This window comes from Papaver somniferum, chromosome 4 (assembly GCF_003573695.1).
Source record: "Papaver somniferum cultivar HN1 chromosome 4, ASM357369v1, whole genome shotgun sequence".
In the NCBI taxonomy this organism is placed as follows: Eukaryota; Viridiplantae; Streptophyta; class Magnoliopsida; order Ranunculales; family Papaveraceae; genus Papaver; species Papaver somniferum.
The window spans coordinates 42,130,488-42,202,576 of record NC_039361.1 but is presented as its reverse complement, the minus strand read 5'-3'; the positions used below and the strand labels follow the sequence as shown (position 1 = coordinate 42,202,576).

General features: G+C 36.5%; 2 protein-coding genes across 2 annotated transcripts; both read right to left on the bottom strand.

Moving 5' to 3' along the window:
• Positions 1–51,596: 51,596 nt before the first annotated feature.
• LOC113273783 (small ubiquitin-related modifier 2-like) lies at positions 51,597–52,498 on the bottom strand. Its single transcript, XM_026523393.1, has 3 exons — positions 52,375–52,498; positions 52,113–52,265; positions 51,597–52,026 (listed from the first exon to the last, which is right to left on the bottom strand). The coding sequence occupies exons 1-3, from the start codon at positions 52,462–52,464 to the stop codon at positions 51,895–51,897; spliced, it is 375 nt and encodes a 124-aa protein (XP_026379178.1). The 5' UTR covers positions 52,465–52,498; the 3' UTR covers positions 51,597–51,894.
• A 6,204-nt stretch (positions 52,499–58,702) lies between these two features.
• LOC113272415 (60S ribosomal protein L23A-like) lies at positions 58,703–59,766 on the bottom strand. The gene is made up of 2 exons (XM_026522251.1): positions 59,724–59,766; positions 58,703–59,016 (listed from the first exon to the last, which is right to left on the bottom strand). Exons 1-2 carry the CDS (start codon positions 59,764–59,766, stop codon positions 58,703–58,705), a joined length of 357 nt encoding a protein of 118 aa, XP_026378036.1.
• Positions 59,767–72,089: the final 12,323 nt, after the last annotated feature.

Below are 72,089 nucleotides of genomic sequence, written 5' to 3'. Positions count from 1 at the left end.
TTTCCAACAGTCCATGCTGTTATTATCTTTCCGCGATTAAAAGATTTTCCTTATCTTTCTGAAACAAACTTTGGTAACCCGTTGTCACTTCTCTTATATCTATCCAAACAAAGTGGAAGTCGAATCCTCATTCTTTCTTATCAAACTATTCTCTGTTTATCTTCAAGAAAAAAAAAAGACTTCATCTTCGAAAAACCCTGTTACTTCCATTACCAATCAACTTCAGAATGCCAACATACGAAACATATTGGCTATGAAACTTAGGCAATCTGTTGGTACAGTGAACGCTCTCTATGTAGCCAAGGAAGAAAGAAGTCATACTCTCGTAGGAAAGGTTTTCAACGAATATTCTTTGGAAACAGATCTAGTGAGGAAGGAACTAAAGTCACTTTGGAAGCCTTACAAGTTCAGAGAAATCCGTGCACTTGACAGAAACATTTTTCTCTTCAAGTTTCACACACAAGAGAAAATGGAAGCGGTGCTCAAAAAAAATCCGTGGAATGTCTGTAAGTCTCATCTCAATCTACTTCCATATGATGACGTTGTGCCCCTCAGGGACATGAAATTTACTCACTGTGAATGGAATATCCAATTTAAAAACTTATTATTTGAACATCATTATGTCCAAGTAATTGATGAAGCTTTGGTTGAACTTGGTCCTAAGATATCAATTGATCCTCCGAATTGTCGTCCCACTTATGGAAGTATGATATCTGCGAGGGTTAAAATAGATCTGAGTAAGCCTCTTTTTAGAGGTGGTTGGTGGAATACTGGAGTTGGAGGATTTACTTGGGTGAGGTACCTTTGGGAGCGCCAACTGATAGACACATTTTGTGTCTGAATTGTCCTCAGTGTCTCTATTGCTAGCGCTTGATTTTGTACTTATTATGGTGTTTTTCTGTTTGTGTAGGTGTTTTTGGAGAAATACACTTGTGTGGAAAAGTTGCTCAAAAAATGCTATTTGGACCCCTGGAGGACATTTTCTGTACGGACCCCAGATTTGGCTAAGGGACACCCAAGGTTATGCGTAGCCTATTTTTGTCCACATCACCCATCTTCTTCAAATTCAAATTTCGAAATTTGGCGGAAAATGGAGCAGTGAACTGCAGAATTTTCGATCGGATTTTGGACATGTTACACAGAGAGTCGATGGCTGGGATTTGCTGGGATGACGTGACTAGCATCAACAGGCTGGATATGGGTGATTTTGTCGAACGAAATTGGTTGGATTCTCAGTGAGAATGAACAGGGCATATGCACGTACATGAGTTATTCTCGAGATTTTCAGAGTTATTTTTGGGAATTCTGCGTATGGCTGGAGGGACTTGAAGTTGTTTTGATTGTTTACTGAGTGTGTTGGAGTATTTCAAAACCATGCAGATGCGTGATGGAGCTAAAAAAAGAAGATTATTCTCATAACAGACCGTGGAAGATAAACATAATTATTATGGGATTATTCGCATTCACTCAGGAATATCTCGGTGCTGTTGGGTATAAATAAGTGAATGGAGTTGAGGCGAGGGGAGCCAGGGAGTTTGGGATAGTTTAGAACGCTAGAGAGACGTAAATAATCGAGTTTCAAGAAACTGCCATTTCTGCTGCTGAAGCTAAAGAGCACGAAGAACATCGACCCACAGAGGCAGTCGTTTAGCTACAGTGAAAACGACAGTTAGGTTCTATCGTTCCCTGTAACAGTTCGGTTTGTAACACTTATAACTGTTACAAACCCAGTTTTAATTGATTTTCATCATTTTCTCCATTTCATCATTTGCACACCTACTTTGAGCAATGAAATCAACTTTTGAGCGCGTTTCCAACATCATGATGAGCTAAACCCAATCCTATGGGGCGACGGAGGAAGCTATTTCGCCAATAAAATGTGGCAATCTCTATTTTATTTAATTTATGCAATTATTATATGATTAATTTCCTTGATAAATAAATAGAAAAAAAAATGGTTTTTGTTAAACAATTGTTATTTCAATTGATGGAGCATGCTAGCCTAGGGTTTTGATGTCCCATACTTTCGATTTACAATTGTTATTTCTAAAAAAATCAACTTTTGCAATATTTAGAATCAATTTGAATGAAGGATTTGCATAATTATAATTAGAGAATATAAAAAATCACTTTGATATTGGTAATTAGTGGAATCCATAGCCCCAGTCTCTCCATAATTCTCACAACACTTTTTATTCGAGTTTGTTATATTTTTTTTATTAATAAAAATTAAGTCTAAAAAAATCTTCCTTCACAAGTCTCAACGAACCTTATTACTACAACAACTTTGAAAACACATCACCAACCTCATAATCTGTGTCCTCATTGTTGGACAATAGATCACAATAAGGAGGAGTGTGCAACCGTGGCACATGATCTTAAGTTTCACCGTTATACGAATGAGGAATACATCGATTACATACATAACTTGGCTACATTGTATGGTGTTGAAATATGTGAAGATATGGATCTCTTAATTCAGAGAATTTGTGAAGCTAGAAAACATCAATTAGCTTCTCAAGTGGATGACCACGAGGAACCGAGAAGGAGTAAAAGATCTAGAAGCTCTGAAGATAAGGATGTTGAATCTATTGAGAACTTGGAGAACAATGAGTCGACTACCCATAATAAGCAAAATTCTACTAAGAATCCATCGTGTGCTGAGTTTGATGGAATGGAGCATGACCTAATAGAGGAGGGAGAGAATACTTCCAAGGAGTACCCCCAGTTGATGGATGAGGTTGTTGCTGCTCCAAACGATCTGGTATACTTTTCTTCTCTTCCTTTTTTTTACTTTTTAGACATTGTCTTTCTCTGCAAGTTTTTCCTATGGTTTTCCCTTGCATTTACAGTTCCCACAACTTTTTCAATATGAAAATAATAAGTTGGAACTGCCAAGGTTTTTCAGGTAAAGATACTAGAGACCATCTCCTTTATCTTAACAATCTACATCACCCATATATTATTTTTATTTGTGAGACTAAAATCAATGATAATAGAATTATTAGATTATCAAACTTTCTAGGAATGCCCAATGGATATTTTGTTCCGTCTGTTGGTTTAGCAGGAGGCATACTTCTGCTTTGGAAGGATGGATTCTCCATAAATATTACTCATCAAGATGACAAAATCTTTCATATGTGCATCATTAATGACCCTAGTAGAGGGGATTGGTACTTAACCTGCATTTATGGTACTCCCTACAACAATGAAAAAGAAGCTCAATGGGATTTCATTAAGAATCTTAGTTTGACTATTACTAGACCTTGGGTTCTCATTGGTGATCTAAACATCACGTTTTCTGCCAATGATAGAAATATTGGGTGCAATAACATAACATCCAGTGATGTTCTAGACCTCATTAGGGAGTCAGATCTTACATACTTAGGGTTTAGTGGCAAGCCTTACACCTGGACTAGTAACAAACATGGCACAGGCCGCTATAAATCTAGACTAGACAAAGCTATGGGAATAGTGAGTGGTTCCTAGCTTACCCTGAATCTGTCCTAAAGCACCTTCAGCATTATGGTTCTGATCATACCCCTATTATGCTTGACATTACTAATAAAAATAGGGTTACTGGTAGAAATTGGAAGTTTTTTGAGCACTGGCTCAAACACGATTCTTTTTCTGAGAATATTAAAGTTTCCCGGTCTACTAATTTCTCTGGTTCTAATGCTTTTGTCCTTACTAATAAGTTGTCTAATACAAGAAATTTGTTGTCTTTATGGAGTAAAAGTACTTTTGGTGATTTCAACAAGCAATTGACACAACTTCAATCTGAATTGAATGTGTTACAAACTGCTGATGTCGATGGTTCCAACATAGAAGTTGTTATTAATATAGAGAGTAAGATCAGGAAATTAAATGATGTTCAAGCAATCTCCAACAGACAGAAGTCTCGTGATCACTTTTATAATGATATGGACTTGAATTCAAGGTATTTTCACATCAGAATGAACCATAGAAGATGTCGAAATAGAATTGATGCACTCTTGGCACCAGATGGGACTTGGTGTAATGATAGAGATTCTCTTTCATGTCTACTCCAACGTCACTTCCAAGACATTATGACTACCTCCAATCCCCCAAGCATCCACAGTTTTCTTAAGCACATACCACAGTGCATCTCAATACAAGACAATGAGGAACTAGAAGCTATTCCCACAGATCAAGAAATTTATCAAGCGCTCATGACAATGGAGCCTTGGACATCCCCTGGACCGGACGGTTTCCCCCCGGGTTTCTACCAAACTCAATGGACGCCTGTAAGATGATTAAGTCTTTTTTTCGCTCGGGCTTTCTACTTCAGCAACTTAACAACACTAGAGTTTCCTTGATCCCCAAAGTTCAAATTGCAACCAAGCCGGAAGACTTTCGTCCTATAGTATTGTGCAACACAGTATATAAGATCATCTCAAAGATTATTGCTCTAAGAATGAAGAAACACATAACAAGAATTATCTCACCAATGCAGTTGGCTTATGTACCTGGAAGACTAATTTCTGAGAACATTTGTCTAGTGCAGGAAATTGTGCAAGCCATGAAGAAAAAAGAAGGAGTAAGTGGCCATCTTGCTCTCAAAATGGACATGTCCAAGGCGTTTGACAGGATAGAGTGGAACTTCCTTCTAGACATTCTCAAGCAGTTTGGTTTATCGGATAAATTTTGACAACTAATAAGTCAATGCATCTCTACAACCCATATTGAAGTTATGATGAATGGTTCCCCCACTCCAACTTTTAAGACAACTCGAGGGATTAGACAAGGTGATCCGTTATCACCTTATCTTTTCATTCTGGTAATGGAGTCGTTCTCAAGATTCCTAGCTTACTGTGAATCTACTGGGCAACTCGCAGGTATAAAAATTTCTCGTTCATCCCCAAAGATCAATCACCTGTTGTTTGCGGATGATTGTCTCTTATTTTGCAAAGCTAATGAAGTTCAACTACACAATCTGTTGAATGCAATTCAATAATTTTCACTATACTCAGGGCAGCTGATTAACTTTAACAAATCAGTAGTGTACTTCAGTTCAAATCTTTCGCCTGAAGACTGTCAATCTATCAGTGGAGAGCTGCAGGTTAGATATTTGAACATTTCAGATGAGAAGTACCTTGGTCTTCCCTTCTTTGTTGGTAGGAAAAAACGTATTCCTTTTTCAGTTCTCTGTGATAAAATGGATAACAGGTTCTCAAATTGGAATGGAAGTAATATGTCGGAAGCAGCGAGATCAGTTATGATCAAGAATGTTTCTAATGCAATACCGATCCACCACATGGCCATCTTCAGACTTCCAGATGTTACCATAAAAAAGATGAGCTCAAAACATCAGCAATTATGGAGAAATAAGAAGACTTGTAAGGGCAACCACATCATCACCTGGAGACGAGTTCAAAAACCTAAAGTGGAAGGGGGATTGGGCTTTCGTGATATGCATGTCTTTAACACGGCTTTACTTGCAAAGTCTGCTTAGAAACTTTGTTCTGACACGGAATCTATGATGGAAAAATCTTTACAAGCGAAATATTTTTCGGATAGAGATCTTTTCAATCTGAAGAAGAAAACCAAAACAACATGGTCTTGGAGAAATCTGAGTTCTGAGTTACCGTTCGTCCAAGCTAACAGTTGCTGGTACCTGGGAGATGGAAAAAAGATCTTAATATGGCAGCACGGATGGATTCAAGACCTGCCACATCCTCCAATTCCAAAACAAGGATCAGTGTCTCATAGAAATTTCAAATTTGTGTATGAACTGCTTAACCACGACATCAATTCATGGAATCTGGACATACTGCAAGAACTATTTGATCCCAACACTGTTAACTTCATCACGAGGATACAGATTTATAACAGCTGCGAAGACGAATTAATCTGGCTCTTGGAAAAAAAATGGATGTTTTTCTGTGAAATCCGCTTATAGGAAAATGTATGAAGAACAATCCAATTCAGAATTGATGGGTGGAAGGATGAACAAGATCTACAAATCTTTGTGGAAACTACCATTACTCCCCAGGATAAGACAGTTCTTATAGAAAGTTGTCTCCACTTTACTTCCCACTAGAGATATTCTGCATTCTAAAATTCTTGGTATCTCTCCTGTCTGTCCCTTCTGTGAATTGGTGCAGGAAACTCCATCTCATGTTTTGATGGAGTGTAATCTGTCTCGAGTTGTGTGGTTCTCCATTACTGGTTGGTCTGCAGATGGTACTATTCCCTTCTCAGTTTGGACACAGAGCTGGTTTGATGACCTTCATGCCAAGAGAATAACTATTAATGAAATCTGTAGAAGAGCTATCATAGCATGGTGTTTATAGTCTGATCGCTGCGACAAAGCTTCCCAAAATTCTAATCCTAATCCAGAAAGGACTATTCTAAGAGCTCTTAGTTTCATTAGTGACCACTTAGAACAATATACTATACAACATGTCTCACCAACTAGGGTTTGTCGTTCTAATATACACTGGATACCGCCACCTGTTGATGTTGTAACCATTAATATTGATGGTTCTTTTTTGCATTTAAACAATACCGGAGGCATTGGACTAATGTGTCGTAACTTTGCAGGTGAACAGCAGGCAACAAAATGCATCTACTTGAAGGAAATAAGGGATGCAACTCAAGCGGAATGTATGGGTTTGTGGGAGGCTGTAAACTTGGCAAAAATATTAAAGCTGGATAAAGTATACTTTCAACTTGATGCAAAGGTTGTCGTGGAAGCATTCAACAATAATACTTCCATCGATTGGCAATTACTTAATTTAGTAAAAGATATTCAAAGTTTTTTTTAGTAGATTTCGCTTTTGGAAATGTTCATACATTCCAAAAGAAGGCAATAAGGTCGCAGATACCCTCTCTAAACTAGCTAGAGAGAATGCTTTATCAGTTGCTTGATCTGGTTTTTCTACTTTTGAAATTAGATCTCAACTTAGTCGAGATAAAACTTATGTACTGAACTAATTCCTCTTAATATATCATCTCTTGTTTCAAAAAAAAAATATACAAAATGTTATAGCATTGCTCGGTCGACCTCGCATGCGTTGCTATCTCAAGCATGTCTGTCAATATTAGTGATCAAAGCTATAAGTCTTGATTTCTAGTCTACTATAGCTAAGGTCTCGGACTAGGATAGAAAGTGTAGTTGAGCTCAAGAACTCCATGGCGATCATCATACAAGACGAAGGACTACTCAAGGAACCGGTGGATCTTCATCGATTAAAAGGTATGTGGAGACTTAAACTTATCTATCACTCAAAAGTCTATCTACTCTATCTCCTATCTTGAGACAAAAGTCGTTGTGCTATATAGACTTCGATTATACACATTTGTTATTTCGAGCCGAGTTTATCTCGCCTATCTATTTCTCGAAATATGTGTTGGTAAGCTTTAGCTTTGGCCAAACTTATCTTTACCTAGTGACGAAAGTCATGTTATGTTTCAATCACTTTGAAAATGGCTTTCATGACGGTAGTTGATTCTTTATGTCTAACGACTATTATAACATTATAGAAGAATGTTTCAATGATTGAAATGAGAGTTTAGATTATATAACCAATGGTGGATATAAGCATTGTTGTGGAAACACATATATGTATAAGTCCTTATTCCTTGAACCGAAGTTAGCGAACTTTGTTGATCAAGAGAACCGGAACAAGAGCCGTAACTCAGACTGAACCCAGTCCGCGAACTGGCGGTAGTTCTCGACCCGAGAAAATCTGCTGGATTTTGAGAACTCCTTCTGTAAACTTAAGTCCGCGAACCCAGTCCACGAACTTGAGTTAGGTTATATCTAAAGACGATTGTTTGTGAACTAATGTTTATAAAAACTAAGGAATGCAAGTTTGCAAACCGTGGCTATAAAGTTCATAAATTGATTCGATTGAATCAAATCGTTTTCGCTTCAATTGTGTCTTGTGTAGTTACATAATATTTCCTTGCAATTGAACAACTCTCTAACTAGTTCATTTGAGTCATTTGAACTAGTTATGGTGAAGAAAAGATTGGTTGATATGAAAGTGCTCATATGGATAACCATTTGGTTAACTACTGTTGAACCAACAAATGTACATGTTTGGGTACGGTTACACAAACCTAAAATCGTACGTTTCATTTGTGTGTAACAAGCTAGGTTTTTCGATCTAACGGTTGAAAGATATTATCTTGAATCCAAATCAGGTTTTCATCTAACGGTGAATATTAAATGCTTTGTTACCAAGATAACATTGATCGCAAACCCTGATTTGAAAGTCTATATAAAGGATAACTCTAGCAACTGGGAAACCTAATCCCCACACCTTCTGTGATACTAGTTGCATAGCTAGAATTGATTCTTCTTTAACCTTTGGTTTTTTTTTCTAAACCAGGTTAACGACTTAGAGACTTAATTGGGATTGTGAATCCAGACCGATACTACTTTCTCGTAGTTGTGTGATCAGATCTTGCATATTCTATCGTACGAGTACAATCGCAAGGATTGGCTTGAGATTAATATCTCTGATAGGCAAGATATAAAAGTAATCACAAACATCTTCGTCTCATCATTTGTGATTCTACAACATCTTCTTTCGCCGCGTCAATTAAGATTGTTGTGAGGTGATTAATAATACTAGGCTGTTCTTCGTGAATATAAGTCCAGTTTATCAATTGGTTCCTGTTCACCTTGATTTATCAAAAGATGGAACAAAACTCGTAGGTATTTCTGTGGGAGACAGATTTATCTATTACTGTAGACTTTTCTGTGTGATACAGATTTGTTTATTAAAGTCTTCGACTTTGGGTCGTAGCAACTCTTAGTTGTGGGTGAGATCAGTTAAAGGAATCAAGTGCGTAGCATCCTGATGGGATCAGAGATGTAGGAGCATAATTGTACGTTGGATCAGTGTGAGATTGATTGGGGTTCAACTATAGTCCAGACCGAAGTTAGTTTGAAGTATGCTAGTGTCTGTAGCGGCTTAATACAATGTGTGTTCAATCTGGACTAGGTCCCAGGGTTTTTCTGCATTTGCGGTTTCCTCGTCAACAAAACTCTGGTGGTTGTGTTATTTATATTTCCGCATTATATTGTTTATCTTTATAATTGAAATATCACAGGTTATGCGTTAGGTTCAATCAATTAGAATATTCAATCTTTGGTTGTTGATTTAAATTGATTGACACTTGGATATTGGTCTTTGGTACCATCCAAGTTATCTCTTTTTGATAAAGACTCGCAGATTTCTATTTGCTTGAGTATGGATCAAATCGAGAGATTGAGATATTAACTCATTGATATACTTTTATCTAGATTGAGTCTGACTGTCTAGTTGATTATCTATAAAGTATATTGGAGTTTGTCCATAATGATTGCTAAGAGAAATATTAGGTGTGGTTGTTAGACCCCCGCTTTTTCACAAAGGAATAAACAAATTATATCAATTTTAGGAAGATTTGAAAGTACAACCCTAAGAACAAAGGTTTGCCCAAGTTATGCTTATCAATTTCGTCAAACTTATTCGGGAGACCACCCCTTACAACGACCTCATGTGTCGGTAAGGGATAAGGTGGGAGTTTCTGCAAATAAAAAGAACAAAAAACACTAAGCATGAAAACTTACTGGAAATGGCAGAAGATTTGAATGGTATGCCGTTGTTATAAATTTGCGAATTTTCTCTTCACACTGGCTAGTCAAAAGAAATAATCAAAATTAATTGTTCTGATCATGAAAATTTAACTTATTAATAATCCTTACAACAACTTATCATATTCCATGAGATATATAGTTGTACAAATATTTACCTTAGTTCATTATAAGTGATAGGTGTCTAAAACACCTAATTTACTATGTAGTAGTTATGCTTTCTTTGCTATTTTTTCTTGTGAATTTTGTATTTTACGTTTGTTTTGAGTGTTTTAGGTATTTTGGAGTCGCACGGAGGAAAAGAAGAAGAAATCACCCAATTTGTGCGAAAAGGGAAGAATTGTCATTTCATGGGCGAACACTATCTGGAGGCCAGTCAAGGTTAAAAGGCAACTATATTTGGAGGAGTACTAAGTACAGTCAAGTAGAGGTTAAGGGGGTTTCCATCAGGGTATCCCTTATCATTTATCAGTGGGTGTATTTATCGGGTCCCTATCCCTGGGGTGTAACCATCCACCCAAACAACCCTAACTATCTCGAGAGCTTCTCATTCTTCTCAATCATTGCTTCACTTGAATGAAATGGAAGAAGAAAAGCAGCGCAGCTGCTGCTGTGAAATCGAGAGATGAGAGAATTTATAAGAGCTATTTGAATCAGAGAGGATGAAATTAGGGTTTGTGTTGGTGTTGTTGAAATCGAGTAGAAGAAGAGATGGATTCAAGAACAGCAGGGATAGATCAAATCAAAACAAGGTAAGAACATGAAATAAATGGATTTCTGAAAATGAATTACAGGGAGAAGAATGGTGGTGGTCTGAGGTTTTAACAGTTCGATTGTAGACGAAAGTAGAAGCTGAGTTTGAGTTGTTGTTGGTGTTATGAAGAAATTCAAAGAATAAATAGAAAATGGGTTTTGTCCTGTGAAGATGATGAATCCAAATAGAGCAGAGAAGGAAGTGAATTTGTTGCATTCATGGAAAACTTGGAAGAGTAAAAGGGGATTTGAGACTAGATTGCATAAATGTAAATGATGTTGTTGTCGATCTAAGAAATTAGATGAAGGTATTGATGATTTGTGGTCTTGTTGTTGCCACTGTGAAGATAGAGTTGCAATTTGAGATGGGTTTTGATTGAATTTACTGGACATAGAAGAATGGATCGAGATTGAACTATGGAGATGGAGTTGGAATCGATGATGGGAATGATTTACAGGTCTCTTGAGTTGTTAATGTGAGCAGCTGCTGTTGGTGGTCGAAAACAAGGAAAAAATGCAGCTGGTGTTGCTGTAAAGGTTGGGTTTGATGAGAGACTCGGGGAGAAAGAACAAGAAATGCTGCAGAATCAAAGCTGCAATTGCAGGTGTTGGTACTGTTATTGTTAAGGAGGAATTATGAATGGTGTTGGTATGAAATTTCAGCTGATGGCAATAGTGGAGGAGCTGATGATGATTTGAAGCCCTGTTGGTGAATGAATTGAATTTGATTAGATGTATGTTAGGCTTAATACAGGGAAGAACAGCTGTTGCTATTGTTGGTTTTGGAGAAAAAGAAGAACAAAGCAAAAAAGGGAATTCAAATGTGCTAAGTCACCGGATTAGTGAATGGAGCAGGAACTGGTGGTGCAGCTTCAATACTTGAGCTTGTACAGAATTGATGCTACTGTGTGTTGCAACATTGCATATGGAATGTGGTTTATGGCTCAGATGCAGTCAGCTATCCATTGTTGGTGGTGTATTTCATTTGGCAGTAGCTTGGTTCTGAAGGTGGAATTGCAAGTGATGATTTAACGTGAGATGAAGATGATGGCTAGAGCTGCATTTGAGTGCCTGAGATAGAAGTGACTGGAGAGGATCTGAAGGCAATGTCTAACGAGCAGATGGGTATGAGCTGAGATTTTAGGGATTGTGACCTGTGTTTGGAAAATGCAATGGTGAGTTGCAGTGTTGGTGTGCTGACTGGTGCGCAAGAATGAATGCTTGAGTTGTTAGATGAATGCAAGGAAATAATGCAGGGAAGGATCAATAGAATGGCCTGAACTATAGCAGGGAACAACAAGAACTCGGCCTGAATCCAATTCAGACGAGTCAATTCAGTGATTCAAGTGAGTTGACAAGATAAAGGCGCCGTCAGTCGGACCGTTAAAGATGACGGCGACAGAACTCAGGTGGCCGGCGACAGAACTTTTCCGTCCAAATTCCGGTGATCCCGAGAACTTTTCAGGCGACCAAAATTTACAGATTTTTGTGTGGATTCTTCTCATGGGTGTGAATACTTAGATTTGGATACTTGGAAGATTTGGAGAATTGGACTTAGAATTGGAATTAGGCTCAAATTGGGAAAGTGGTGTTATTATGGAATGAGGATTCTTTTTCTACAAGGATGGGAGAGCAATGAAGCCTATAAATAGAGAAGTTCTCCATACACTTCGACACACCTCTCTACACACACAACACTTGTGTTTTTTCTTGCTTTCAAAATTCTTCTTTTAATTATTTGTGTGAACTTTAAAAATTCTCCCTTTAATTATTTGTGTGAATTTCAAAAACATGAGTAACTAATTTTCTTATTGATTGAGGATGAATTCCTAGTTCTTAACATGTTTTGAGTTTTGTTTTTAAATCTACTTTGAATTTTTTCACATGATTATCGTTTGTTTTTACTAATAGGAATGTTTATACATTCATGGTTGATTGATAGATTGTTTAGGAGGCCAACTAAATTGATTTGTTAATTGATCTAAATCTAGTGAAAGTTAGGAGATAAGTAATCATTTCTTGACTCTTTACATAAGTAGCAAACACGAGACCTTGTGGAGGGATTCCGTGGAGCAATTGTGTGTGGGAACAACGTTAGCAAGTAGACCTTGAGCTAAGAGTCTAACTACTAATATCAACCTAATAAATTCATGAATCTTAATGCATTTGACTAAATTACATCTTGAGTGAGCTACTATTAGGTGGTTTGGTGAATAGAATCCGATAGTCGAGAACTTCCGTATCCGGTGATATTAGGGATTTAGGGGTTTAGCACTGAGCTAGCTGCTTTACCTACGGTTGGTGATAATCTGTGACTAATAAAAATGGAAAAGAACATAACTTGAATCATTTTTTTACAACGAAGAAGGATTCCTTGATCTACTTATTGATTTCAACTTCAACTTTTAATTGCTTTATTTACTTTTTTTTTTGTTTTTTAAAATCTAAAACCAATCTCCCCTTTTTGTGACAACTAAACAAGTAAAACCTCTTGCTCCTCGTGGGAACGAACTTGACTACACTATATTACTTGTTAATTAGGTGGAAAGATATTAATTAATTTGTTGTGGTTACGACACGCATCAAATTTTGGCGTCGCTGCCGGGGAGCAGCGGACGTTTTTAGTTGGTTTATCTTTCTTTTTGGTTTATTCTTGCTTTGTTAGATTCTATATCGTATCTAACTTAGTTTTCGAGAATCTTGTTTCAGGTACTATATCTTTGGTGAATGCTTAAAGAGGGAAAACCGAGTCCAATTGGTATACGTCTTCGATCCGGCACTCAACTAAAGGACCTCTTTCGAGCGGTTAACACTCCGCTTCCTCCTTCTTCATCTAGTGAGTTCGCAGATTCCGATATCGACGAAGAAGAAATGGCTGATCGTACACTCAATGATCTAGCTTCTCACAAGCTCGATACACAACCATGGTGTATCCAAACTAATTCAACCTTCGAGATCAAGCCGGGGTTGATTAGAGAGTTACCAAAGTTTCATGGCATGGTGAATGAAGATCCAAACAAACATCTTATGGACTTCTCTACCATAGTCATGGCTATGCTTCCACCGGAGACTAATGCGGATGGAGCAATGTTGAAAGATTTCCCGTTCTCTTTGGCGGGAAATGCTAAGGAATGGTTGTGTTATTTGCCTTCCGGAAGTATCACCACATGGAATGGGATGAAGAAACTTTTCCTCGAGAGATATTTTCCTTCCTAAAAAGCTACTCAAATTCGCAAGGAGATTTGTGGGATGAAGCAAAATGTGGGAGAGTCATTGTATGAATGTTGGGAGCGATACAAGATATTGGTGGAAAGCTGTCCACACCATCAATTCAGTGACGTCATGATACTCCAATACTTCTATGAAGCTCTCCACCCAAGTGATAGATCTCTTCTTGACGCCACAGGTGGTGGTGCACTAATGAACAAGACGTTGACCCAAGCTAGAGAGTTGATTGAAAGTATGGCTGCAAACTCGCAACAATTCTACACAAGAGAAGAAACGGTTAGGCGAGTGCATGAAGTTAGTGATTCATCATCATACCTTGAACAAAGGATGGGGAGCATGGAAAGGGTAATGCAACGAATGGCCGCGGTAATTATTCCGGATGATGAGACCGAACAAGTAAATGCTTTATATCCAAATCAAAGGCCAAGGTACGATCCATACTCCAATACTTACAATCCCGGTTGGAAGGATCACCTAACTTTAGTTATGCCAACAAGCGGCGGCTCCTAATCCATATGTGCAACAAGTGGTTTCCAACAATCACGCTTCCAACCTCAACAACAATTCCAACCACAACAAGTCAAGGAGCGTGATTCTTCGAGTGATGACAAGCTCAATGCGTTAATGCAAGGCATGCAAGGTCTTACTTCTATGTTACAACAAAGCCAACAAAAGAATGAATCGGCCATTAAGGCTTTGGAAACCCAAATGGGACAATTGGCAACCGATGTGCATCTATTGAAATCTCAAGCATCCACAAAGCTTCCTTCACAACCATTTGTGAATCCAAGAGAGAATGTTAATGCGGTTACGTTAAGAAGTGGGAGACAAGTGGAGAGTCCAAGTCATCATGAAGAAGCTAGTGAAGAGGTAGTCAAAGACAAGGAGGAAGTCGCACCAAAGGAGAATTCAACACCAACCGACCAATCCAAGGAACCGGTTCCTAGTTTCACTACTCCACCTCCTTTTCCTAGTCGCTTTGCTAAGTCCAAGAAAGAAGCTCAAGACAAGGCACTCATGGATATCTTCAAGAAGATAGAAATCAACATCCCATTCATAGAGGCCATCAAGACAATGCCAAGGTATGCTAAGTTCATGAAGGAATTATGCACAAAGAAGGATAGGTTGCTTGATAATGAAATTACTAAAGTTGGCGAGAGTGCGTCGGCTATGCTATTGAAGAAGATGCCTACAAAGTGCACGGATCCCGGTGGTTTCACGGTGCCAATTACTATTGGTACAAAAAGGTTTGAACATGCTTTACTTGACTTGGGAGCTTCCATAAGTGTAATGTCGGCCGATATATATGACACCTTGAATCTTGGACCTTTGAAAGATACAAGAGTTATTATCCAATTAGCAAACAAGTCTAACATATATCCTAAGGGACTTGTAGAAGACGTGCTAGTGCAAGTGAATGAGCTAATTTTTCCGGTTGATTTCTTCGTGGTGGATATGGACAACAATGAGAATCGGTCATCTACTTCTTTACTTCTTGGGAGGCCATTTATGAAGACCGCAAAGACGAAGATTGACGTTGACAAGGGTACACTTACTATGGAATTCGATAAGGAGATAATACACTTCAACATATTTGAAGCCATGCGCTACCCAAGTGATGTGCATTCCGCTTACTCCATTGATGTGGTTAGTTCGTTAGCGCAACAAATGGTGGAATTGAGTCAAAGGACGAACTTGAGGTGGTGTTGCAAAAGAGCATTGAATTGGACGTCCACGGTTGTCTAATTTGGATGTTGAAATCTCCAAGGAATTGGTGGAGATGTGTGGTGCCTTGACGGCATTGCAAGAAGCTAAAAAGGGTAATGTTTCATATATTTCTTTACCCATGGATGATGAATTACTTGTACCATCTATTGTGAAGGCGCCTAAGCTAGAATTGAAGCCACTTCCGGAACATTTGAAGTATGCTTTCTTGGGAGATGAAGATGAGCTTCCGGTGATTATTGTAAAGAACCTCACACCGGTACAAGAAGACCGTTTGCTTAGAGTTTTGAAAGAGCACAAAACGGCTATTGGGTGGACAATTGCGGACATCAAAGGCATTAGTCCATCCGTGTGCATGCATAGAATTCTAATGGAAGAGAACGTGAAGCCGGTACGTGATGCTCAACGTAGGCTTAATCCTCCCATGATGGAGGTTGTGAAGAAAGAGATACTCAAATTGCTAAGTGTGGGGGTGATCTACCCAATATCCGATAGCAAATGGGTTAGTCCGGTACAAGTGGTACCAAAGAAGTCCGGTGTTACGGTTGTTAGAAATCAAGACGATGAACTTGTTCCTACAAGAGTTCAAACCGGTTGGAGAGTGTGCATTGATTATCGAAAGCTTAATTCCGCAACTCGAAAGGATCACTTTCCTTTACCTTTCATTGATCAAATGTTGGAGCGGTTAGCGGGGCATTCTTATTATTGTTTCTTGGACGGTTATTCGGGATACAACCAAATTGTTATTGCACCGGAGGACCAAGAGAAGACCACTTTCACTTGTCCGTTTGGAACGTTTGCATATAGACGGATGCGTTTGGTCTTTGCAATGCACCGGCTACTTTCCAAAGATGCATGGTTAGTATATTCTCGGACTATGTGGAGCGCATCATCGAGGTATTTATGGATGATTTCAGTGTTTACGGCAATTCTTTTGATAGTTGTTTAGACAACCTTGAACTAGTTCTTAAACGATGCATAGACACAAACCTTGTCCTTAATTGGGAGAAATGTCACTTTATGGTAAACCATGGCATAGTACTTGGTCACATCGTGTCCTCTCGAGGGCTCGAAGTGGACAAGTCAAAGATAGATTTAATAAGAACTTACAATATCCCACTTCGGTGAGGGAAATCCGTTCATTTCTTGGCCATGCAGGTTTCTATAGGCGGTTTATCAAGGATTTCTCCAAAATCTCCATGCCGATGTGCAAGTTATTACAAAAGGAGGTACCTTTTGACTTCAACAAGGAATGCAAGGATGCCTTTGACAAATTGAAGGCAATGTTGACAAGTGCGCCAATTATCAAATCACCGGATTGGAATCTTCCATTTGAATTAATGTGTGATGCTAGTGATTATGCGGTTGGAGCCGTTTTGGGTCAAAGAGTGGACAAATTGTCCCATGTTATCTATTATGCATCGAGGACCCTTAATGATGCACAAATCAACTATTCTACCACGGAGAAGGAGTTATTGGCTATAGTTTTTGCATTGGAAAAGTTTCGATCATATTGGTGGGCACAAAGGTTATTGTATATTCCGATCATGCCGCACTTAAATACTTAATAAAGAAGAAAGAAGCTAAGCCAAGGCTAATCCGATGGATCCTATTGCTACAAGAGTTCGACATAGAAATTCGAGACAAGAAAGGTGTGGAAATACCGTTGCGGATCATCTCAGTAGACTTGTTATGTCTCAAGAAGAACTTCCATTACAAGACCGCTTTCCGGACGAACAACTTTTCTCCTTGGAAAATTCTACACCTTGGTACGCGGATATAGTGAATTACTTGGTAACAAGGAAGGTACCTAATACAATGTCTAACTTCCAAAAGATGAAACTTAAGAAGATAGCCAAGCAATATGTGTGGGATGAACCATACTTATGGAAATATGGCGTGGATCAAATGATACGAAGGTGCGTGCCTAATTCCGAATTTCAATCTATTCTCTCTTTTTGTCACACTCTCGCTTGTGGTGGCCATTTTGGTTCTAAACGTACCGCTCTCAAAGTTCTCGAGAGTGGATTTTATTGGCCACCTTGTTTGAAGATGCACATGTTTTTTTAAATCGTGTGATAGATGTCAAAGAACGGGCAATCTAGGTGCTCGAAATCAAATGCCACTCACACCAATCCTCACCGTTGAGATTTTTGATGTGTGGGGAATCGATTTTATGGGCCCTTTTGTCAATTCAAATGGAAATTTTTATATACTTCTTGCGGTGGATTATGTTTCGAAATGGGTGGAAGCTAGAGCCACCAAAACTAATGATTCTCAAGTTGTTTGTGATTTTGTAAGAGAAAACATATTCACTAGGCATGGTACACCAAGAGTGGTGATAAGCGATGGAGGCTCACATTTCAAGAAGGCTTTCCACGCTCTCCTCAAGAAGTACAACATTACACATAAGATTGGTACGCCTTATCATCCACAAACTAGTGGACAAGCGGAAATTTCAAACCGGGAAATCAAGTCCATTCTTGAGAAAACGGTGAATACTACAAGGAAAGATTGGAGCTTTAAGCTTAATGATGCACTTTGGGCGTATAGAACGGCGTACAAGACACCAATTGGAATGTCTCCATATCGGTTGGTTTATGGTAAAGCTTGTCATCTTCCGGTTGAACTTGAACATAAGGCTTATTGGGCGATAAAGAAATGCAACATGGTATGATGAAGCGGGGAAGCAAAGAAAGTTACAACTACATGAGCTAGAGGAGATACGTAATGATGCTTACGAGAGTGCCCGGATTTACAAGGAAAAGACCAAGCTTTTTCATGACAAGATGATTTCTCGGAAAAGCTTCAAAGTGGGACAAAAAGTCCTTTTATATCATTCTCGCCTTAAACTATTTCCTGGAAAGTTAAGGTCCCGTTGGATTGGACCATATGTTGTTACTAATGTTTTTCCTTATGGTGCAGTTGAAATTACTAGTCTTAGAGACAACTCGGTTTCCAAGGTCAACGGCCATAGATTGAAGCCATACTACGAGAACATCGCATATGTGAATGTGGAGGAACTTTCATTTGAGGATTCACTCCCTCTGGAGGAGTAATGTGAAGCAAGAGCCAAGTCGGGACGTCGACTTTAAAACAAGCGCTTAATGGGAGGCAACGCATAGGTTTTGTATTTCTTATCCTTTTACTTTTTATTTTCTTTTTGTTTTGTTTATTTATTTATTTTCTTGTTCCATATCATGTTAGGATTTCCCACCTTGACTTTACTAGGACGATTCAATTACATTGGGGACAATGTAAGGTTTAAGTGTGGGGGAGTGGTTAAACATATTAAAAAAAAATTGCATAAAACCTCCAACTTGTAGAGATTTTAGAGTCACTAGCATACTTTTAGGTATGTTTACATAGAGAATTCTGACCGACATAACTGAACTTGGAAGTGTTAGGGAACTACGTTCGGATTTCTTGTTTGTTAGAGTGTTAAATAATGGATTTAATCATGCCGGTGATGCAGATTAGAAGCAGGGAGACATGCATTATTAGAGTTTCTGATCAATCATTAGTGGAGACTACCCTATTTATATCATGCGAGGCACCGACCAGATTTATTAATAAATAACTAAAGAGCTTTCTTTTGAGTGTGTGTCACCGTACGTTAATTCCGGGTAGAATGGTGAGCTACCCAACCTCCCACCAATAGAGGCACTACTTTTTGATCTCTTGAGTGCTAATTTTGTCAATCATGAGGGTGACGTCTATAGATGAAATCCTCCTTCTTGTAGTTCGATTTGAAGTTAACACCATTCTCTCTCTCGACAAAAACGGATCCATAGAAACACCATCATCATCAACAAGGGAGCGACATCAAAATCTACAAGGAAAGTTGAAAACATTCAAGGTTTACAAGCAATGGAATAAGAAAAGAGTAAATTTCATATCCAAGTAAAGCAACATATAATGAGCGGATTTTTATATATACATGTTGAAGACTTACATATAAGGAGCGTAATTTTATATCCAAGTTGAAGACTTATTTACAAGAGCAAAGAAAAGCAAAAGGTGAGAATTATTGAAGTTTATGATTTCGAGACGATACAAGTTGTGAAGAATCAAGCGGTAAAGTACTTTTCCCAAGGCCATGGTTTGTTTTGTATTTTATCCCTCTTAAAAAAAAAAAAAAAACGAGACAAGAGAAATTTTATTTTTGTTTTATTTAATAAGCCGTGGGGAAGGAAAATCTATAAGGAAGTTTCAAGCGACAAGGATTTTGAGGAAGAAAGTTACAAATTGTCAAGGATCTATAAAGTTCAAGTGTTTATCATCATAGTTGAAGCCGAAGACGACGACCAAGAAGATAAAGACGAGGAGCGAAGACGTTTCTATTGGATGCCGTGAGAGTGGTGTTATCATAATTGGCAATCGGATGTGAAGGTAAGTAAGTAATCTCATCCTCAATAATAATGGTTGATTTCCTTTCTTAGAGATCGCCAGAAAAATGTTTTTTCAAAACGTTAAAAGATGTGGGTTTTTAAAATATTTCGGAAGTTGTCCTTCCCACCATTCAACGTGTTGCAGGAATTATCTCTTCATTCCTACCTGCATACATGTGAGAACCATAAAAGTACGTCTTTTGAGTGCAATTTCATAAAACCCTTTTTGGTGAGGCAGAAGTCGAGGCGAAATGCTTATTGATCGCTTCTCGAACACGCATTCTCTCATATGGTGTGGTTATTTCTCACTCAACATTTAAGAATGAGAATATTTTCTTTAGTATTTCTAACTTCTTATTACTAGCATGAAGAAACTCTATGTCCTCATAACTCTTTGGATGCTTGGGACGCTGGAACGCTTTTGAAGTTGTAAGTTTTAATTTGATTTGCTCGAGGACTAGCAAAGTCTAAGTATGGGGGAATTTGATAGGTGTCTAAAACACCTAATTTACTATGTAGTAGTTATGCTTTCTTTGCTATTTTTTCTTGTGAATTTTTTATTTTACGTTTGTTTTGAGTGTTTTAGGTATTTTGAAGTCGCACGGAGGAAAAGAAGAAGAAATCACCCAATTTGTGCGAAAAGGGCAGAATTGTCATTTCATGGGAGAACACTATCTGGAGGCCAGTCAAGGTTAAGAAGCAACTATATTTGGAGGAGTATTAAGTACAGTCAAGCAGAGGTTAAGGGGGTTTCCATCAGGGTATCCCTTATCATTTATCAGTGGGTGTATTTATCGGGTCCCTATCCCTGGGGTGTAACCATGCACCCAAACAACCCTAACTATCTCGAGAGATTCTCATTCTTCTCAATCATTGCTTCACCTAAATGAAATGGAAGAAGAAAAGCAGAGCAACTGCTATTGTGAAATCGAGAGATGAGAGAATTTATGAGAGCTATTTGAATCAGAGAGGATGGAATTAGGGTTTGTGTTGGTGTTGTTGAAATCGAGTAGAAGAAGAGATGGATTCAAGAGAAGCAGGGATAGATCAAATCGAGACAAGGGAAGAACATGAAATAGATGGATTTATGAAATTGAATTACAGGGAGAAGAATGGTGGTGGTCTGAGGTTTTAACAGTTCGATTGTAGACGAAGGTAGAAGCTGAGTTTGAGTTGATGTTGGTGTTATGAAGAAATTCAGAGAATAAATAGAAAATAGGTTTTGTCCTGTGAAGATGATGAATCCAAATAGAGCAGAGAAGGAAGTGAATTTGTTGCATTCATGGAAGACTTGGAAGAGTAAAAGGGGATTTGAGACTAGATTGCATAAATGTAAATGATGTTGTTGTCGATCTAAGAAATCAGATGAAGGTATTGATGATTTGTTGTCTTGTTGTTTCCACTGTGAAGATAGAGTTGCAATTTGAGATGGGTTTTGATTGAATTTACTGGACATAGAAGAATGGCTCGAGATTGAACTATGGATATTGAGTTGGAATCGATGATGCGAATGATTTACATGTCTCTTGAGTTGTTAATGTGAGCAGCTGCTGTTGGTGGTCGAAAACAAGGAAAAGATGTAGCTGGTGTTGCTGTAAAGGTTGGGTTTGATGACAGACTCAGGGAGAAAGAACAAGAAATGCTGCAGAATTAAAGCTGCAATTGCAGGTGTTGGTACTGTTATTGTTAAGGAAGGAATTGTGAATGGTGTTGGTATGAAATTTCAGCTGATGGAAATAGTGGAGGAGCTGATGATGATTTGAAGCCCTGTTGGTGAATGAATTGACTTTGATTAGATGTATGTTAGGCTTAATTGGCAGGCCTGGAAAAGGGTATAAAATTAAGCGCAATGAAAACGCGGGCCTACAGTAATACCGCAAGTGCACGGTCGTCGGTTGTAGCTCGTGCAAGTACGGGTCGATCCACAGAGATCGGGTGTGTTTTGGAGTTTTCTAGCTATTTGGGTTCCTAAATTTTTGTTGGGCTTTGAATACCCTTTGAGTGAATTGGGCTTAATGGGTTTGTTTTTAACAATGAAATACTTTAGGCCTTTGAATTGAACTGAGCCTTGGACTCAGTTGGTTTGGTCTTGGGCTTTTGAGTTTAGGCTTATGGATTAAGCCCACAGGTTGGTTGAATTGGGCTTTGATTTTTAATGAACTGGGCTTCAACTTTTGGTTCAAACCTGGGCTTGGTAACTGTGGACTGGGCCTTAGCTTTTTGGAATGAGCTGAGCTTTGGGCTCAGTTAGATGGGCCTTTGCTTGGCTGCAGGAAGCAACAGCAACAACAGCAGCAGCAGCACAAGTGCTGCACAGCAGCAGCAGCATCTTGGCAGGGGCAACACAGAGAGGGCAACAGCAACAGCAGCTGCAGCAGAAGTGGCAGAGAAGGCAATGCAGCAGCTGCACAAGCAGTGCACAACAGCACAAGGCCAAGAGGAAAAAGCAGTACTGCAGCAGCAGCACAAGGAGGGCAAGTGCAAGAGAAAGAGGTGGCAGCAACAGAATGTACAAGCAATAAAATGCAGCAAGAATAGCAAGGCAGAGGCAGTGAGTAACTAAACAGGGCAGCAACAGGGAAGAAACAACAGGGCAGTGGAATAAGAGAAGCAACAGAGTTGCAGGGCAGTGGAAGCAAAGATGGCAGTGAAGCAAAGACAATGTAATAAAGAAAATAGCTAACAAAATAAACATGGAAGCAACATAGGGCAACACAGGGCAAAAACAAGGAACAAAGCAAGTGAACCAAGGCCTAAGGCCAAGGGCAGGGATGTGGAGAAACTGAAAGTGAGGAAAACTAAGGAAGAATACAGGCATACTAAAAGAATGGGAAGAGAATTAGCTTGCTATGAGCACTAATTTCTCCCAATGCTCAATCAACAGTGCAACCTAAGCATACACAAGGAATGGCAAGATAATCAGCTTGCTATGAGCACTGATTTCTTCCATTGCACAATCAAATCAAAGCTTCAAATGTATCTAGCCTAGCATTCCATCAAACTAACAGTGCACAAACTTAACACTAAACTAGACATGGCACTAACAGTGACAAAGCAATGAGGATAACTATCAACAGGAACATCACACATTAACAGTGAACAACACTAACAGGAATTGAAAACAAGAAATTAAAACATACACATTTAACATAAGCACAACAGGAAATAACAGGAAACTAAAAGTATGCATATCAACAGGAACATAACAATCATGAACATAAATGAAATTGAACTGAAATTAAAAACATTAACAGGACATGAAAGTCCTGGATGCTGGCTATTCCAAGCATACCCTCTCACACACACCCACAGTCCCAATTTATACCCAATTACAAGTTAGGGTTCTTCCCAAAAAATCCCTAAAATCAAACAGAAATTAGGTAAATTGTTTCTACCTAATTTGACAGTACAAATCAGACCCATATCTTCTAATACTCTCCCTAACAGAAAATTAGGGTTCTTTAATAAATTCCCCCAAATCAGAAAATTTAGGGTTTGGTAATTCTTACCCATAGTGATGTGATTACACGCTACTGACTTCGACCCACGCCTCTAATTGTTCTCCTGATGTTATCCACGCCTCCAATTGCAACTCTATTTCACCTAATTTGTCAATTTCACCTCTAGGGTTCCTGACATGGGAGAGGCGTGAAATTGAGTGATTAGGAGGACATAGAGTTGGTGAAATGGGAAGTAATGATGTGGGTTAGGGTTGTTGAGTGATTTGAGAGCTCGTACTGAGCTGGTGGTGGTGGCAGATGGAGTGGGTGGCGGAGCAGGTGGTGGTCATGGGGTTTGCAGTGAAGAAGAGGGGAGGAAGAAGAAGGAGCCCGATAGAAAATAGGTTAGGGTTTGTTTGGTTTTTGGGTATAGGTATTAGGTTTTTAGAGTGTTGAGCGGCTTCATCAAATTTTGATGTTCTGTGACTCTGAGCTGCGGGATGCGGAGATGGTTGGTAGATCTAACGGTGAGATGAGAGATGAATCGATGCAACCGTTGGATTTTGAAACACAACGAAGTCAACGGTGTTAGATGATGTTAGGTACTGTAGTGTTAAGCGGAAGTATCGAGATTTGATGAGCAGGCAAAGAATCGACCGTAGGATCTAAATGTGATCGGCTTGGAATTTAAGCGCTGTGGTGTTTGGCAGAGACTTCAGATTTTGATGATCTATGAATGAGCGACCGTAGGATGATGAGTTGGATCCAATCTGACGGCTGAGAATGGAGGCGGTTTTGGTTATAGAAAATGGGTTTGGGTAAGGGTTTTGGGCCTTGGGTATGCCAAGCCCATATCTTCTTTAAGAGCAATTCTTCCTTCTTGAGCCCATTTCTAGTCTTTTGGGCTTATGCGCACCATTCTTCGCGGCTTCCTTGCGTAATTTCTTCCGGCTTTTCACTACTCTTCAGCTCTTTTCTGCTCCGCAAGTCATCCAGACTTTATTTATTACCTAAAAATGCAAAATTAATTAATAAAAATATTTATTCTTGAAAACAATGAAAATACAGAATATGGGATAAAATGTAGAATTAATGCATAAAAGATGAGTTAAATGCCAGCAAAAAGGGATAAATATATACAATATTTGGCACTCATCAAATACCCCCAAACCTGAATTTTACTTGTCCTCAAGTAAAACAAAACTAAGGAAATCCTAACTATACCACTGTCGCTGGTCTCTCGAATGCATTTAGCGTATGCACTAAGCCTTTTAAACCACTAAGTGTCCCTAGTGGACGAGTTGAAGTCTCGTGAAGGTTTACCAGAGTGTGCCTACAAAACCTAAGGACAAAATATAAGCTCATATTCCATCAAATGTGACATGTGCAAAACAGTTTAAGCTCACAGCAAAATGGAGATGTCAATCTAGCTATCGAAGGCACAATCCTAGCACTGATAACAAAAAAAGACATGTGATAAGAGTGTAAAGTGTATCTACACATGTGTAAAGAAAGATCTGAAGTTATGACTACTAATCACCAAGAGATAGTTTCTCAGGCTAAGAACTGAGGTCGAAATCTAGCTAGCTGTCCGGACTTTACGAGAATTGTGAATGAGTTGGAGGTATTTCACAATTACTCGCGTTGTACATCAATGGCATACACCCTCCTTGCTTATTACAAAGAAACAACAAAAGATGACTATTTACATGACTCTTATTTACATTGACTACTCTTTTATTTTTGGAACAAGAGATGATGGAATTGATAAATACTTGATTTTTTGTTATTTTTCTGATATTTTTTTCTCTTTTTTTTTTTTCTGAATATATACATCGTTTTTTTTTTTTTTTTTTTTTTTTTTTTTTTAACTAAGGAAACACTTTTGATACATAACAAAAAGAAACAAAAATTACATGACACTTTGCAAGAGGTAGCCCTTTTTGATGCACCCAGTTAAATTCGATGGTTGTCTTTCTTAATGTAACCTCCACCTTCTATCCCAACCAACCAAAGAACAAGCTAGTCAAGTTTCGTTCAGTATTCTAAAGTGATTGGCAATCGTAACTTCCTATCAAACACCTTGAAGATCGAGGCCATACATGTATTGGTAGATCGTGCGCGTGCAAATTTCTTATCACAATGTGAATTGTGCTAGAATCAGGGTGCCTAAATATCTAGACTAAGACTCCTAATAAAAATACATATTTGCACAAGAGTCAACATTTCAAGGTAAATGAGCTCCATTTTTATGATTTTTTTCAATTTTTTAATTTTTTTTTGAATTTTGATTTTTCAATTTTTTTTGGAATTTTTCAATTTTTTTTTCAAAAAGAAGAAGGAGTTCGTTTTCAATTATGGCAAATTATCATGGTATCTACTCTATACCCCCAAACCTAAACTAAACATTGTCCTCAATGTTTCAAAATATGGAAAGAATTAAAATGCAACATATGGAAAGGGACATGCTGAGTAGAGTAAAAGGAGAGAGAATACCCGATTTCGGCGAAAGCTGAATTAAAACTCCGTTATTCAAGGCAAAAATCCAACATATTTCAGCCGAGATCATATTGGATTAGCAAAATATATACAAAAGGAAATTTAACTAACACATTATCTACAAGAAGATTTGTTTTTTTTTTTTTTTTTTTTTTTTGAAAAAGAAAATAAAATTTGGTTTTTGAATGGGAGCAAGCCCACTGTTTGTCCTCTAATGGAATGGAAGAAAGGCTGCGGCCCACGAAACACTAAGTTTTAATTTTGAAAGTTTAATTTGGCCCAGTTGGTTAAGGCCCGACGTTTGTTTTAAAACTTTGGTTTCGAGGTCCACTCTTGAGTGGAAACAAGCCCACAATCGGTTACAAGCTCAGCTGGGTTTAAACCCAGAGTCCAAAATACAAGTCCAATGAAAGAATTTAAACAAGCCCACAAATTAAACAAACAAGCCCACAAAAATTAATTACAAACCCAACAGAAAATAAGAGAAGCCCAAAAATTGGCTTTAATATTACAAGCCCACAATTAAAAAATTGGAAGCCCACAATTCGGGTTCTCTTAAATGGGTTACCTTTTAAGCACAGCCCAGCTGCTCTGATATTGTTGCAAAAACCCAGTTGGGCTTTGGTTCTTTTCCTTGGTGGCGTCCCAGCAGAGGAAAAACAGGTTCAGAACAGCAGGTCCAACAGCAAATGAAGTGAAGCAGATGCAGATGCAAATGCTATGCAGTGAAATGCAAAAATAGCTAATAAAACAACAAGAAAAACACAGCACCAATCCCCGGCAGCGGCGCCAAAAACTTGGCAGGCCTGGAAAAGGGTATAAAATTAAGCGCAATGAAAACGCGGGCCTACAGTAATACCGCAAGTGCACGGTCGTCGGTTGTAGCTCGTGCAAGTACGGGTCGATCCACAGAGATCGGGTGTGTTTTGGAGTTTTCTAGCTATTTGGGTTCCTAAATTGTTGTTGGGCTTTGAATACCCTTTGAGTGAATTGGGCTTAATGGGTTTGTTTTTAACAATGAAATACTTTAGGCCTTTGAATTGAACTGAGCCTTGGACTCAGTTGGTTTGGTCTTGGGCTTTTGAGTTTAGGCTTATGGATTAAGCCCACAGGTTGGTTGAATTGGTCTTTGATTTTTAATGAACTGGGCTTCAACTTTTGGTTCAAACCTGGGCTTGGTAACTGTGGACTGGGCCTTAGCTTTTTGGAATGAGCTGAGCTTTGGGCTCAGTTAGATGGGCCTTTGCTTGGCTGCAGGAAGCAGCAGCAACAACAGCAGCAGCAGCACAAGTGCTGCACAGCAGCAGCAGCAGCTTGGCAGGGGCAACACAGAGAGGGCAACAGCAACAGCAGCTGCAGCAGAAGTGGCAGAGAAGGCAATGCAGCAGCTGCACAAGCAGTGCACAACAGCACAAGGCCAAGAGGAAAAAGCAGTACTGCAGCAGCAGCACAAGGAGGGCAAGTGCAAGAGAAAGAGGTGGCAGCAACAGAATGTACAAGCAATAAAATGCAGCAAGAATAGCAAGGCAGAGGCAGTGAGTAACTAAACAGGGCAGCAACAGGGAAGAAACAACAGGGCAGTGGAATAAGAGAAGCAACAGAGTTGCAGGGCAGTGGAAGCAAAGATGGCAGTGAAGCAAAGACAATGTAATAAAGAAAATAGCTAACAAAATAAACATGGAAGCAACATAGGGCAACACAGGGCAAAAACAAGGAACAAAGCAAGTGAACCAAGGCCTAAGGCCAAGGGCAGGGATGTGGAGAAACTGAAAGTGAGGAAAACTAAGGCAAGAATACAGGCATACTAAAAGAATGGGAAGAGAATTAGCTTGCTATGAGCACTAATTTCTCCCAATGCTCAATCAACAGTGCAACCTAAGCATACACAAGGAATGGCAAGATAATCAGCTTGCTATGAGCACTGATTTCTTCCATTGCACAATCAAATCAAAGCTTCAAATGTATCTAGCCTAGCATTCCATCAAACTAACAGTGCACAAACTTAACACTAAACTAGACATGACACTAACAGTGACAAAGCAATGAGGATAACTATCAACAGGAACATCACACATTAACAGTGAACAACACTAACAGGAATTGAAAACAAGAAATTAAAACATACACATTTAACATAAGCACACTAACAGGAAAATAACAGGAAACTAAAAGTATGCATATCAACAGGAACATAACAATCATGAACATAAATGAAATTGAACTGAAATTAAAAACATTAACAGGACATGAAAGTCCTGGATGCTGGCTATTCCAAGCATACCCTCTCACACACACCCACAGTCCCAATTTATACCCAATTACAAGTTAGGGTTCTTCCCAAAAAATCCCTAAAATCAAACAGAAATTAGGTAAATTGTTTCTACCTAATTTGACAGTACAAATCAGACCCATATCTTCTAATACTCTCCCTAACAGAAAATTAGGGTTCTTTAATAAATTCCCCCAAATCAGAAAATTTAGGGTTTGGTAATTCTTACCCATAGTGATGTGATTACACGCTACTGACTTCGACCCACGCCTCTAATTGTTCTCCTGATGTTATCCACGCCTCCAATTGCAACTCTATTTCACCTAATTTGTCAATTTCACCTCTAGGGTTCCTGACATGGGAGAGGCGTGAAATTGAGTGATTAGGAGGACATAGAGTTGGTGAAATGGGAAGTAATGATGTGGGTTAGGGTTGTTGAGTGATTTGAGAGCTCGTACTGAGCTGGTGGTGGTGGCAGATGGAGTGGGTGGCGGAGCAGGTGGTGGTCATGGGGTTTGCAGTGAAGAAGAGGGGAGGAAGAAGAAGGAGCCCGATAGAAAATAGGTTAGGGTTTGTTTGGTTTTTGGGTATAGGTATTAGGTTTTTAGAGTGTTGAGCGGCTTCATCAAATTTTGATGTTCTGTGACTCTGAGCTGCGGGATGCGGAGATGGTTGGTAGATCTAACGGTGAGATGAGAGATGAATCGATGCAACCGTTGGATTTTGAAACACAACGAAGTCAACGGTGTTAGATGATGTTAGGTACTGTAGTGTTAAGCGGAAGTATCGAGATTTGATGAGCAGGCAAAGAATCGACCGTAGGATCTAAATGTGATCGGCTTGGAATTTAAGCGCTGTGGTGTTTGGCAGAGACTTCAGATTTTGATGATCTATGAATGAGCGACCGTAGGATGATGAGTTGGATCCAATCTGACGGCTGAGAATGGAGGCGGTTTTGGTTATAGAAAATGGGTTTGGGTAAGGGTTTTGGGCCTTGGGTATGCCAAGCCCATATCTTCTTTAAGAGCAATTCTTCCTTCTTGAGCCCATTTCTAGTCTTTTGGGCTTATGCGCACCATTCTTCGCGGCTTCCTTGCGTAATTTCTTCCGGCTTTTCACTACTCTTCAGCTCTTTTCTGCTCCGCAAGTCATCCAGACTTTATTTATTACCTAAAAATGCAAAATTAATTAATAAAAATATTTATTCTTGAAAACAATGAAAATACAGAATATGGGATAAAATGTAGAATTAATGCATAAAAGATGATGTTAAATGCCAGCAAAAAGGGATAAATATATACAATATTTGGCACTCATCAAATACCCCCAAACCTGAATTTTACTTGTCCTCAAGTAAAACAAAACTAAGGAAATCCTAACTATACCACTGTCGCTGGTCTCTCGAATGCATTTAGCGTATGCACTAAGCCTTTTAAACCACTAAGTGTCCCTAGTGGACGAGTTGAAGTCTCGTGAAGGTTTACCAGAGGTGTGCCTACAAAACCTAAGGACAAAATATAAGCTCATATTCCATCAAATGTGACATGTGCAAAACAGTTTAAGCTCACAGCAAAATGGAGATGTCAATCTAGCTATCGAAGGCACAATCCTAGCACTGATAACAAAAAAAGACATGTGATAAGAGTGTAAAGTGTATCTACACATGTGTAAAGAAAGATCTGAAGTTATGACTACTAATCACCAAGAGATAGTTTCTCAGGCTAAGAACTGAGGTCGAAATCTAGCTAGCTGTCCGGACTTTACGAGAATTGTGAATGAGTTGGAGGTATTTCACAATTACTCGCGTTGTACATCAATGGCATACACCCTCCTTGCTTATTACAAAGAAACAACAAAAGATGACTATTTACATGACTCTTATTTACATTGACTACTCTCTTTTTATTTTTGGAACAAGAGATGATGGAATTGATAAATACTTGATTTTTTTGTGTATTTTTCTGATATTTTTTTCTCTCTTTTTTTTTTTTCTGAATATATACATCGTTTTTTTTTTTTTTTTTTTTTTTTTAACTAAGGAAACACTTTTGATACATAACAAAAAGAAACAAAAATTACATGACACTTTGCAAGAGGTAGCCCTTTTTGATGCACTCAGTTAAATTCGATGGTTGTCTTTCTTAATGTAACCTCCACCTTCTATCCCAACCAACCAAAGAACAAGCTAGTCAAGTTTCGTTCAGTATTCTAAAGTGATTGGCAATCGTAACTTCCTATCAAACACCTTGAAGATCGAGGCCATACATGTATTGGTAGATCGTGCGCGTGCAAATTTCTTATCACAATGTGAATTGTGCTAGAATCAGGGTGCCTAAATATCTAGACTAAGACTCCTAATAAAAATACATATTTGCACAAGAGTCAACATTTCAAGGTAAATGAGCTCCATTTTTATGATTTTTTTCAATTTTTTAATTTTTTTTTGAATTTTGATTTTTCAATTTTTTTTGGAATTTTTCAATTTTTTTTTTCAAAAAGAAGAAGGAGTTCGTTTTCAATTATGGCAAATTATCATGGTATCTACTCTATACCCCCAAACCTAAACTAAACATTGTCCTCAATGTTTCAAAATATGGAAAGAATTAAAATGCAACATATGGAAAGGGACATGCTGAGTAGAGTAAAAGGAGAGAGAATACCCGATTTCGGCGAAAGCTGAATTAAAACTCCGTTATTCAAGGCAAAAATCCAACATATTTCAGCCGAGATCATATTGGATTAGCAAAATATATACAAAAGGAAATTTAACTAACACATTATCTACAAGAAGATTTGTTTTTTTTTTTTTTTTTTTTTTTTTTTGAAAAAGAAAATAAAATTTGGTTTTTGAATGGGAGCAAGCCCACTGTTTGTCCTCTAATGGAATGGAAGAAAGGCTGCGGCCCACGAAACACTAAGTTTTAATTTTGAAAGTTTAATTTGGCCCAGTTGGTTAAGGCCCGACGTTTGTTTTAAAACTTTGGTTTCGAGGTCCACTCTTGAGTGGAAACAAGCCCACAATCGGTTACAAGCTCAGCTGGGTTTAAACCCAGAGTCCAAAATACAAGTCCAATGAAAGAATTTAAACAAGCCCACAAATTAAACAAACAAGCCCACAAAAATTAATTACAAACCCAACAGAAAATAAGAGAAGCCCAAAAATTGGCTTTAATATTACAAGCCCACAATTAAAAATTGGAAGCCCACAATTCGGGTTCTCTTAAATGGGTTACCTTTTAAGCACAGCCCAGCTGCTCTGATATTGTTGCAAAAACCCAGTTGGGCTTTGGTTCTTTTCCTTGGTGGCGTCCCAGCAGAGGAAAACAGGTTCAGAACAGCAGGTCCAACAGCAAATGAAGTGAAGCAGATGCAGATGAAATGCTATGCAGTGAAATGCAAAAATAGCTAATAAAACAACAAGAAAAACACAGCACCAATCCCCGGCAGCGGCGCCAAAAAACTTGGCAGGCCTGGAAAAGGGTATAAAATTAAGCGCAATGAAAACGCGGGCCTACAGTAATACCGCAAGTGCACGGTCGTCGGTTGTAGCTCGTGCAAGTACGGGTCGATCCACAGAGATCGGGTGTGTTTTGGAGTTTTCTAGCTATTTGGGTTCCTAAATTGTTGTTGGGCTTTGAATACCCTTTGAGTGAATTGGGCTTAATGGGTTTGTTTTTAACAATGAAATACTTTAGGCCTTTGAATTGAACTGAGCCTTGGACTCAGTTGGTTTGGTCTTGGGCTTTTGAGTTTAGGCTTATGGATTAAGCCCACAGGTTGGTTGAATTGGTCTTTGATTTTTAATGAACTGGGCTTCAACTTTTGGTTCAAACCTGGGCTTGGTAACTGTGGACTGGGCCTTAGCTTTTTGGAATGAGCTGAGCTTTGGGCTCAGTTAGATGGGCCTTTGCTTGGCTGCAGGAAGCAGCAGCAACAACAGCAGCAGCACAAGTGCTGCACAGCAGCAGCAGCAGCTTGGCAGGGGCAAACACAGAGAGGGCAACAGCAACAGCAGCTGCAGCAGAAGTGGCAGAGAAGGCAATGCAGCAGCTGCACAAGCAGTGCACAACAGCACAAGGCCAAGAGGAAAAAGCAGTACTGCAGCAGCAGCACAAGGAGGGCAAGTGCAAGAGAAAGAGGTGGCAGCAACAGAATGTACAAGCAATAAAATGCAGCAAGAATAGCAAGGCAGAGGCAGTGAGTAACTAAACAGGGGCAGCAACAGGGAAGAAACAACAGGGCAGTGGAATAAGAGAAGCAACAGAGTTGCAGGGCAGTGGAAGCAAAGATGGCAGTGAAGCAAAGACAATGTAATAAAGAAAATAGCTAACAAAATAAACATGGAAGCAACATAGGGCAACACAGGGCAAAAACAAGGAACAAAGCAAGTGAACCAAGGCCTAAGGCCAAGGGCAGGGATGTGGAGAAACTGAAAGTGAGGAAAACTAAGGCAAGAATACAGGCATACTAAAAGAATGGGAAGAGAATTAGCTTGCTATGAGCACTAATTTCTCCCAATGCTCAATCAACAGTGCAACCTAAGCATACACAAGGAATGGCAAGATAATCAGCTTGCTATGAGCACTGATTTCTTCCATTGCACAATCAAATCAAAGCTTCAAATGTATCTAGCCTAGCATTCCATCAAACTAACAGTGCACAAACTTAACACTAAACTAGACATGACACTAACAGTGACAAAGCAATGAGGATAACTATCAACAGGAACATCACACATTAACAGTGAACAACACTAACAGGAATTGAAAACAAGAAATTAAAACATACACATTTAACATAAGCACACTAACAGGAAAATAACAGGAAACTAAAAGTATGCATATCAACAGGAACATAACAATCATGAACATAAATGAAATTGAACTGAAATTAAAAACATTAACAGGACATGAAAGTCCTGGATGCTGGCTATTCCAAGCATACCCTCTCACACACACCCACAGTCCCAATTTATACCCAATTACAAGTTAGGGTTCTTCCCAAAAAATCCCTAAAATCAAACAGAAATTAGGTAAATTGTTTCTACCTAATTTGACAGTACAAATCAGACCCATATCTTCTAATACTCTCCCTAACAGAAAATTAGGGTTCTTTAATAAATTCCCCCAAATCAGAAAATTTATGGTTTGGTAATTCTTACCCATAGTGATGTGATTACACGCTACTGACTTCGACCCACGCCTCTAATTGTTCTCCTGATGTTATCCACGCCTCCAATTGCAACTCTATTTCACCTAATTTGTCAATTTCACCTCTAGGGTTCCTGACATGGGAGAGGCGTGAAATTGAGTGATTAGGAGGACATAGAGTTGGTGAAATGGGAAGTAATGATGTGGGTTAGGGTTGTTGAGTGATTTGAGAGCTCGTACTGAGCTGGTGGTGGTGGCAGATGGAGTGGGTGGCGGAGCAGGTGGTGGTCATGGGGTTTGCAGTGAAGAAGAGGGGAGGAAGAAGAAGGAGCCCGATAGAAAATAGGTTAGGGTTTGTTTGGTTTTTGGGTATAGGTATTAGGTTTTTAGAGTGTTGAGCGGCTTCATCAAATTTTGATGTTCTGTGACTCTGAGCTGCGGGATGCGGAGATGGTTGGTAGATCTAACGGTGAGATGAGAGATGAATCGATGCAACCGTTGGATTTTGAAACACAACGAAGTCAACGGTGTTAGATGATGTTAGGTACTGTAGTGTTAAGCGGAAGTATCGAGATTTGATGAGCAGGCAAAGAATCGACCGTAGGATCTAAATGTGATCGGCTTGGAATTTAAGCGCTGTGGTGTTTGGCAGAGACTTCAGATTTTGATGATCTATGAATGAGCGACCGTAGGATGATGAGTTGGATCCAATCTGACGGCTGAGAATGGAGGCGGTTTTGGTTATAGAAAATGGGTTTGGGTAAGGGTTTTGGGCCTTGGGTATGCCAAGCCCATATCTTCTTTAAGAGCAATTCTTCCTTCTTGAGCCCATTTCTAGTCTTTTGGGCTTATGCGCACCATTCTTCGCGGCTTCCTTGCGTAATTTCTTCCGGCTTTTCACTACTCTTCAGCTCTTTTCTGCTCCGCAAGTCATCCAGACTTTATTTATTACCTAAAAATGCAAAATTAATTAATAAAAATATTTATTCTTGAAAACAATGAAAATACAGAATATGGGATAAAATGTAGAATTAATGCATAAAAGATGAGTTAAATGCCAGCAAAAAGGGATAAATATATACAATATTTGGCACTCATCATTAATACAGGGAAGAACAGCTGTTGCTATTGTTGGTTTTGGAGAAAAAAAAGAACAAAGCAAAAAAGGGAATTCAAATGTGCTAAGTCACCGGATTAGTGAATGGAGCAGGAACTGGTGGTGCAGGTTTAATACTTGAGCTTGTACAGAATTGATGCTACTGTGTGCTGCAACATTGCAGATGGAATGTGGTTTATGGATCAGATGCAGTCAGTTATCCATTGTTGGTGGTGTATTTCAGTTGGCAGTAGCTTGGTTCTGAAGGTGGAATTGCAAGTGATGATTTAATGTGAGATGAAGATGATGGCTAAAGCTGCATTTGAGTGCCTGAGATAGAAGTGACTGGAGAGGATCTGAAGGCAATGTCTAACGAGCAGATGGGTATGAGCTGAGATTGCATGGATTGTGACATGTGTTTGGCAAATGCAATGGTTAGTTGCAGTGTTGGTGTGCTGACTGGTGCGCAAGAATGAATGCTTTAGTTGTTAGATGAATGCAAGGAAATAATGCAGGGAAGGATCAATAGAATGGCCTGAACTGTAGCAGGGAACAACAACAACTCGGCCTGACTCCGATTCAGACGAGTCAATTCAGTGATCCAAGTGAGTTGACAAGATAAAGGCGCCGTCAGTCGGACCGTTAAAGATGACGGCGATAGAACTCAGGTAGCCGGCGACAGTACTCAGGTGGCCGGAGACAGAACTTTTCCGTCCAAATTCCGGTGATCCCGAGAACTTTTCAGGCGACAAAAATTTACAGATTTTTGTGTGGATTCTTCTCATGGGTGTGAGTACTTAGATTTGGATACTTGGAGGATTTGGAGAATTGGACTTAAATTTGGAATTAGGCTCAAATTGGGAAAGTTGTGTTATTATGGAATGAGGATTCTTTTTCTACAAGGATTGGAGAGCACTGAAGCCTATAAATAGAGAAGTTCTTCATACACTTCGACACACCTCTCTACACACACAACACTTGTGTTCTTGCTTGCTTTCAAAATTCTTCTTTTAATTATTTGTGTGAACTTTAAAAATTCTCCCTTTAATTATTTGTGTGAATTTCAAAAACACGAGTAGCTAATTTTCTTATTGATTGAGGATGAATTCCTAGTTCTTAACATGTTTTGAGTTTTGGTTTTAAATCTACTTTGAAGTTTTTCACATGATTATCGTTTGTTTTACTAATAGGAATGTTTGTACATTCATGGTTGATTGATAGATTGTTTAAGAGGCCAACTAAATTGATTTGTTAATTGATATAAAGCTAGTGAAAGTTAGGAGATAAGTAATCGTTTCTTGAATTTTTACATAAGTAGCAAACACGAGACCTTGCGGAGGGATTCCGTGGATAAATTGTGTGTGGGAACAACGTTAGCAAGTAGACCTTGAGCTAAGAGTCTAACTACTAATATCAACCTAATAAATTCATGAATCTTAATGCATTTGACTAAATTACATCTTGAGTGAGCTACTATTAGGTGGTTTGGTGAATAGAATCCGGTAGTCGAGAACTTCCATATCCGGTGATACTAGGGATTTAGGGGTTTAGCACTGAGCTAGCTGCTTTACCTACGGTTGGTGATGATCTGTGACTAATAAAAAGTGGAAAAGAACATAACTTGAATCATTGTTTTGCAACGAAGAAGGATTCCTTGATCTAGTCTCTCTTATTGATTTCAACTTAAACTTTTAATTGCTTTATTTACTTTTTTTTTTTTAAATCTAAAACCAATCCCCCCTTTTGTGACAACTAAACAATTAAAACCTCTTGCTCCTCGTGGGAACGAACTTGACTATACTATATTACTTGTTAATTAGGTGGAAAGATATTAATTAATTTGTTGTGGTTACGACACGCATCAATAAGCTTCTCTTGTTTACTTACCGGATTTCAAACCCTTTGTATGTTCCTAAGTCGATTTCAACACAAACATATGAACACATAACCATATTGGCGAGCTACCAATGTTAAGACGTGTAGATTTAGTTAGATTCGTACCTCAGTAAACAATTTTAAACACTTATCAAAAGCTCAAAATCGTAAAATTGAATGATTTTAATGAATCATAACTGAAACCTAATGATAAGAATGAAGAGCTTAGTACTTACTATTGATCTTCCAACAGGAAATATTATCATGTTATTGCAAGATTAAAATATTCTTCCTCCTCCACAAGAATCTCACGTAAAATCATTATTGTTGATCATTATATATGGGATAGTGATAACTATATACTTTGGATATTGGTCTTTGTTGTTGAAAACTTTCTCATTCTTGTTTTTCCATAGAGCCTACATAACACAACTATCCATCTTAAACACTTATAATTTCCTTTCCCAGCTAACCAACTTGCCATAATTTGTTTGCGGTTCAGACCTAAGTACTTCTCAAATCTACAACCCATAGGAGAACCAAAAATACAGTAGTAACAACCAGCGGGTAATGGAAGAATATGTGCTCGATATCTTCAATGGTTACTCTACATAATCTGCATCCTTGATTGGCATGCTTTCTTAGAATTTTAAATAATTTTATCCCACCATGCAACATTATACATATAAAAATTTGGATTTAGGTGCTAGATCTTTGATTTTCCAAAAGGTTCTCCAAGGAAAAGTATCACTAGTGATGATAGAAGAACTAGGTTGTTTCTCTTTGAGTGTTCTAATAAAATATTTGCAAGAAAATATACCATTTGGGTGGGGTTTCCAGATGATTTTGTTTTTAGTATCTTTGTCACCATCTGGTATGTGTATGTTCATGATATGAGCTGCATAATGATCTGGGAACATCTTGTTGATGAGATTTGCATTCTATCTGGCCGGTTCTTGAAGCATGAGGTCAGGCTCTATCGATGTTCCCCAAGACTGTGTTTTCTTACAAATCAAATTTACCGTTGTTGTGGTTGATAAGCCAGGGATCTTAATTTGGTGACATGAATTCTTTCTCCATTACCAACACTCCAAATGTGTTCATCTTTTATATAATATAATAACTTTCCATGTTTAAGAGCTTCTATGATTTGCATTTGCTTCCCAGAAAGACTTGTCCCTGAAATACTTAGACTTCATTATTACACCCCACATACAGTCTTCGTCTTCTAGGAGTTTCCAAGACAATTTCGCTATTTCGGCACTATTTAGATGAGTCACAGATCTAAATCCAAGTCCACCCTTCTCTTTTTAATCTAATAATTTGTTCCAGTTTATGAAATGAATTTTCTTGGTAGTATGGTTATGACGCCACCAAATTTTTTGAATAATCCTTTCCAACCTTGCAATTACAGCTTTCGGTAGAAATGATGTAGTTATGTAGTACGAAGGTATCAATCCGAAAACATGATTTATGAGGATTGTATTCCCATCGTGAAATAGATATATCATTTTCCAACCGGCTAGCTTGTTTTCAATCTTCTCGAATAAGAAATCAAAATATTTGATTCTGAAATCCGACTTTAGTAATTGAAAACCCAAATATTTGTCATTCTACCCTATTTGTTTTACTTCCAAGATCTCTGACACATGACTTGTTCTCTCTGCTCTGACCCCTTTGCTGAATAGAATGGTAGATTTCTCTAGATTTTCTTCTTGGTCTGACCACTTGGCATACACAAATAGGATGTCTTGCAAACTTTGAATAGTTCTATCATCAAGAGTCCCAAAAAAAATAGGTCGTCTGCGGACATTAGGTAAGATATTGATGGATCCCATATGTTTACTCTATAACCGTTATAGATGTCATTGGATTCCATTTTACGAATCATTTATGATAGATCATGAGCACATAGATTAAAGATGTAAGTTGATAGAGGGCATCCCTGTCTCATCCGTCTCCCAGTTTGAAGACTAAGCATCTTTTCTATTTTGGTATATGTACCTCCCGGGTATATTCGTCTTCATATTTTAAACCATTATTACACTCAAACAGATTTAACATTCTATTAATTATGTTGAAGGATCCAATGGCATGGTTAGAATGACATTATCTTGACATGATGACACCTTTTTTTCTAAAAAATCTAAACGAAGATGAATTTGAAACTAAGATTTTGGTTCATGTTCCTCATATAAAACTCTGTATTCCTTCCGAAATACGAAACTTCACAATCCACAAATTTTAATTTGAACCGTTTGTTTTCAGACGTCGATATTAAAAATGGTAGATGGTGGTATTAAACATCTCAGAATTCTCTCATTTTTTGTCGCAGTGTAGAGTCTTATAAGAAGAACATGTCACCAAAAAGATTAGCTTCAAATTCATTATCGGTTGGGTTTGGTAGAAAAAATTACCTAAAATGTCAAGATTATGTCACTCTAACCATGCCAACGGATCCTACCCCATTAATTATATCTTCAAACTCGTGTGTATTTGATGATGATGTCGCCATGAGACAAAAAGACAATACAAAGATGGGGAATAAATGCAGAGATGTAAAAAGATAAGGAGGACTATACAAAGACAACACTTAACAAAGAACAACACTAGTACTGAGATTTGAAATCAAGGTATGAGAGAATAATCATCACAAGGATGAGATTAAGAGTTAACATAAAGAAAAAGAAAGACTCGACAGAACAGTTGAGAGTAAGAATCACCAAAACATCCTGGCTAGTTTGGGGCCTAGGTGAATTATTTGGGGCTTATCAAAATTTTAATCCCAACTTTTTAGATGATAAGGGGTGTCTAAAATGTATCAAATACTAAACTACCATGTACAATAAACTTAATACTTCTAATTATCTAAAACAAATAGAAAGCCAAAATCATTTATATTAATCCTTAATCTAATCAAATCATAATTTTTTCTTAGTTTCCATCAAAATCAAAAACTAAAACCTAATCCCAACCAACAATTTTTTTTTTTTTTTTAGGTTTCCAAAAAATATTTTCCGTGACAAACAATTCGAGTTATTGGGTCAAATCTCTTAAAACCGTTCCTTTTAAAAGAGATTCGTTAATAAGTTAACTATGAATCTTTGAAATTTTCTTATCAAATATTTCTGGAAATGAACCACAATCGGTCTATTTATGGATTAACATACACTGAGTCCAACCAGAATCGTCCTATGTTCTTTCCCACATCGGCCAATTCTGATGGTACAAAATCTTATGAAATTTTTATACCCAAATTAAAAATGAGTATACTGAAAATGAGTATAATTTATACTCTATATTGAAAATGAGTATAACTTCATACCCTTTCTAAAATTGAGTATGAATTATTTTCGGATTGAAAACGACTATAACTTCAAACTCATTTTAAAATGAGTATGATTTTATGCTCATTCTTAACTTGAGTATGCATTTAAATTGTGTTTTATACCTAGTTTTCAGTAAAAAAAAATATATGATCGAATCGGTCGATATAAATAAATACATAAATCGATTCTTAGTGGAGAAAATATCCAACTTGTCTGCGTACTTTTTAATCCGGAATCGGATTACATGAGCACTCGTATAAACCTATTCTTTTGTGCATTTTCTGGAATCGGCCAATGTGCGTGTATCGTGCTCACCGATTCTTATAATTGGGCTATGTGGTAAGTAACATGCATCAATTCTTGGTGTTCTTCATGAATTAAACATCAACCCAGAATCGGTCTACGAGTGCATGAACATCCACCGATTCTGGGTTGATTTTTGTCAATAAAAAATAAAGACTTTTTCATTTTTCATGTTTCGATGATGAACTAACGTTAGTTGATTTGGGGTCAACTTGATTAAACAATTAGTAAACACCTGACACTAATTAATAAGGGGTAATTTATCCATTATTAAAAATAGTTGGCTAAGTGGTTTTTCATTTTACTTCAAAATATCTTCTTCTTCTTTTTTTGATGCTAAAAGTAATTTTATTCATTAATGAAGATCAGTTACAAGAGGTTAATCAAGATGAATTAGGCCGTGTTTGGGAGCTTTGACTACATAAAGCTTAGCTAGGGAATTTTTTTCTCTAACTTGAGCAGGATTATCTCAAGATGTATTAATAAAGATGATGTTTGTTTTTCCGTTATATCCATCACGGGTTTATCATGTATTATGTTTGTCTCTCCATATTTTAAATATGTATTTTTATAAAATAATTATGTATTATGGATAAAATTGTCGGAGAAAAAAATAAAAACATAACAATAAAGTTCAAAAAATTGAAAATATTTTGATTAATTAAAATAACTACCTTTATAACCGTCTAATCCAGTCAAGGATATTGGAATCCTGGCTATTTTGGAGAATAGCATAACCTTGCTTTTTTAGCTTCCTAAAATCAAGGAAGATTTAGTTGTTCATATCCTAGACTAGAATTAGAACAAGACAAACATAATTTAAATGTATTTTCTTAATAACCCAACCTAGGATAGGCATTTCCAAGAGACCAAACACGACCTTAGTCTTTGAATATCATGACTTAAGTCGTCTGAGTATTCAAAACTAGATTTTGATTTCGTAGCTTTTTTAACTAACATATTAACCACTCAATTATGCTTCATATTAACTGTAAGACTGACTTACACTGCCAACTACCAAATTGACACAATAAAAAGTTAATATCCAGAATAATAACCTGATTTTTCCAATGAACATAAGAATTATGTTCATTAAAAACTTCTATTAGAACTTCAATGTGTGACTCAAACTGTACTTTATCCAGACTTATGTCAAAGGCCCAAATTATAGTTTCCTTCAATACTAGGCATTCCAGCTCCTCTACTTCAATGTCCTCATTCAATCCTCCATTAAAGTATCTTCCTTCGACTCCAAAACAGCCACCTGCACAATCTATAATAATTAGGACCAATTCCACCCTGCTTAGTTTTTTTTTTAATATAAGAAACATCCAAATTTATTTTCCAATAATTTGGATTTGGTGGTTTTTGAAAAAGCGGGGTTCTAACAACCACACCCAATATTTCGTTTGGCAATCTGAAGAGACAAACTCCAATATATTTTCAAGAGAATCAACTAGACAGATAGACTCAATCTATCAAAAGTATATCAAAAAGTTTTATATCTCTATCTCTTAATTCAATCCGCAATCAGCAAATAAATATTTGCGAGCCCGATTGAATATAAGAGGATTAACTTGAACGGTACCAAATACCAATGTTCAAGTGTCAATCAATTCAATCAACAACCCTAAGGCCGGATACAAGAACTCATTGATCTTAACGTACAACCTGTGATATTTCTATTATATAAATAAAATATAATGCGGAAAAGAAATAACACAGACACCAGAATTTTGTTAACAAGGAAACCGCAAATGTAGAAAAATCCCGGGACCTAGTCCAGAATAAACACACACTGATTATAATTTGTTACACCAATTTCCTACTACCTATTCAGACTAGATGTAATACCTGCTTCAGCACTTGTAGAACTCCTAGCAGAATACCGTTTCTCTTTAAAAATTCTTCACACAAATCTTCTAGCAGAACCTTAGGCTCTCTTTAGAAGATACCACAACACGATTGATATGATTCAATATTTTGTTTGCACAAAACACCGGTTTGATTTCCCTTTAGATATGAATCAAGGTTTTGGAAATCTTGTGTTTATTTTGATAAAAATAATTACTAGGTTAAAGTAATATCAAAACAAACTTGTAGATTAGGGATTATTGTACTCTTCAAAAATAGGAAGAGAAACCTAATAACTTTACAACAAGAACAACTAGAATAAATCTAGAGATATCTTGTTTAAAACTTCTCAAGGATTTTACGAGATGCCTCAATAGAAGTTTTTCTTTCTAGTCTCCGATTTCGACTAACAAGTGTTGGTATACAATCGGAAACTGAAATCTATCAAAATCTAGGGTTTATGATCAACAACTCTTGAATGGTTTTATATCAGAAGAGAAAACCTTAGAATAGACAAGAGGTGAAAAACCTAGATTACAAGTTGTATAATCAATCACGAATCTTTAATTCAACTTGGCTTTGTGATCCCCAATACAAATACTTTATCTCACTTTTGTTCACGAAGAACAAAAGGCATGTAAACAACCTGCAAAGCTTACGCCTATTTTCCAAAAGGGATGAAAAACGTGTAAGCTCACGAACCCTTTATTTATAATGAACAATAGCTTGGAAGCTAAGAAAAATTGTTTTCCTTTTTCAAGACTATCCTAAATATGGGAGTCTTTCCTAAGTTACAAATATTATGCATAAATAATTAATTAGCAAATATTTATTTATGTGAATAAATCACATTCTAACTTAAGCAGGAATCAAAAGTTATCAAAAACACTTTAATATGGTAATCAAATATGTTTGGATTAATAGCCATCTTGCTTAGACAAGGAAACATCACCAACTTGACCAAAAATAGCTTTTAGTCACGTAATTGGTCCCAAGTCCATGAACTGTTACAAACAACCCATGAATTGTTTCCTACTAACGAACTTTAATAAATCACTCATAACTTCATCGTTATAACTCGGAATTGAGTGATTCTTGGCTCGTTGGATTCATAACCTCATTCACTATAACATGAGATTCTTTAAAAGGATAAAGTTTATTGTCTCCAAGGTCATGAATCAAATAACCTCAAGTATATGTACCGTCATTGGAATTGTTCCATAGAGTGAGCATTTATCTTGATAGATTAGAAAGGTAGAATTGAACTAGAATCCAAATGAAATCAATTACATACATTTGTTGATGAAGTACTTGTTGATGCCTTCTTGTAGTCTTCAATCTTCAATCTTCATCCTTTAAGAATAGCTTCGATTAAACTTCTTAGACCTAATCTAGTCCGAAACTATCTTTAGTATGCTAAATCAAGTATCCATTTTGGCAACTAAAATTGACAACTAACTTGACATACCAACGCTAGTGGGTTCAACCGAGCAGTGCTCTAACAATCTCCCCCTTTGTCAATTTTAGTGACAAAACCATTTTACATATGGCTTGTACTTGTTAAAAGCAAAAAGGACAAGCTTGATTTTCTTGGTTCTTCAACTCTTCGTATGTTCATCTTGTACTTGTTGAATATCCATCATAGTATTATTACACAGCATCAAAGTTTCATTGTATCACAACTTTGACAATAATACTACGGTGATATGTACCACTCCCCCTTAGTCAATACTCCGTATAAACATGAAAACCACTCCCCCTTACATAATAATCCGTAAACCATATGTATTTTTAGTGTGAACTACACATTAATTCTCCCCCTTTTTGTCAATATAAATTGGCAAAGGTACGAAAACTAGTGGGATCCTCATGAAATTTTCATGGAGACACTTCATGACCAAAAGAAAGAAACATATCAACTTTGTTTAGATGATATCACAGAGTTGAAACTTAGTGACTTCATCAAGGAGTTTATTAAGATGCAAGTAACTCTTACATGTTCCAAACCCGCCTCTCCCTACAAAGATATGACAACTAAGCACAAGTTCATTTAAGAACTCACTCCCATAAGATGTCATTCCCGAAAGAACAACAAGAGTGACCTTACTCCAGAGATAAGGATTTTATATATTAGATTTTAGAAAACCCACAAGGAGATGCGAACTAAGAACCAATCATTGAAAGTCTCTCATGAGATCAAGTTACTGAACAGTAGAACTATCTCATGGTAATAATACATAATATGTAACCACGGAGATCAAATATTGTGATCATCTTTTTTAAGATACAAACTTGTATGAACAAGAATTGATATGCTTAGAAGAAAGAATAATTTTTTTCATAAGGATTTACGCCAAGAATGGTTACCATAAGAGTATGAAAAAAGATTTTTTGACAATAAAAACCAACATCCATGGCTTTGATAATTTCTTATAACCTGTTATATTTAAGAATTCCAATCACAAATCAAGTTAGGTAATTAAGACTCATACATGTGGTATCTAACCATATTCATCTTAACCATAACTAGTTCAAATGACTTCACATGAACTAGTTAGAGAGTTGTTCAATTGCAAGGAAATCTTATGTAACTACACAAGACACAATTGAAGAAAAGATGATTTGATTCACTTGAATCGGTTCATGAAATTTATAGCCACGGTTTGCAAACTGCATTCCTTAGTATTTATAAATAAGTTCAAAACAATCATCTTTAGATATAACCTCACTCAAGTTCGCAGACTAGGTTCGCGGACTTAAGTTACCAGGCAGAGTTGAAACCCCAGCAGAAATTCTCGTGTATGAGAACTTCGCCGGTTCGCGGACTTAGTTTCACGCAAATAGTTTCTAACTCCAGCAGAAATTCTCGGGTTTGAGAACTTCGGCAGTTCGCGGACTGAGTTCGCGGACTTGGCTCACGCCATTCTTCCGGTTTTCTTGATCAACAAAGTTCGCAAACTTTGGTTCAAGGAATAGGACTTGTACATAAATATGTTTCCACAAATATGTTTATGTCCACCATTGGTTATATAATCTAAACTCGCATTCCAATCATTGAAACATTCTTAGAGGACGTTATATAGTTGTTATTCACAAACCATTTCTCGTCAAAACCATTTTCAAAGTGATTGAAACATAACATGACTTTCGTCACTTGGTAAATATGAACTTGGTTAAAGGAATGCTTACCAACACATATTTTGAGGAATATGTAAGCGAGGTAAACTCAGATCGAAACAATAAACTGTTCCACATATTCATAAATTTCCCAACATAATATGTGCACCCCAATTCTTTTGCAATCCTCACCGCATTTACTAGGGCTTCTTGGTGAGGAAGCACTTCCAACACAATTAAGTTGTGTTGAGGTGAACAAAATCTTGCTCACTACAGGTATTTAAAACAAGATCAAACATGGAATCTAGGAATTTAACAACTTCCTTGAAACTTTCAATAACTGATCCGTACATTTTTAAGATGTTATCTCTTGTCGAACCCTTGTCTGGGAGATCCTTCTTAATAGTACTTGTTGCTTTATTAATCTTCTTTGATACCCATTTCTGAGTAGCTTTTGGAGAAACGTATTTCCTTTTCTCCCCAATATAATTATGAAACTTCTTGGGGGGAATACTGAAAGAACTGATATTATGAGACTCAGTTTTTCTCCAGTTTGGAACATCAGATCTTGTTATCCTTACAGAATCAGATCTGGTATTATCTCGTTTAACAAATCTGCAATTCCTTTGCAAGTGACCTGGTTTTCCACAATAAAAAATATGTTTAGTAGAATGGAAAAAGTTATGTTTAGTATTACCTGAATGTGTATGTGATTTCTTTGGAGCTTGCCAGGATTTCCTCTTTTCACAGTCCGTAGTTGGTGGAGATACTTTACTTTTGTCAACCGTGGAAGGTTTTGGTTGAGAATAAACTTTAGCTTTGACAAATTTTATCTCTTTGCAAATACTAGGAGCGTATATTCCTTCATAGCCCAATCCTTATGTATCACGGTGAATTCTACATGCTCCCAGTATCGAGGTTAATTTATCTGAGATGTTATTTCTAGACAAACTCTCTTTTAAGCTCGAGTTTTCTTCTTCCAAACTTTTGACCTTCTCAAGCGCAATAACTAGATCATTCTTGGATGGTTCACATTGAACTTTGAGATCTTCTCGTTCTGAATCAAATAACAAATTCATCTCAATGTTTTCCAAGTTATTTAGCTTTGCTTGAAGAATAATTTCCCGATCACGACCTTCGGCAATTTGTTCTTTAAGCTTTCGTATTTCGTTGAGATAATCTCTTGCACCACTAGAATCAAGTTGGTCTTGCAAGTCTTTATTTCGACTATGAAGTCTGTCATATTTAACTTTCTCACTGAAAATGGTATTTTCAGCTTTCGAGAGTTTTTTTATGACTTTCTTTAAGAAGGTTATTAGCAACTGGATCCACATGGAACACTTCTTCGTCAGAATCAGAATCAATATCCGCAAGAATATTTCCAGAAGCTAATGCAACCTCGCCATCCAACTCTTGGGATTAGAAAATTCAGGTCCATCATCAAGAGTAGGCAAATCTGCTGCATATTCCGATTGTCTACGGCTCCGGCTAGGACATACTAAAGACAAGTGCCCGAAACCAAGACAGTTATAGCATTGTACATCATCATTAGGAGATGTTGCACCTTTATAAAAACTCTTTTTCCTGTCTCTCAAGAGTTTTCTAAATTGTTGTGGAGTAAAATCCTTAGTATCTAGCGAACCAGATTTATCCTTAGAGGATTCAGAATTGTTTGCAGCTTTAAGAGAAATCACCTCTTTTCTTGCGTGTTCATTATCAAATATCTTTAGCTTTCCAGCAAGAGTATTTCTAGAGAGTGTAGAAAGATCGTTTCCTTCTTCAATGGCATATTTCTTAGACTCGTATCTTGATGGTAGAGACCTGAGAATTTTGCACACAATATCTTTCTCCGGAATAGTTCTTCCTAACGCAAATGAGGAGTTAACTATTTGAGAAATTCTTTGCTTAAACTCATCAAAGGTTTCATCATCATACATGCGAAGGTTTTCCCAGTCAGAAGCTAGATTTTGAAGCTTTGCTTCTTTCTCTGCAGCATTCCCTTCGAATACGGTTTCTAATATATCCCAAGCCTCTTTAGACTTATTACACGTAGTAACGTGGTGCTGAAGATCTGGGGTAATGGCATGGATGATAGCATTTAATCCATCAGAATTTTGCTTTGCAACAAGAATCTCAAGGTCATCGTAATCACTAATATCCTTTGCAACAGTTACACCGTCTATTGTAACTAATGAAGGATTATAGCCATTAACAATACGAACCCATGATCGAAAATCTCGCGCTTGAATAAAAGAATGCGTAGCAATTTTCCACCATAAATAGTTCGTTCCATCGAAGACTGGCGCTACGTGTATAGAGATAGCACTTCTATCCATAGAATCAGATTGCTACAAATACAGACTTATGAGGTCTTAGCGTGTTTTCCTGCTCTAATACCAATTGAAAAAGCGGGGGTCTAATAACCACACCCAATATTTCGTTTGGAAATCTGAATAGACAAACTCCAATATACTTTCAAATAAATCAACTAGACAGTTAGACTCAATCTATAAAAAGTATATCAAAGAGTTTTATATCTCTATCTCTTAATTCAATCCGCAATCAGCAAATAGATATTTGCGAGCCCGACTGAATATAATAGGATTAACTTGAACGGTACCAAAGACCAATGTTCAAGTGTCAATCAATTCACTCAACAACCCTAAGGCCGGATACAAGAACTGATTGATCTTAACGTACAACCTGTGATATTTCTATTATATAAATAAAATATAATGCGGAAAAGAAATAACACAGACACCGGAATTTTGTTAACGAGGAAACCGCAAATGCAGAAAAAACCCCGGGACCTAGTCCAGAATAAACATACACTGATTATAAGTTGTTACACCAATTTCCTACTACCTATTCGGACTAGATGTAATACCTGCTTCAGCACTTGTAGAACTCCTAGCAGAATACCGTTTCTCTTTAGAAATTCTTCACACAAATCTTCTAGCAGAACCCTAGGCTCTCTTTAGAAGATACCACAACATGATTGATACGATTCGATATTTTGTTTGCAAAAAACACCGGTTTGATTTCCATTTAGATATGAATCAAGGTTTTGGAAATCTTGTGTTTATTTTGATAAAAATAATTACTAGGTAAAAGTAATATCAAAACAAACTTGTAGATTAGGGATTATTATACTCTTCAAAAATAGGAAGAGAAACCTAATAAATCTACAACAAGAACAACTAGAATAAATCTAGAGATATCCTGTTTAAAACTTCTCAAGGATTTTACGAGATGCCTCAATAGAAGTTTTTCTTTCTAGTCTCCGATTTCGGCTAACAAGTGTTGGTATATGATCGGAAACTGAAATCTATCAAAACCTAGGGTTTATGATCAACAACTCTTGAATGGTTTTATATCAGAAGAGAAAACCTTAGAATAGACAAGAGGTGAAAAACCTAGATTACAAGTTGTATAATCAATGACGAAGATTTAATTCAACTTGCCTTTGGGATCCCCAACACAAAGAATTTATCTCACTCTTGTTCACGAAGAACAGAAGACATGGAAACAACCTGCAAAGCTTACGCCTATTTTCCAAAAGGGATGAAAAACGTGTAAACTCACGAACCCTTTATTTATAATGAACAATAGCTTGGAAGCTAAGCAAGGCTATTTTTCTTTTTCAAGACTCTCCTAAATATGGGAGTCTTTCCTAAGTTACAAATATTATGCATAAATAATTAATTAGCAAATATTTATTTATGTGAATAAATCACATTCTAACTTAAGCAGGAATCAAAAGTTATCAAAAACACTTTAATATGGTAATCAAATATGTTTGGATTAATAGCCATCTTGCTTAGACAAGGAAACATCACCAACTTGACCAAAAATAGCTTTTAGTCACGTAATTGGTCCCAAGTCCATGAACTGTTACAAACAACCCATGAATTGTTTCCTACTAACGAACTTTAATAAATCACTCATAACTTCATCGTTATAACTCGGAATTGAGTGATTCTTGGATCGTTGGATTCGTAAGCTCATTTAGTATAACATGAGATTCTTTATAAGGATAAAGGTTATTGTTTCCAAGGTCATGAATCAAATAACCTCAAGTATATATACATAAATGTACATTTACCGTCATTGGAATTGTTCCATAGAGTGAGCATTTATCTTGATAGATTAGAAAGGTATAATTGAACAAGAATCCAAATGAAATCAATCACATACCTTTGTTGATGAAGTACTTGTTGATGTCTTCTTGTAGTCTTTAATCTTCATCCTTTAAGAATAGCTTCGATTCAACTTCTTAGACCTAGTCTAGTCCGAAATTATCTTTAGTATGATAAATCAAGAATTCATTTTGGCAACTAAAATTGACAACTAACTTGACATACCAACGTCAGTGGGTTCAACCGAGCAGTGCTCTAACAGTTTTCATTTTTACATTTGTAACATAGAGTTTAATTACGTGCACACTCCTCTAAAGATTGTATATTTAATATGTTTTTTTGATTGGTTGATTAATTAATTGTTTGCCTCATTATTCGCCATGTTTAGAATCATGACCCTCGTTACATAATTCTCCAAATTCAATTAACGGTGGGGATCGAAATGTTACGTGCACACTCATTAAGGAGTGTGCACAAAATCGGAATCTTGTAACATAGTTACATTTTTTACAGCTACATCATTTTCTACAGTATTGTCATTGACGAGTGAGTTAATGCTTCCATTGGTTACAGTTCTCTTAGACTTAATTTTTTTGAAATATCAAAGAACATCCATTTTTCCAGATAGTCCAAAATGTAAACATAAGTAGGTGTACAGTTTTATGATGCATATTACCTGAAACACCATTTTGTTGAGGACCTGAAGTAAACAAGATAGGACCCAACCATCGAAATCACCATAATCATAAACAACATTTATGTTAACACCTAACCATATAGATCTAGCGTATGGACAATCAATAAAAAGATAATCAGTTGTTTCCATTGGGGCATTACAAAAGTTGTAGTGAACATCAATATATTTTTTGTACTTGCTAATCTTATGTCTAGTTGGAACAATCTTCCATATACATTTCCATATAAATAGTTTGGTCATATGAGGTATCTTAAGTTTCCATAAATATTTCCATACATGAGAGGGTATACCAGGAATACCTACAGAGTGGTCCAAATTATCATTTAAGACTTTATATACACTCTTAACTGAAAATTTTCCCTTTCTATCTACAGTCCACATAAGTTTATCAGAACCAATGGATGGAACATCCATAGCAAGAATTTTAGATGCAAAAACAAAACAAGAAATTAACCAAATGGATAGTCCACATTTTAGTCCCATACACAAACAGATCACACAGAAAAGTATAAGAGACAGAATTGATAAGACCTTCAGCAGGAATAGGAGGATGATCTAACCCAACCACCCAAGTATCCATCCAATTCTTAATCTTAGACCCACATCTCACTTCCCAGAAACTATTTGCTCTAATGATGTCTCTACATTTGTATATGTTCTTCCAGTTCCAAGAACATTTATCATTTAGCTTATCCTGATGCTGAAAACCACAAGAACTTAGAATTTTGCTTCCATAATTTGAACCCGCAAAACATCGGTTTCAGTACATGCTATCCAAGCTAGTTTACAAATAAGAGCATCATTAAAAATTTCAAGATCTCTAAAGCCCAGACTTTCCTAATTCCTTACGCTTATTAATATTATGAGTTTCAGGCACTTATTTTCTTTATAACCCCACCAAATATTTCTTTGAAGAGTATCCAGTTTAGCTATAATATTATTAGGTATTTTGAAACAACCCATTTGGTAAGTGGGAAAAGAATTTAAAATAGATTTTTATCATAGTGGATTTACCTACTTGATTAAAAGTTATTCCTACCCAATACTTAAGTCTAGCTTCAAAAGATTGACATATAGGATCAAAAGATTTTACCTTAGACCTACCTAGAAGAAGACGAACACCCAAATAGCTTTCTTGAATTAGTTACAATTTGTATGTTAAGAGCTTTATCAAGATCACCACAAGCATCAGGACTGAGATTTTTACTAAAGTACACACATGACTTATTAAAATTCAGCATTTGACCAGATAATTTACCAAAATTCTGTAAAATATATTTAGAATATTATCAATATGTTGCATACTAGCTTTATATAAGGATGTCATCTGCAAAAAAAACAAAAGAGTTCTGGAAGGAGCTTTCCTAGATGCTTTAATACCAGATATTTGCTTACTAGTTTCAGCAGCTAGTAAACTTCTTGAAAGGAATTCCATTGCCAAAATAAACAGATAAGGGGACAAAAGATCCCCCTTGTCTAATACCCATAACTGGCTCATAATTCTGACAAGGAGAATCATTTAGAAGCACACTATATACTTGCAGTAGAAATACATTGTATCAAAACAAAAAAAAATACAGAAATCATCAGTAAAACCAAATTTTCCAAGAACTTTCGTTAAAAACTTCCATTCTAATTTGTCGAAAGCTTTTGACATATCAAGTTTTAAAGCCATTATAGCATTGAAATCTTCTTCCTTTCACTGTTGTCACCACCCAGTGACACTAAATATTTTAGACAGAAAAAACATCTTTACTGAACCATGATTATGGTTGTATAAACGAGAAAAATCAGTCCGACATTGGCCACGATGGTTTGCCTGGCTAGTTTAGGTGGTGACTGCATTTTTCAAAATTTAATTCTCTTGCAGTTATTCTTACTTTTCCATTCTAGAGAAGGAAGTCATCGTAGCAACAATGGACCTTTTAAGTCATGAGTGGTAACTATTGCTCAAAATGAATCCAACATTCTTGTCTAGTGGTAAATGACCTACAGAGGCACTTGTAAATCCTCAAAGCAAAGCACAACTCTGCCTGAAAGCATGGGATTTTGAATCAATCATTGCTGGTCTGTTGTTTAGCTGACAACGATAAGCTACATTGAAGAAATCCAATGTACAAATAAACAAAACAAACCTTCATAAAATGAACGAAAAACTTTCATTCCCACCGCAGACTTAAATCCATCACTACATCCCTACAATTTAAGGTTTCTATAGTTTATCATGGATGATCATATCCATTGATCTTTAATAACATAACTGCAAGAACCAAGAACCAATCCTTAACAGACTCCCATTCATAATAACTTAAAAGTCCTACACTGACATAATTAGTAGAATATTAGTAGGTCTTATGTTTCTTTTGGGTACACTTCTGTGAGCTCCAAACTCCTTCCATTTTCCTTGCTAGCTTCATATCTCCTCCCCACCATTTTTGATGTTGTTCTTCTTTGCATTCTCCTCCCATTTTGCTGTGATTTCATAGCCACCTCCTCCATTTTGGTTCTGCACCACATCAATTATATCACCTTCTTCCATCTTAAGCTGCATCAACCAAATACAAACATTTCAAAAAAAAAAAAAAACTCTCGTATTAAAAAAAATCAATGAAGGAAATTAGTAGTATTTACTTTGTCCGGGGTCTGATTCAGATTGATCTGCTTCTCATCAAACAAGAACTTGATGTATCGGAAATCAAGATCTTTTCTCTTACAGTAAGCAGCCATAACCCTACTTAACTTAACATCACGCTTAATCTTGAAGTAAAGCTCGCTACCATCAAGCTACAATCACAACAAACTTTAAATCAGCTTGCTGAAGTATAAATGAAAGTGTTGGAGATTAATTTAAAAAGTTAAACAAAAACCGTTTGGATATAGAGAAATTATTTACCATGTACTTGAGCTTGACATTGACATAACCAGCTTGTGCAGCAACTGGATATCCATATTGATCTTCATGCCCATCATTGGTGTCACTCATTTTCAGAGCTGAAATTAAACAGCTAGTGTGTATCTTCAAAACACAAACTCCTTTAAATGTGCTAGCTATTCAATGCTTTGAAGAACAGAGAAAAACAATTGTTAAATAGAGAGAAAGAGTTACCACTTTCATCAAAAAAACTATGGTTGTCCTCTCAATGTAAGCTTTCCACACCGAATGATCTATTTATGGCTTGGTGACATTCAGAACAGACAAAAGAGAATCAAATGGTGATGCTATTAAGCTTATAAACTCTGACGTTAGATTCTCAACTTTACTCGTCACTTCCTTTTTACACTGAGAAGCCCACAAGCGTGGTACTACTGACTAATCAGGGATGAGATTCTAATATACATTGGACAAAGAAATTGAATATTAAAATGAGTTAGCTTAAATGTTTAGAAATGAATGATTTTTTTTTTTTGGGACGATGGTTTTTTTTTTGGGTCACGCCTTATCTAGATATTTATATTAATACTTAAATTATCCTTCTGATTAATTTTGGGTAATGATTAGTTAGTATTAATGATAGTTAGTGAGATGATTAAGTTAAAGATAATTAGTGAGATTAAAAAATTAGATGGTTTTTTTTAAAAGAAGTAGAATTATTGAGAGAGTAAAGTTAGAGAGATGAAGAAGGAAAACATGAAAAACTATGGATTTTACCAACCATAACCAGAGGAAGGGTATTTGGGTACCCAGGTATGCTTCAAACTTAGATAATGTTGGTTGAATTGCTCCAAATTTTCAAAAAACTGTAAATTTTTAGAGTAAATTTGGCCTTGTTCAGTTACCTTATGTGAAGAACAGGTTACCGAACTTATCTGAGAGTGTAGTTCGGTTACTTCTTCCAAACACACAAGTTACCGAACTCGCTCTTTAATGGAGGTTTTAGTCGTTCGGTAAACAGACATGTTACCGAACTTTTTTTATAGGATTTACAGAGTAATGTTCGGTTGGTTCGCAAACTTTAACCCAACAACATATCTAACCGAACTCCACTTGTATGCAATTATTGAAGAGTTCGGTTTGTTAAGATTTTTTGCGAACAAACCGAACAGAGTAGGCAAAGTTCGGTTAAATCATAACTCAACATAGTGGGAAAAATAACACAGTTCGGTTACATTGTTTTTCTTTTTTTTCTTTTTTTTTATGGGTAGAGTTCGGTTACTAACTAGTTTTATAATTTTTTGCGAAACCGAATACAATATATTGGTTTTAAATGAGGAGTTCGGTTAAAACTATTTTTTGCGAACCAACCGAACGCAATATATTGGTTTTCAATGAGGAGTTCGGTTAAAACTATTTTTTGCGAACCAACCGAACTCGGAGTTCGATTACGAAAAAATAAATTCGTGATAACCGAAGTGTTCTTCGTGTTCTTGGTTTCAGAATGTTCGGTTACAAAACTAGTTTTTTAAACTATTCCTAACCGAACATGCCACTTTAACTTCCATTTAAACCATATTTTGATGATTTCTACTCAATTTACCCAATCATTTGATGATTTCTACTCAATTTACCCTATCAAAAAACGAATTAAAAACGATTGATGGGTTTTTCAATCGAACGAGGAACGTCAAGGAAAGAGAGAAGAAGAAGAGAATATTTTTTTTTCAAAACTAAAAAATTTCGATTCCCCTCCAGATTTTGTTTTTAATTTTGATTTTGATTTTGGTTAATAGATTCATTTAGATTAGATGTATATGATTAGATTCATATAGTTATTAGGTTAGTTTTAATTTAAATTAAAGTAAAGGGTAAATGCGTATTTACCTAATTTTAAGATACCCCTTATAAATATAGGGAGGTTGGCCTAATAAGACCATGGTCCCAAAAAAAATCATTGTTAGAAAGAAGGCAGCCATAAAACCAATTCCAGTCCTTGGATTTCATTTCTTTATGGTTTTACAAAAGCCCATTACATCATGGACATTCAAAACAAAAAAAGAAAAAAAAAATATTGCCTACCCAACATCATACAAGGCACTTATCATTTACACGAACATTAAATTTAAGATTACGAAACGAAAGTCTAGGAAAATCGTGATTTGATTTGAGAGGAAAAATCACGATGCCGAGATAATTGAATCACAAATAACTCTGACAAGAACCTCTTGGTTTATATTAAAATAACCTTAAGTGCCAAATTTCTGTGCTTCATCTCTTGGTCATGGATTTGTTGACAAAATTACCGCCATACCTCGTGTAATAGCCTTGTGTGTTGGTAATGGAAACTGGGATAGTTTCTGCAATAACCTTATGTGTTGGCAAGGGAAATTGAGATAGTCTCTGCAATAAGAAATGAGTTAAACATTAAAAACGAAGCTACGAATAATGAAAGGGCAATAAACTACAAAGGACGTTAAACTTTACGAGCAACAAACATATTTTGAAAAGACTTCAAATCATCAAACATGTACTAGAAACTAAAGATCAACAAACTTACTATCGGTCTTGTGAGAGGAAATACCATGGTGTTTGCACGATGAAACCATTTTTTCCCCTCCACCAGCATCCCAGATGAACCCATCATTGCATTTAAAATAACCATAACCCATTTGTGTGCTTTTCTAAAGTGATCCAGAAACTCAAAGCTGATCTCAAGAAATGGTTTTCTGCAGGATCAGAAGAAGGGTTTAAGAGTACGTATATATTGGACAAAGAGGAGTGTTATCGTAATTTCGATATGAGGATTTCTCGCTTTTGACTATATCATTTAGTTTTAATTTCGGTAAGAAATATCAAAAAAAATATCATATATCTCGTCATATATTTACCAACTAAAGTATTCGGAAAAAGGATCAAAAAAATAAAAATAATTATAGATATTAAAGAAAAAAGAGATTTTCAGCATTTATCTTGGTATCTTATTGGATAATTCCCGAGAGTAAATACATTCTGGTATTATTCCATGCCTAAGTATAGGGGAGGTTTTGTAAAACCTCCGTTTATCAAAGATTTGGTCTTCTAAATTTGAATGAACCTTGATTTTGGGCATACTGAAATCTTACTAGGCATACTGCATAAAAACAAAAAAAGGTTGTGAAATAGAAAAATTAGATTACCCCTTAACCCAAATTTTTTTTAATGGCAAGTCCGCCCTTTACGTATTAGTGTTAATAATATTAATTAATGATTATATATTTTGTTTAGTGATTAAGATAATTTTCAGAATTATAAAGGTTGTTTAGATGATTTTTTGGATCATGGTTCGGCGAAACAAGTTGAGGTTCGGCTCACATCTATGAGCCGAATCTACCAATTGATGAACGGTTCGGCTCACTGAATCTGTTTACTGCATGCGCCGAACCTATAATTTTCAATTCCAACCCTTTTGTTAGACACTAGTTCGGCTTATATGAAAGTTCATAGTAAGCCGAACAACATCCTGAATAGCCCGGAAAAAAAATAATTACTGGTTCGGCTTATATTTCGAAAATCGTATGAGCCGAAGATCAATTTGTTATTTTTTGGGTTAAAATATTGTTATTGGTTCGACACATATTGAGAATATCGTAATAGCCGAACCTCGTAAATGTGCTAGGTTCGGCACATATTATGATTATCGAATACGCCGAACCCCCATGCATCTCTATCTGTGACTAGCTTCGGCTTGAAATTTCATGAAATTTCATGCCGAACTGTTCATATACACTTACAGAAGCTTTTGTGAAGAACAGTTCAGCTAAAAACGCAACTCAATTTTGAGCCGAACCCAACACTGTAACCGTCATTTAATCGATGAAAAACAGCAAATATGAGATTGGGTTTGTAAAACTTACTTTCTTATCCTCATTTCCGGAGTTGGAGATGCAGTTGGTTCAATTTCTGGTTCAATTGGTGGTTCATTTTCAGTTTCTACACCTTCATCTTCAATTGGTTCTTCTTCTTCAATTGATGGATTAGAAGACGATTTGGTTTGCCTAGTCCCTGCTTTTCTTTGTACGAGTCATTATGTGGTTGAGTTTAATCGACAATCAATTTTTTACGAATCGACAATTAATCACGATGATGAATTTTTTTTTCGCAGGAGGGGAAAGAGTTCGGCTAGAGGAGGAGGAAGAAGAAGGGATGTTAAGGAAAACTGATTTTGATTTTTTAGGAAACTGATTTTAGATTTTTGTATTAAGAGTATATAGGTAATTGAACTACCCATAGGATAGCCCTTATAAGGTCATCCAAGATGGGACTATTGTTTTGTATGCCAAGAAAGATTTAGGTATGCCCAAAATCAGGGTTCATTTGAATTAGGTGTTTGAAGAGAACTGAAATTACGGCGACGATAAGATCCAGAAAGATTACATATGGGCCGATTGTGATTTGGAGAATTTTAAAAAGGGGAAATTAGGCTCAGGCCCAACCCATGGATAACCCATAATATGAGGCCCTTAATTAAAAAAAGTTTAAATCTAGGCCCCGAGTTTTTAAAAGACCTTGATACCCTTATGCATATTGTCAAGCCCATAATTAAATAAAATTTAAATCTAGGCCCAAAATTATTAAATCTAGGCCCGAAATTATTAAAATACAGTGCGAAGGTGTAAACAGAAGTTACACATGTATATGGCATGTGTAACCAGAAGTTACACATCCTTATGATATGTGTAATGCAAAGTTACACTTGTATATATATGCAAATAAATAGACAAAAAAAAAAACACAAAAAAAAAGTTATTACTTTAATATTCATTTACAATTTCTTAGCATGTGTAACTAGAAGTTACACACGCATCTGTTTAGTGTAATTGAGAGTTACATATGTGTCTATCTAGTGTAACTGAGAGTTACACATGCATCTGACTTGTGTATTCAGCGTCAACTCCAGTTCCAGCGAGACCATTACCACGTTTAAGCAATTAGCTTTTATGAAGTTATCTAAAACCTGAAATATAACAACAAGCAATCAGTATTTATACGATTAAAATGAACAGTACATAAAACAATGTATATTTCAGTTTCACAAGCATCTGACTAGTGTAGCTAGCGGTTACACATGCATCTGAATTGTGTAACTGAGAGTTACACATGCATATAACATGTGTAACTAGGAGATACACATTCATCTGGCTAGTGTAGCTAGCAGTTACACATGCATATGACTAGTGTAACTAGGAGTTACACATACATATTGATATGTGTACCCAAAATCAGTATGTGTAAGTAAAAGTTACACATCTAATTAACATGTGTAACTTGCAGATACACATGCATCTGAATTATGTAACTAGGAGTTACACATGCATCTGACTTAGATATGTCAACATAAAATCAGCAAATCCATCTCTAAATGAATAACACTAGCAAAAACGAGAGGTGACTATCAAGCAATTACCAGTCATAAAATAATACAGTTAACCTTGCAAGTGAATGAGAAGCTCTTAATTAAGATATCACTGCTTCAGCAGAAAGACGTTGTTAGCACTGTATTAACAGAAAGACGTTTTACAGCGCTAGTCTAGATGTACCTAAGCCATTTTCATATTATCGATGACGAAGGACATTTTAAGCAACAGAAAGTAAAGCTTCAGACAGTAATTATACTGGCAGAATAATACAAACACCTGGGAACCTTGTGCTAGCACATTAATATCGCAAAAAATGATCACACAACTGATTCAGCAGGGTATAGATATGAACCCAGGAAAACAAAATGCATGTGTAATCAGTAGTTACACATGTAAACAATAGTTACACATGCATATTAGCATAAGTTACACATACAATCATCATGTGTAACTAGAAATTACACATCTAATTATTATGTGTAACTATAAGTATAACCTGCATCTAATTAGTCTAATCTGCATCCACTACTACTCCCTACTACTAGGACTTGATGTTCTTTTCTCAATTTCATAAATATAACCACTATAACATATCCCATCAAATTAGCATGTGTAACTATAAGTTACATATGCATATCCCATCAAATTAGCATGTGTAACTATAAGTTACACATCTAATTTGCATGTGTAACTAGTAGATACACATTTATTTGGCTTGTGTACCTAGAAGTTACATATTTAATTAGCATGTGTAACTACTAGTTACACATCCATAGTCTGCCAATGCTAGTTAAACGTGCAAATTGTCATGCATATGGCTTGTGTGATGTGCAGTTAAACAGATGTATGAGTTAAGTGAAACCATTCCAGACCTATATCCATATACTACCTTTCAAGAAAAAGAAGTAGCTAGTCGTAAGTAATCAAGAAGGCTTACTTGATAACGGTGTTCACTTTATCTGTCTGGATGTTGTACATCTTCTTGAAAGCATCCTTGTTTTCTTCTTCTTGTTGTCTTCAATCTTCTTCATTGCGGACTCGGTGGTGAGTGGGTATTTCAGGATCTGGTAATGGTCCAGCTTGTTCCTTGGTAGTGCACTAATATATTGGTACTTGGGATTCCTTGCCTTCTGCAATGTCTTTGGCCTGTGAAATATGACTGATGTGCAGATATTCTTAGCCTTCTTCTTAATGGTTGATGCTCCAGCTTTGACAGCCTTGGAAGCTTTGTTAGCCAGCACCTTGGGGTCAGCCTTCTTAGTAACTACATGACAAGCAAATGATATCAGTACCATAGCAGCTAGAACACTTCTCATACAAATGAACAAAACAGGACATCCAAAAATCAAAAACCAATGGACACAGAATAGTCAAATCTATCTCATAACTGAATAAACTAGAGCAAGTATACAAAACTTAATAGTTCACCCTTACAGAGTTACAGACTCTACAAAAAGAAGGTAAAATTAAAAATGTTACTGTTAGATAGAAGTTTCATATTAGGTTACATATGCATATACCATCAAATTAACATGTGTAACTATAAGTCACACATCTAATTTGCATGTGTAACTAGTAGATACACATTCATTTAGCTTGTGTACCTAGAAGTTACACATTTGATCAGATGTGTAACTACTAGTTACACATATATAGTCTGCCAATGCTAGTTAAATGTGCAAACTGTCATGCATATGGCTTGTCTAATGTGCAGTTAAACAGATGTAATGTGCAGACCTATATCCATATACTACCTTTTGATATACATTCATTCAACGGAAAGCATTGACCCCTTTGATATACATTACAAAATCCATATACTACCTTTACAAGGATGCATAAGTCAACAGTAAAAACCAATCATTGACATGGATGCTACCGTAGTAAATTTATCAGAACAAGTTAACCTTGATCACAAAAAAAACATAAACATTTAAAAAAGAAGAGAACCTTGTGAAATCAGCTAATTACCTGTCACCACTAGCACCAGTAGTAGAAACTTAAAATAGTTCATCCTTTTCTTCTCATCATCTCCTTCAATTCATCAATTCTGAAAAACACCACCACTGACTTCAAAATCCTCCTTCAAACCTGCTCCAATACCACCACCTCTACCACCACATCCTCCTCATACTCCTCCAGATTCTGCATCTCCACCATCAACACCACCATAGATTCGTTAACCAAACTCAACATATATAGTCAAGATAAGCAACATAAAAACACCAACAAGAGTCCACAACTAGCTCCATTAGAATTATGAGAGATCAGCGTCTTTATTAAATGGAGAATTTAACTAGTATTATCAACAAATCGGCAGAAACAAACAACAAACCTAAACATACCTAGATTCAAAACCTGTTGATTCAATAAAAATAATGTTCTTCTCCGATCTGAATAAAGTCAACGAAACAAAAATCAGAACCTTATCAAACTAAGAAAGTAGAACTACTAAATCAGGAAAACCTATTGAATTAAATAGAAAACCTTACCTGAAGTAGCTTCGAAACAACAAATTAGAGTCAATTTTATTTTCGGATCACATAACTAGGAATTTTAATTGAATTAAACAGGATTAGAAGGGAGAAACTTATCTTTCTCACTTTTTGTTGTTGAATCTTCAGATCTAATAGTTGATGACGAATTCCATTGTCTCTGCATCTCGATTTCGACTTATTCACAAACAAATGATGATCTACAAACATCATCAGTAGATACAGATACATAAGTAGAGATTGATGTCATTTTTTCCTCTTCGTCGTACATCGGCATCCATAGATGACATAGATCGAAAACCACTAAATTCTTTTAGCAGAAGATAGAGTAGAACAAAAATCTCTATACATAATTGATTCATTCTAAATCACAGATCGATTTGCTTGCAAATTGTTGATGTGAAATCAAATCAGAAGATTAGATCTTGTACAACCGAATAGATAAAACCCTAGAAAATGAATCTATGAGAGCAACTCTGGTTTTAGACGGAGAAAGAAAATGAAATAGAAAATGAAAGTATCTTCTGTTATTCCTCTTGTATAAATATTAAAGGGTAGCCTTGGTATTATTAAAATTCGTAATAATTAATTATGGGCCAGATCTGAAAAAATTTTGATTTTTTGGGCCTAGTAATATCATTTTCTTAAAGTATGTAGTTGACGGTGGATGATCCATTTAGTGGGGCTTCTATATATTTGAACCCATATAGTTTGGGGTTCTAGTATTTTTCACTTTTAAAAACCCGGTGTTAGCCCAATTTGCACAAAAATGTTACCTTTTCCGGTTTTCCCCCCTAATTTGGCTTCTCCAAATCTACAATGCTACGTGTGTCTCTGCCTTTTAATGCGAACCAATTTACTGATTATCTAACTATCATTGCATCACTTTGATTCTCATAATAGATATATTTGAAACTAAATAGCTGGGTAGTGATTCTTGTAGTAGATATTAGAAAGTTGAAACACTTTAGCTGGGGGTGATCACATCAGGGATCAGAGCAGGAACGAAGATCCAGGTGGGCTAAAACAATATGCCGGACTAAAAATCAGTGAGAAGTAAAAAGTTACACTTCCTTTTCACACTGAGAAGCCCACAAGCGTGGTGCTACTGACCACTCAGGGATAAGATTCTCATACACAAAGAAATTGAACATTAAATAAATTGAGGGTAGTTTGATTTCATCCCTTCATGGTTTCAGGCCAGCATAACATGGACATTCAATTTTTTCTACCCAAGTAAAGCACTTATCATTTACATTTTTACTGGTGTTAGAGGTTGGGGCAATAGAAAAATCCTTCACGCTTAAGTGCCAAATTTCCACGATTCATCACTTTGTTATGGATTTGTTGACAAGATTACCGCCGCCTTGACCAATATAAATAATTTCATCTCCCTTATCCAGATTATCTTCGTAAACGAAGAAACGGTGTATAAGATAGCCTTTTGTTTGTAGTCCTTCCTCATCATGTATTCTCTATTCCGCTCATGTAAACCAATGACCGCCATTTCACACCGCGTCAAGAAATGATACCCACGCTGATACAAAAAACGATAAAAACAAATGCAAAAATCAGTAATAGGATCCTCCCGGTATTCCATTTCGTCTCTTTCTTCATGAGTAGTGATCTGCAAACAAGAAGAGATATTGTAAATGTACCTCTGTTAATGTAAATTGAATAAAATCAATGAAAGCAGAGTTCAAACTTGCTTACTTGAGGCAAATCTCGTATTGCATCACCAAGCAGTAATGCATTCTTAAGGATTGTTCGACAAATACGTTCAATAATTGTATCTAGATGCATATCTCGAATTCTTTAGGTGGGTAACCACGAGAAACAACCTTGTGCGTTGGTATGGGAAACTGTGGTAGTCTCTGCAATAAGAAATGAGTTAGCAAAACTAATCAACTAAAAATGCTTGCAACATTAAAAATACATGATTTGACAAAACCAAGGCTCTGTAACTTTGAAAAGACTTCAAGTCATCAAACATGTACTAGAAGCTAAAGATCAATAAACAAAGCTCAGATTCATAAATCAATGAAACACAAATGATAAAGAAGAAGAGATGAGTACTTACTATTTTGTAAGGGTAAACCATTCTTTCTCCTCCGAGGTGTATTGGATTAAGATTTACCTGGATATTTAACAATCCTAAAAACTCCTACGTATTCAATTAGGATATGTAAGGAATCATTAAACATCTATGGTATTCAATTAGGATTGTTTTAGATTCCACAAATATCCTAGGTATTCAATTTATTAAGATTTTTTAGGATAGTTAAGAGACAAGACATATATGGATTCTTATGGATACTTGTAGTCAAAATATGTATGTTATTATCTCATCAATCTTAACCCAAATTACAAGAGTTTCATTGACAAATTTTGTTTTATCACAACATGCTATGTTTTTCCAGCACCACACACCACCAACCACCACCATCGATCACTGCTGCCACCACCAACCATCACCGCCACACACAAACCACCACCGACGCCACCAGCAACCATCACCGCCACCACGACACCATACGCATCAACCACCACCTCAACTTTTGGATCTTTTTTTTAAGGGAATCATCATGACCTTGATTTTTTTCAAATATATTACTAATTGGTAATATATTTTAATTTTTAAAAATGTAACCACTTCTAAGGAAATCCATTATAATCCAGAATCATATATCTATAAGAATCTTAAAGATTCTTTAAGAAACATTATAAATCCACTAGATTCGGGTAAAACTAGTATCCAATTTTATCTAGAAAAATCTTGATCGAATACACCCCCGTAAAACAACCCATTTATCTGCTTTCTTTTCAAACCTGATTCACAATGCTTGAAGTCAAAACACAGAAAAAAAAAACATAAAACCATAACAGTATTTGGAAAAAAAAAACCATTACCTTAAGCAATGGTCAAGGTAATCGGATACTTTTGGTGGATTTGTGAGAAGACTTAGTAATCAGATACTGGAAAGCATAATCTGGAGGATGCCTTTAAAGTATTGAATAAGCAATTTTGTGAACGAAAAAAGGATTTTAAGCAGCAAGAAATCTGCGCCTTTTTGTAAAAACGAAAAACAAAGAAAAGGCCTAGAAAAAAAAAGTGTTCTTCATTACCACATCTAAATACTGCACCCCTGCATCATCAGTAATTGAGGTAGGAAAACTACTTGGAAGAGGATGGAATGAATCATGAAACCCCTAGAGAAAACAAAGGTTATTACCTAAAAACAAAAAGGAGTTCTACTATCAAGTTAGACAATACAAATGGTTCATATTAGAAGAAATATCATGACATGCTGGTGATCATCAATAACATAAGCATCTGTAAGTAAAACTATTTTTATCTTTGTTAGGCAAAATTTTCACCGTTGCATTTCTGCAAGCAGATACCATTCATCTTTGTTTGGCAACATTTTTGCAAACAGATACCCAGCTTTATTTTCATCTTTGTTAGGAAAAAATTTCACGACATTTTTGCAAACAGATACCAAGATTGGGATATGTTGCTTCGTAGCAAATTTGATATTCGAAATATGAGATGGTCAATCAATTTTTCAAGGTATACGAGGAGTTTATGACAAACCTGACTAGTAAGATGGTGTCATACACCCAACTTGTAGCTGGAAACAAAGACATTAATGGGGAAATGAAAATTCGGAGAGAGAAATGAGAAAGAAATTTACAATTCTAGGTAGAACCGTAGAAGTAGAAGAAACTCAAGAAGGCACAGAGAGTTTGAGTGTTTTTTTTTCTGTTTTTTTTTTCTATTTTAGGAAAAGAGAGTTTGAGTTGAGAGAGAGAGGATTTGTAGTTGTTTTTTTAGAGTGACCTCGTACTGTAGGTAAGAAGTCCACGTTTTTATCAAAACCAATTCCTAACCCAAGGAGGTCTGGGCATTAAGAATGCTAGAAAGTTCAACGGTGCTATGCTGACCAAGTTAGCATGGAGAATGGTAAAAGAGCTAAAAACTGTGGGGGCTAGATACTTCAGAAACAAATTTACTCTTAGAACTAAATGCTCTGCTAAAAGCTTATGGACTTGGAAATGCATTAGACAAGGAATAGATTTGGTGCAAAAATACAGTATTTGGAAAATTGGAAATGGGCAAAACATTAAATATTTGGAAGGATATCTGGATACCAGGATTACAAGGAACCTTACAACATTTTAATAACCCTAGTAACAACCACCTGATTACAGTCTCAGATTTAATCAACACTGAAACTTGTTATTGGAATTTGTCCTTACTCTCTTCGATTTTTCCTGTCGACATAATGCACAAAATTAGTCACATATATCTATTCAAAGATGATAACCAGGAGCTTAGAGAGGACCAAATACATTGGCCATTAACAAACTCTGGTGATTTTACTGTCAAATCCATGTACGAGAAACTGAATGAAATCGGACAGGATGTGACAAGTCTGTCCTTACCAGAAATTTTCTGGAAATCATTGTGGAAACTTGATATCTCTGAAAGAATTAAGCTTTTCATTTAGAAATGTTTGCAAAATGCTCTGCCTACAAATGCTAAACTTTTGGTAAAGTTAAAGAGGTTAACCCTTTATGTACTATGTGTAAGACGGAAATAGAAGCAACAGAGCACCTTCTTTTTCATTTCCCTTATGCTCAATCTGTTTGGAATTCATTTTCTAATCCTGCCAATCTTAATATAGATGTCTCAGATTCCATTCTAAACTGATGTAAAAAATGGATGTCTAATACTAGGAATGCTACTTCTATTGAATTATTACTTACTACGATGTGGTTTATATGGAAGGAAATGTGCGATAAAACTTTTGAGGATAAAACTAAGAATGCTAATACCTTAGCTATAGAAATACAACGACACATAGACTTCTGGTTCTCAGGAAAAAAGAAAACATCTAAGAGGAATAATGCTGGAAAGAAGAAACCAATTCCCACTTGGAAAGCTCCAAACCATAATTCTCTAAAAATCAATGTAGATGCTACTTGGATCTCTGATTCATTACCAACCACTTATGCTTTTATTTTGAGAAATGAAACAGGAGACAATGAAGGATGAAGAGCAGGGAAAACAACAAGTTCAGATCCACAAGAGGAAGAGACTTTAGGCATCCTTCAAGCGGAAATTTGGGCTAAGGAAAAACAACTCTAAAACTTCAGCATTGAAGGAGACTGCGAGAAAATCATCAACTTCATAAATGGAAAAAATGTAGACATTTCCTGGAAAGCTAAAACTTGTATTATGGAGGCTAACAGAATAGCACAGTCCTGTGACAACTTTTTGGGTTTTTTCTTTATTCCTAGACTAGGTAACCAAGTAGCAGATATCTTGGCAAAACATGTTAAGTCTTTAAATTCTAGTCTTGAATGGGGAGTTTCTCCTCCGATTTGTAGTAGAAACCAAATTCTATAGATAAGTCTAATATTGGGAACTCTCAACATCCCATATTAGATGGTTCTACTCCTCTTGTAACCGTGACTCTTTCCGAGTCCTAGTTGTTTTATGCAATATCTTACTTAAAAAACAAAAAAAAAAGATACGTGCCACATTTCTCCTCGTTTTATTTTTACATGTCTTTCTTGTGTGCGGGTATTTGGTCAAAAGGCCCCAAAAAACCTCTTTTCTTCAATAAAGAATTTAGGGCTGCACAAACCCGACCTAACGGGCCAACCCAACCCACACCTGCCAAAAATACTTGTACCCGACCCAATCTGCCTAGGTAAGGGACAAGTATGGGTCACCACATCAAAACCCGTCATATGTTGGGTCGGGTGCAGGTAGTACCTTCTGTCACCTGACTTAACTTGTCCACACGCTAAAAAATCCTTATGAAAAATGTAACGCGGATCTCCTCTCTTTCATTTCGATATCAAATCATTTCGTCTTCATTGTCTTCTTATATTTCTCTTATTTACTCTTTCTCTTCCCTAAAAGTTGATTCAGTAATCCCCAAAATCAGTTCCATCTATTCCCCATAGACGAAGTTGTAGACTCTCATCTACACCCAGTAATACTCAAGAAAATAGGAAAATCATAAATTAGGGTTTTAGAGAAAGAGACTATATAAATTAGGGTGATAAATTGAGAAGGATATCAAGAAATTATCAGGGGTTCGAGTTCTATATAGAGGAGGAAGAAGACTATTGGGTTGATGGGGATGATGATGAAGGATCGAAGATGAAGTAGAAGGAGTGGGGGGATTAATTTTCATGTGTCTTTGCCATATGGTTACAACTTACAAGTGAATATGATATTTGATTTCCGTGAATATACTAGTCGATTTATTTGACAATAAAATAAAGGTAAATTATATTTTTGATGTTTTAGGTAAATGTTACAAAAATTTTGTTTTCTTTTCGTATAAATCTTGTAATTCATCCTAGAAAGTTAATTGAAATTGATAATTTGGGATATGTATGTGGTTTATGATTTTTGATTTCATTGTATAGAAGTCACGGGGCTAGTGATATCCATTACCTAGGGTACTAGGATGGGTATACCAACCACCCGTCCGACCCAACCCGCTGTAATGTAGATCGGATGAAAACCAACCAATTATAATGTTGAGTCGATAGCTGGTGACAACTTCCATTACCCTCCATCAGCGGTTTTGGTGGTGGTTGAGGTTAAAACCGACCCGACGTGCAACCCTATGCTCTTTCTTAACCCTTCAGTAACCATAAACAAAATCTCGAGAGAGATTCGCAGTTCCCACGGACTTGACACACACCGTTAATGATCTTAACTAAAGAAACAATCATATCTTCTTGAAACATAGGTAGCAACTGTTAGTCACCCACTCTTATAATATATATAAAAACGGTGCTTCATTGTCAATTCCAAAAATCCAACAAGCCGTAACAATTTATAAGCATGGTCCCTTAATCTGGCTTCTCCATAATCTACAATTTTTATTTTTATTTTTATTTTTTATTTTTATTTATAATAAGTTCCATATTATTAATAACAAACAGTAATTACATTGTGGTCAAGTATATCAAGAACCCACTGAGGAACAAGAAGAACATATTGTAAAACATACATGTCTGAATATTTCGACAAGAATAAGAGAAGGAACACCGGAGGTCGACAAATTACAAGTATGTGAGAACCGATTAAATCGGTATAGGATGGTCTTCTAGTGATAGACTGACTATTTCATAAGGTGTCTTCCTTGGAAAGAGATGCTCCATTAAAACAAGAGCTTTTTTGCTTCATGGTTGACCGAAAATCTTCATATTCCGGTGACTGGAGTTTGACGACGGAGCACTTCAACCACAAAGTAACCAAAGTAGAATAATTATTAAACATAGAAAGGAACGTTATGGAAAACGCATAAAGAAACACCATGTACGTGCAGACAAACCGTCGGAATGTAGGAAAAGTTTTCGCCAGAATACGGCAAAATTAAAAAAAAAAATACTCAAACCCTAACTTCTAAATTTAAGAAAAACAGGAGAGGAACACTAAATGTAAACCCTAAATACTACTATTATCCAGATCCACTCCACAAGGAGTAGATCTAAGCAGAAAACTATCGTCGGAAAAGATTGTCTTCTTCTCCTGAAATCGCATGTTCTAGAGAAAAAAAAAAGGAAACACGTATCTTTTTCCCTTAATTTGGAGAAGAGTAAAATCCTTTATTTTTATCTTAATAATTTAGAGGCTAATCAAATAATTTTTCATAATTTTGAAAAAAATAATGGAGAACATATAAATTAAAATAGAATCATGCGAACCAATTTATTAATTATCGAATTACCATTGCATGACTTCCACTCTTATAATAGATTTTTGAAACTCTGTAGATGGGAAATAATTTTTATAATAGATATTTGAAACTCTTTAGTGGGGTTATGATACCAATGACTTGAGTTCGAAATTCATCAAAATCAGTTGAGGGAATTTTTTGTTCTTTTTTTACCTGTCTAGGTTTAAACTCCATATAAAAAGGTCTAAATTTTAATATAGTTTTTGGGCTATAAGTCTTTTCTTCAAAATAAAAATCTAAAAACTACCATGTAAGTGACATCAAAACACAACTATTATTAATTAAAATTATAAAATATTCCAACTAAGATAACTTTGGTATTATTTGGTTTTGCTAATTTCTATCAACATTAATTTCTGAAACTTTTTGTTTTGTTATGTTTTGATCAGACAGTTGTGGTTAAGGGACCCCTTCCCCCCCAAAAAAAAATAAAAATAAATAAATAAACAGGAAAAACCAAAACTGACAGAAAAACCTAACTAACTACACCTATACAAAGTCCCTTATTTATTTTCCTGAATGATTTGACGAAGCTCTGCAGGGAAGACTTCAATCCTAACCTCCATCCATTTGATAGGTGGATGATACCCAGACAATATATTAGCAGCTCTATTGGTCTCTCGATAAATATGAGTGATTTTTAGAACATCAAAGAAACTTCTAAGCCGATTCACCCTTCACCAATTCTGTAGTAACTGCGAAGGAGGTTTTCCCCCCTTCATAAAGATATAGTATACTACCATAGAATCAATGCCCAGATGAACTCTCTTGAAACCCCCTTTTTTGGTGAGAGTTAAACCCATCTCAACCCCTTGTAATTCATGGGCAGCAACAAAGATAGGAGGACCACCTCCTTTTGCAGCAGCAATCGGATCACCTTCACTATTCCTAAGAATAGCTCCCCAACCCCCGGAATTGTCACTCTTTGAACCATTAAATAAGAAGAATGATATTAGTTGACTCCGTATTGTTTTTTGTTTTTGCGAAGACTTTTGATTAAGAGTTTTCTTATAAATTTATTGCCCTGGATTTCCGACCTGCGTTTTTGAATTGATTATCGAAACCTTAATATAGGGATACTTCTTCGTCACTTTGGGAATGAAATTTTCCCTCCTGTATTTATCCTTGAGAATGTAATATATATACTTCCGTAGACACAAAGATAACCAAGATTATGTCATTTTTATACCATGATTCATATGGAATATTTAGGGTATGTGACCTTAAATAGACATGATTGATCATATCGCACGCTCTGAAAATAGCTCCTCAAATATTAAATGACAAGTTTTTATTATGGAGCATTACCCTTTCATTTCTTGAAAATTCATGGTTTCCTTTCTGCAACTCTATTATCTTTGTGGAGTGATAGGTTGTAAGTATTGTTGAATTATATACCCAATTTTCCACATAAATCGAAAACCTTGGTTTTTTAAAATTTTGTTCCACAATCACTTCTAAAATAAATTTTAAGTTTTTGACCTTGTTCATTCTGGATTATATTCACAATAGTCTTAAATTCTTCCAACGTGTCATTATTATGTTCGAAGAAATTAACCCCGGTGAATCTGGTGTAATCAACATATTTCTTGTCTCTAACCGTTGCTTGTTGGATTAATCCTAAGAGATTCATATGAATTAAATCAAGTGGAGATTCATTGGAAATGTCTTGTGATGATTTATATGAAGATATTGCTTGTTTACCTTTTGACAAGCACCACAAATACCATCGATTCTAGAGTTAATTTTTGGTACTCCTCTGACAAATTATTTATTATTCCCTCCGTCCTAAATTAAGAGTCCTAATTGACTTTGTTAAGATATTAAGGAAATACTATAAAATGTCATGACTAGCCCTTGACTAGCCTAATTAATGTTATATTATTACCAAAATTAATTATTATTCTTAAAAACTATAAATTGGACAGTTTTATTATTTTAGAAATTTTTTTAATAATCATTATACAAAGCTTTTGGTTGGTAACCTAGCAACAAGCTGGGCTCCAACACCTTTTTGAATAGCAACGCCTAATCTATGAAAAATAAAGCTACCAAAACCACTACTAGCGTCGTTACTAACTAAACAATTCTTCAGACGCTTGAAAAAACACAAAGTATCCTCACCCAACTCTCCTAGAGTAGAGAAATCCAAAACACTCAATCCATGGCCATGTGAAATACAATTGTCCAAGTATTTAGAGTGTTTACGTGAAACCGCATTAGATATAGCTTTCCCTGGGACGAAAGAGCGAATTCCATCACATGTGAAGGGCGAAACACCAGTGACATCCATACAAACATCCTTTCCGTCTTCCCAGTAAAGCACAAGAATATCAGCAGGTTTCAGCTCTTTGTCATCATTCGTCAGAAATCCCAAAGAAACTTCCTTACGAGCAGGCACACTAGCTTTGAAGAAAATGTCGACGACTACATCACAAACAATATCATGTCGAAACTTGGGGCCTATATCCTTAGCACAATGAAGTGCATGATCACCAAAGATGTCCATGGTTTTATTACAACTTGGGCACAAGCCATTCTCAACAAACAATGGGATACCAAGACGATAGCAAAGTACAACTCTAAAATGTCTAGGTCCAAGGCACTGATTAAGCCCAATGATGGGTACATCCATTAAATAATCTTGTGCATGCTTGATATGGTTGCACTGCCACAGGATGGAATCTCTTGCGGACATAGAAAATTGGTCTGGGATTTGCTTCTTAACTGCATCAAAATAAGTGACTGTCAGGGAGTGCATGGATGGGGGGGCAGTATCATCGACACAGTATGTAGAAGGCAAGCCACATACCTGAGCAAAATTCTTTAGTGCAAACTGATAAGCAGAGCCTTTTTCAGTTGAGAATGAATTACCAAGGAGCACCTTTTGTACCGAAGTAGTCTGACACTGAGAAGCAAGGTAACAATAGGCGCTAGTGTCAGCCATGGTGTAAATGCCAAGTCCACCATCTTTGATGGGCAAGGTAGATAGTCGCTGCTATAGAGGACCAAACCCCGCACCATCACCAGTGATGAGAAGTCTCAAGTACTTAAGTAAGTGATCATCAAAAAGGGCAGTGGCAGATTGTAAGGCTGCAGGATTGGTAGTACGCATTGCAAAATACAATCTAGAAACTCCAGTGCAATTGCGAAGTAATAGCATCTCACTTTGAGGGTCTTTGAGTTTCTTGATAGCAGACATCAATTGAACAGTCTTATTCACCCTGTTCAACATCATATCACTGATAAAGTTCAAATCCAGACTTACCGGTCCACACAATAGTTTAATACCATTAAAAGGTCTACCAATATCAGCGGGGACAACTCCGTCAGCTGTGCTTCTGGGGTCAGTAGAAGGCCAAAAGACTTCGGTTTTCTTTACATTAAGATGTAAACCCCTGCGTGGTCCTTCCGTTTCTATTATGCTCAGAGCCTTAGCTACCTCTAATGTATCACCAATAATTGTACCATCATCCAAGTACCAAGCGTGCAAGTCAAGTTTGCATTGAGAAGCAATAGTCTTCACTAGGGGGTGAAGTGTCAATGCAAAGAGCAGAGGACCGAGGGGGTCACCTTGCTGAACTCCAAGTGCAGATGAAAAAATATAATGGTCATAGTAGAGTTTGGCAGGCCTCGAGTAACAAAATTCTACCCAACGAGAAATACCTGGACAATGAAGGAGAACCTCTTTGATGAGCTGCGATCTGCTCACCATGTTGAAGGCATTGGAAAAGTCAATGAGCATCATTGACATTTTCTCTAAGTGACCATTCATCTCCAGTAGGCGATTTACAGCATGTAAAATACTTTCCCCACCAGCAGGAATACCAACCCCTAATTGGTAATCGCCTAAATAAGTAGACATATCCTTACCAACCGAGACAGCAACTACTTTCGAGACCAATCTGCGCCAAACTGTACCAACTGCAATGGGCCTAATACCACCTCCAGGTTTAAGTAAAGGGGTTAAAGGTGCACTAGCAATAAACTCTCCCAAAACCGCAGGACACCTACCAGCCAACCAAAGATTGACAACCCCAGTAATCGAAACAAGTAAATCATATGCAATA

What these genes read in the sequence shown, in the direction of transcription:
- LOC113273783 (XM_026523393.1), bottom strand. Translation starts at nt 52,464, where the DNA reads ATGAGTGACACCAATGATGGGCATGAAGATCAATATGGATATCCAGTT. An exon ending in ATGTCAAGCTCAAGTACATG is followed by an intron (nt 52,266 to 52,374) that starts GTAAATAATTTC and finishes TTGTGATTGTAG; the next exon opens with CTTGATGGTAGCGAGCTTTA. An exon ending in TGAATCAGACCCCGGACAAA is followed by an intron (nt 52,027 to 52,112) that starts GTAAATACTACT and finishes TGGTTGATGCAG; the next exon opens with CTTAAGATGGAAGAAGGTGA.
- LOC113272415 (XM_026522251.1), bottom strand. Translation starts at nt 59,766, where the DNA reads ATGAACTATTTTAAGTTTCTACTACTGGTGCTAGTGGTGACAG. An exon ending in ACTGGTGCTAGTGGTGACAG is followed by an intron (nt 59,017 to 59,723) that starts GTAATTAGCTGA and finishes CTTGTCATGTAG; the next exon opens with TTACTAAGAAGGCTGACCCC.